The sequence below is a fragment of the Phyllostomus hastatus genome, unplaced genomic scaffold (assembly GCF_019186645.2).
Source record: "Phyllostomus hastatus isolate PE091 unplaced genomic scaffold, TTU_PhHast_1.1 phas_contig_80, whole genome shotgun sequence".
Classification (NCBI taxonomy): domain Eukaryota; kingdom Metazoa; phylum Chordata; class Mammalia; order Chiroptera; family Phyllostomidae; genus Phyllostomus; species Phyllostomus hastatus.
This window is the reverse complement of record NW_025333960.1, coordinates 22,985,605-23,057,693: the sequence shown is the minus strand read 5'-3', so window position 1 is coordinate 23,057,693 and position 72,089 is coordinate 22,985,605. Positions and strand designations below refer to the sequence as shown.

Sequence of the window (72,089 nt, the reverse complement as noted above, 5' to 3'; positions counted from 1 at the left end):
GTGTTCTAGGAACCCATCTGTATCAGTGTGCCAGTTGGCATTGTTGTGAGAGGCTGTGTTTGGCTTCAGTGAATATTTTTTGAAGACTCAGCAGTGTTTGCCCATTTTGTGATGGATGGGTGATTTAGGAGCACACCTGCCCACACAGCACTTAGTGTTCAGCAGTTTTTGACCAAAAAGAGCATGACCTTCTTGCCCCACCCTCCCTGTTCACCTGATCTCTCCCTGATGATCCCTGGGTAGAAAATGTCCTCAGAGGGGAACGTTTTGCCCATGTGGAAGAAGTGAGACAGAAAACGGCAGAAGCACTAAAAGGCATCAAAATCAACAAGTTCAAAAACTGCTTTGAGCCGTGGAAAAAATGTCTTGATAGGTGTATTGCACCAAATGGGGAGTACTTTGAAGGTGACTGAAGTTTAAACATATAAGAATAAATGCATGATTTTTTATAAATAAATTTGTGCTTCTGGGGTCCCCTCTCATATATATGTGGCTTGCATTATATTTCTACTGGACAGTGCAACCTTTGAGCTTGAAGAAGAATGAGACCTAAAATAATTTTATGTGCCATAGCAAGTTTTTTCTCCTTTTTAAATTTTTGTTTTCAATTACAGTTGGCATTCAACATTATTTTATATTCGTTTCAGGTGTGCAGCATAATGGTTAAACAATCATATATTTTATAAAGCAATCCCCCTGATATTATAAGTACCCACCTGGCACCATCCATAGTTATTACAGAGAGGTTTTTTCTGTTTTTTTTTTGTTTGTTTACTTTGACTGTTACTATTGTTGTACTTAAAATCCTTTCAAATCAACTAGAAGGAGCAGTATTCTTTTTCTGGAAGATTGCCTTTCATCCACAGTATGAACTCCATGCTTCCTAACCAGTATTTGCAGTGTGTGAGAGGACTGGATACCTGTGATGAGTATGTGCTTAAAAGGGACATCGTTATGTTATTGCAATGTTTTTGCTACTGTATCTCTTTAAACCTAGAAAGTTCTGTGTTTCTTTCAGAAACACTAGCAAAAAAGCTCCAGACATTGGGTACTTTTGTATGAAAGCTAACAGTACTTTTATTTTCTATTTGCCATTATGACTTGATCCCCTTTGTCTGGGCTTTGTGACAAAGGACCAAACAATTAAAATTTCCCAGAGGTCCCTTCTCTTAACTTTTAACAAAGCCTTAGCCAGTGCTTCTGTCCCTTATTCATAGCAGTTGCTTTCGCCTTTCAGTGAAAAAGTAAAACTGGGAATAGTTTCCAGAGCTTTCAGAACTTTTTCTATTGAAATGCAAACAATCCACTGGCGCCTCTGAAAATTCTGAGAAATTGTTGGGTTTTAGTGATGTTTCCAGAAAATCTGGCATTCTTCTCCTGTTCATGGCTGCTTTAAGCTCTTCTCTTTCCAAGTACATTCAAGTAAAGTCAGCAATTGACTGTCTCTTGCAGTTGGGCAAACCCCCAACTTGAACACTGACTGAAAGAGTAACTTTTTCCTTCCAGATCTGGGATTGTGACCAGTAATTCTCAGAACCTACCTTGTCACAGATCCTCTCCAAATGCAAAATCGCTGCTGACAGACGCCCTTCTCTGTGACCCCATCCATGAACCAGCACACCCTGTGGGCGGCATCCGCAGTGACCAGGCACAGCTGAGCAAAAGATCACTTGTGTGCTGTTAAGATGATGAGGGGCATTGTCTTTGGATTCGATAAAGCAGTCATCCGAACTGGTGTAAAAAGTGTCCACAATTTTTATTATGCCACACAGCCCCTGCTCTTTTTCCCAAAGTACTCATCATGGCGTGAAGCCACGGGCCTTTCCTGTCTTCCTCAGCAGGATAAGAAATCTGAGTGGGTAAATCAACAAAGCGACTGCCAAGTGTTCAACTAGCACGTCACGAGATTCTGGTCTTAGATAAAACCAACTCGCAGGTGTTCCCCTTCCGTGCTACCTACGCTATACAATCTGGCCCCTGTTATGGCATCATACTATAATAACTTGAAAGGTGATGCGATATTCATTTTTCACATGCATTTCTCTCATTTCATGAGTAGGAATCATGTCTTGTTTTTCTTTTGTGGCACATACATTAAGCTCAGTGGATACTTATTTAATGAAGGCAGTTTAAGAAAGAATTTATCTAATAGTTCCTGACATGTTGAAGGAGCAAATGGGAAAAAAACTCATGCTCAGGTAGAAAAATTAAAAGCTCTCATCTGGGATGAAGCTAAAAGTGGCTAATGTATGTGGAAACCAAGTGAGAAAAACTGTTACAGAACAAACAAGGGGGGCCTGGGGCAATATACTATTACTGAAAGAAACCCCCAGGTCCATTACGTCCACCGTCTATAGGAAAGATGTCTCTCAATGCCAGAGACTCGTGAAAAGGAAAGGAAATGTTTATTTAATGCTATACAGACTTAAAGTAGTGACCTAACATCTTCATCAAAATCCCAAAGTCCCTTAAAATACCCACAAACGGACACAGTCCTTCCTTCCCCCTTTGCCCAGTCTGGGGTACCGTATCTCAGGAAAGGAAATAGAAGTCCATGGCTCAGGCAGTCCCTGGTTCTTCCCAGCGATCCATCTTGACTGGGAGACCTCCCTGGGTTTCCAGCACCCTCAGTTGTGTCACCGGGATCTCTGCTCCAGCCGCGTGGTCCTCTCTCTCTCAAGGCCATGGGACTCCCCACTCAGCCAAAACCAAGTGCTTCTCCCTTCAATTGCTGCCGTGTCTGGGTTTAAATCCCCGCGCCAATATTCCTCTGCAGCCCCATTTCCAACTCCTCTTACACTTGGGCACACTTGCCCTCAATCTGCTGTCTTCTCCAGCTTTTCTGGTCGCCATCGTGGGTCTGGGCAGGTATGACCTCATGTCATGGAGCCAATCTTCTCCGAGCTCCCACGCAGGCTCTGTAACTCAGGGGGCCTGTCCCCCAGTTACATCTTGGGGGGTTCCTTTCCATCCCCCTGGCTCAGAGCATGGCCATAGCTATTTAGCATATCCAAGCAACTAGCCAAAGGCTACAGGTATGTTAAATGACCATGCCATGGATTAGCTGCAAAGCTGCCCTGCATGTTCTTGCTCTGTGTGCCCCTTCCCCCAACTCACACCTGTGGGGTAAGGGGTGGAGACACCTTAAAATCTCCTGGACACCTTGAGTTCTTGACCCCATTTCAAATGCTCATTTGGGATCCCCCTTCTTGGCTGCACCCTGTAACAAAACTAAGCAGGAATAAGCTCTTTGTTATTAGGTGCTGTGCACCCTTTCAATCTCCATGCTCACCAAGTATCTGACACTTAAATATCATAAAGAACCCCAAATTAAAATTTTTATGAAAAATTCTGCTATAAAATATAGTTGAAAACACAATTCTTCACATTTATTTGTGAATCTCTCTGGGACTTTGTTTCATCTTCTGCAAAGTGAGGGAATCGGTATATAAATTCCATTGATTCTGTAAATCTGAGGCATGGACCTGTACTTACTGCAGTCCTAAATAAAGCTTTGCAAGCCTGTGACCCAAAATGAAATTTAAAAATCAGTATTAACTTTTAATCTTCACACAAGGACATTTTTCATTGTTTTTTTTTGTTTTTTGTTTTTTGTTGTTTTTTTTTAGAGATAGAGGCAGGGAGAAGAGAAAGAGAGAGAGAAACATCAATGTGAGAGAGAACCATCAATCGATTGCCTCCTGCAAATGCCCAGACTGCTGGACCAACTGAGCCACACTGGCCAGGGTGTTAAAAAAAATCAATAGTAATTTTAATGACAAAATTAACATATGCAGATAATAGTGATTTTCTTGAAAATGCAAACTTTTTTTTAGAAAGCAAGTGGCAGAAAGGATTGAAATGCAAAACAACTTTTAGCCATTAATCTATCACTATAGTTCACACTCAGACACTGTGAGGGCTCAGACACAGTGCCAAGCACATAGGATATGTTCAAGAAATTTTTCTCAAGGATTGTGTGAATAAATCCCCCAGCACTCTCTGACAACCAAGGCAGAAGTTCTGGAGAACAACAGGGCAGTCAGCACATCTCCTGGATATTATGTGAACAAGGAGGAAGCGGCATCACCTCCAAGCGCCCCACCGACCCTGCCTGTGGTCAGGAGAAACCCTCCTCTAGACTCTCCTCCCAACCACCCCAGCCTCACAACTCCCCGTTCTGCTCCGTGGCTGGTCAGGAAATATTTTTGAGCATCTTTCATACACTTTTGTAGGCACAGGGATACAGTTTTATTGGAATTCAAACTTGAGGCTATAATGAAAGTTCTAATATTAACAACAAAGTTCCAAAATATCCATTGTAAATGGCAATAAATTTAAGGATCCAAAGTATTTTAAAACTATCACTGGCAAGGCAAAATTTGTTGTTCATAAACTAGCCATGCATCTCAGTGGATTTCCCTTCTATTTCACACACATGTGTATGCATATACACACACACAGAATATTTCCCTATTAAGCTAATATTCCAGATGAGAGGACTGGGGAAATGAGTAGAGGCTATCAACAATCAAAGCTCTGTTATGAAAAATGTAGTAAACTTAGTATTGATCACTAGGTGGAAAAAACATTTTTCTTACAGTTGAGATATTATGGATAGAGGTATAACATATTAGTTAGAGAATGATTTAAACAGGGAAATAAAATTTTAAGTAAGTGACATACATATGTGGAAAATGCAAATTCTTTAAAAACCGTCTGCTCAAGCTTGCGATCTGCCAAGCAACCAAACGGACAAAGGAACCATCGAGTCAGGACCATTACTGGAGAAGGAATCTCTCCAGTTATATCACAGATTCTTTCCATTTGTTCACTCTGCCACACATCACATACTTAGAAATCCAGCTCAGGGATCCACCATACAGCACAGAACAGTACAGAGAATCACAGGATCCTGGGTTGAAAAGGTACAGGGATCTATTCAGAGCACCAAACTGCTTTAAATCAGTTCTTCCATTACACAGCAAGCAGAATGATGTGTCAATTTTCAAAAAATAAAAATAAAAAAGAAAGAAAGAAAAATTGCTTTCAAAGGCCTCAGAATGGTCTCTGCTTTGAGGCATTGGAAAAAAATTGATTTCAGTAATTGAAAGCGAGTTTTGCTGTGCATGAACAATCAGCTTCACAGAAGTCTGCCTGTATAGCCCTCTAACTTCTGCAAAATCTGAATTATAATTGGACTCTACCCACAAACAAGCAAACAACCCAGGTGGGCTAAAATCTGTATCTCTTTTTCCAGGTGCCTCTTAACATAAGTGTTAGATATTACATTTTCTAATTAAGATCTTCTGGAAATGATTACAGATTTCTGCCCTAGAATGGCCACATTACCAAATCTTAACTGAATGGAAGACTAATCCAATCTGGATTGAATATATTTCACTTGATAAAAGAAACATTGCCACACGTAGCCAATTCTCAACTACAGCTTAAGGAGTCAAATTATTTTGTTTGAGAATCTGTCTTCTCAATTCTAAATAATGAGATTAAACCCCCATTTTTTTCTATTAGTAGAAATCAAAATCAAAACAAAATAAAAAATACCAGGCTTAATTTCACATCCCTCAATGTAGAAAGAGATTTTTAGTTGGTCTGCTTGTTTATAACCCTGCTTCTAAAAAGGCTACATCTAAAATATTTTAAAACAGTCCAAAAAATCCTTCTAATTTTTCAATAACCTTCAGAGAAGATGCTATACTCGACCTCAATTCATTCTGGAACTGTCAGGTCTTTAGATTCTTCATACTGAAATTCCATTTGTCACCAGTGTAAGTTGAAGCACTTGAACACAACTCTCTGGAACCTTCACCAATTCCTGGAATCACCCAGTCTTTCCATCTTCCCCAACCCGCTAAACCTCTCGAGGTCACATGACTCCTGCCCAGCCCAAGGAGGATGCATTTAAGGACTTAAGGACTGGAACTGGCATATAGTAAGAGCTCATTTTAAAAAGTTAGTGATTGTATGCATGGTGTCTTGTGGGTACTAGATTTATCTGAGTGATCACTTCATAAGTCATACAAATGTCTAATCACTACATGTACACCTAACACTAATATAATATTGTATGTAAACTATAATTTAATTTTTTTAATTTTTAAAGCTAGTGATTATGATGATGACAGTTAGCTCAGATGGCATGGCCAGCCACTACAGAGCTGCTCTCTCTCTCTCACAAGACACTGAATTTTTTCAAGTAGGTACTATGCCAAGCTGACCTAACCCCCCATTCATTTTTCCCGTTCCTTCGGACTGCAGAGCATTGCTAAAGAAAATTATAGGTTTTACTGCTCTCCCTACAAATTCATGCTAACTTCAAACATACTCCTAGCTGACCAAAACCCTATTGTTTATTTCACTTGCCTCCATTCAGTAGCATGCTCCCTAAACAAATTACTCCAACTCTATCTTAAATTTTCTCAACCTAAGGCAGCTCCTCCCGCCTGATCACCTCAGGAACTGATTTCCATGCTGTTTTGTGTACACCAGCACCTTGCATACTGTCTGAAAGACAGAGTTTGTTCAATACATGTGTATCTGACTGAAACAAACAAAAACCACTGAATGTACTTTCTATGAAAACTTTTCTTTTCCCCAAAGAATTGGGGGAAATCTTAGCCAAATGTAGGTGGAGGGCATTTCTGTGTTCATCCCACACAGGCCCCTTCGTGTTGTCCTGTTCCACTGGTTTCACTGTTCTTCTGTGTCCGGTGGGTCTGAGTCAAAGTGGCCGTAGTGGTGATTTCCACGACTCTTGTCTTTGGTCCTAATTGCACACAGAGCCCCATCTCTTGGTCTGCAGTTGTTCAGGGCTCCCATTTTAAATAGAAGCTTCTTCTCAATATTTGCACAACTGTGGCTAATTTGATTCCTGCTAGGAACTGACAAATATGTACAAATGAGGGACTTGCTGTGCCTGTCCCCTTGGAACCATCCCTCCTGGTACCCGGGAATCTACCTTTCTCTCTCTAGTTCAGTTCTCTATAAGGTAATCAAATCCACTCCCCATTTTTTCCCCATTTCAGCTCCATGCTGGTCCACAAGGAGCCTCACATGCATGAGTATGAATGCCCCAGTCCGAGCTCCATACGCACACACCTGCTAACAGCACTTTGTTGGCCAAGGCTGGGACTGAAGTTTGCCCACATCAGCAGTGTGGTCCAGGTGGGGAAGCTAATATGGAGGGGGCCAGCTGATCCCTGAAGGCAGAAAAAGAGTTCCAGTTATGGGATGTGTGGTCTAGAGGGGCTGTGGTGTGTCCAAGAAGGGCAAAGCTCCAGAGGATGGGCAGAGCCTTCTAAAGCAGGGTCCTGGGCAAGGCCCCATTGCCTGGGTCCTAGGACAGTACTGCTGCCGTTTAAATCATTCTCCGATCTGCATAATAGTTACCAATGGACATCAGAACTCAAGCCTTTCATTTGAAAAACTCAAATCCTTTATTCCAAAGTAATTTATTCTGTAATGATTTCTGTGCTGCTCTAACCAACATTCCTTGATCTGTGTAGCCTAAAGAGCTAACCATTTTTTACAACCTTCAAATGAGATACACAGAAATCCTCATTTCCCTCCCTTCTTCATTCACTCTTGACACAAGGCATTTCCTTCTGAATGCCTCTCTTCCTTACCTCCATTGCCAAAGTGCCATCCCTCACCGTGGAGGCAGATGCACAGAGACGGTGTGCACAGTGACTTCAGGTGGTGCACAGAGAGCTCTTTTCTGAAAGTTGTATACTGAATTTAATAGGCATTATAAAAATCTAAATATCTAAATATGCATGATAAAATGATAAATAAAATCAAAATTTTTTCATTGCACTTGGTGGAAGTCTGTCTGAAGTATAGCCTATAACATATGGGCCTTGGATAATAAAAGGACCTTCAAAAATAATAAAATAAAATAAAGCCCTGGCTGGTTAACTCAGTTTGTTAGGGCATCATCCTGATATGCCAAGTTGTAGGAAAGTTGCGGGTTCAGTCCCCGGTCAGGAAACATACAGGAATCAAGCAATAAATGCATAAATAATTGGAACAACAAATTGATTTCCTCTCTTCTTCTCTCTCTCTCTAAAAATCAATCAATAAAATTTTTTAAATCATAAAATCACAGCATGCTTCTATCCTTCTGCCTTTTTTAGTTTTTTACAATAATCCCTCCCACAACACAATTAATAAATTATACATTAAAAATAAAAATCTAACCAGCATATCAAACTTGTGATATTGTTGCATAGATTGATGCTATAAAAAGTATGAATTGGTTTTAAATATATGATTTATAAAATAATAGGAGCAGTTGACTAAGATATAATGAAAATGGCAATGGTGGAACAGACATGATAGAAATTTGGTGAATGCTGTGTGTGGGAGAGCTCTCTAAAAAAAGATACACATTCCTTGTCCTGGGTCTTCCACTTCTCAACTGTGCAAACCTAACTCCTGTAAAACTGGTTCCATCATCTGCCTATGGATAGAGGCACTGAGAAGATGAAATGGAGAAATACACGGAAAATGTATGATGAGGTTCTCTCCAAGGCTGGCCTTTTCTCTGTAATCCCAGTCCTCACACTTTCTAGATTCTGGCTCCCTCAGCTGTGCTGTTCTTTTCAGTAATTTCTGTTTTTTCCTATTTATTGCTTTTGGTTCATTCTCTCCATCTTACTTGGTTGGATTTCCAGTGTCCTAGAAATTAAGTCCCCTAGTTTATTAGTCTAGGGCTGCCATAACAAAATACCACAACTAGGTGGTTTAAACAACAGACACTTACCTAGTCACACTCCTGGAAGGCCAAGATCAAGGTGTCAGCAAGGTTAGTTTCTGTTGAGAACTCTCTTCGTAGCTTGCAGATCACCACCAGTCCTATGAGGACACCAGTCCTATCAAATTAGGGCCCCACTCTTATGACCTAAATTAACTATAATTACCTCCTTTAAGGCCCTATCTCCAAATATAATTACACTGGGGATTAGGACTTCAACATGTAAATTTGGGAGGGCACGATTCTGTTCATCACACTATTTTCTTCTTCCTGTACAAGCCAAACTAAATGAAGTGATTGATATAAGCCAATGATTTCAATCAGAAGTTGAATCAGCTGTAGTGCTTTTTTTTGTAATCACAGAATCCCAAGCCCCATTCCAGGTCTACTGAACCAGAAAACTTGTGACCAGGGAGCAGTAACTTTTACATCTATACAGCTGAATCTGATGTCACACCTGGTTGACAACCACTGATCTATATCCCCTGCCTTCATCCTCAGTGAACACTTCTTCACTAAAAACTATTACAACAATATTATAAATTACACTGTGTACATCTATAAAACTTAAGCTCTTCACCCCGTGTGACAGTAGTTGTACCAACTACTCTCAGATGTCAGTGGGAATCACAGTTCATTATGCCAGTCCATTACTGGTTCACTAAACTGTTTTTTGAAAAGACCCTCCCATTTCAGATGAAAATGTTATTTTTGAAAGAGATTATCTAGCTTGTTAGATAGAATTCTGTGTTTTTTAAAAAAGTTTATCAAATAATTCCAAAATTGGCCAATTTTCCTACAAACTATTCTGTTTTCAAAAGAAAATCAAAGCACAAACTTCCTTTTAAGTTTCTTAGATAAATGGGATTATACAGGAAAAGTTACACTTGTAACCTGAAAGAATTTATGGACTTAAAAAGCAGCAACAACCCCATTGTAGACAGAAAATGTATTCATACAGTGTATATAATGTGATACAATGAATCTGGTTTGATTAACCTCTGACCTTAAACTCTCCATTAACTCAGATTGAAACCAGAGGAGCAAAACTCTTGTTCACCTCATTAACATATTGAAAAATGTTTGAAACCACTTTTGTAAAATTCTCATTCATTTATATATTCATTCAACCAACCAAAATGTATAGATCACCTTCGATTTTCCATGATTGCATAAACAACTAACACATAATCTCTGCCCTAAGGACTTTATTTATTGAGTTAGAGATAACGATGGAAACCATTCGCTACCAAGCAGTATAATTATGACTAATGCAACTGTATTTGGAAACCACATGCACAACTAATTTCTAGTATAATTGTCAAGTGCCGGTTCTAAGGCATTTGGTTTTGTTGCCTGCTTATTGGAGAAACCCATTTCTTTTGGGGAAGAAAATGGAGGGACTTTGGCATTTATATGCCAAAATTGGGGAGGTACAAATCTGTTTTAGCAGGTGCTGTGACAGAAAAGAGAAACTGCATCTTAATAAAGTTAGAGGAACAGGGAAGGTTTTACAAAAGTGACACAAATTAAATGTTAAACAACAAAGTATGAGTTATCTAGGAGGGAACTTCTGACCTGTGAGAAAATAAACTTCTATTGTGTAAGCCACCCACTCCATGGCATTTTGTTATATCAGCCCTAGCAGAATGAAGCAGCTCCTGTGACTAGAAAGAAGAAAGGGTGTCGGGGATGGGGAGAGGTGAGGATTAAAAGAGTCCCTATGAAAGGGCTGGCGGTCTACATCATTACTGCTTGCCCACAGCAGTGTGGCCTTGGTGGCAGGAAAGTTCGCGCAGACTCTCTCCCTCTGTGGAAGCCACCCCTCTCCCTGCCGTGACAGTGGACACTCACTCCTGGGACTTCACGTTTTGAGGCAGAGATGCGAGAAGAGGAGGAATGCTCAAAACCACCCATTCAGCAGCGAGGAGTAGGTCCTGCCCCAGCTTCTGGAAGCTGCCTGGAGCGTTGCGGCTTGCAAGCTGGTTCTCCAGCCTCCCTTCAACTGTTTGAGCCTCATTATCCTCTCAGGAAAGTCTACTTTGTTTAAGAAAGCCAGAGTCATTTTCTGTTTCAGCTGAAGTCCCGGCTGCAAACAATTTTCATCTCTTTCTTGACCAGAAAATGACAAAAACAGAGGGGTCTGGACCTTTAGGATTGCTGGAGGACACTGAGGAGCAAGTGTCTTTCAGGAATGATACATTAGTAAAATTATCACTCCTCAATGGTGTTACTTTTCCCAGCAGTACTGAGTAGCCTGAGTGGAAATCTGAGAGTCATAAATGTCATTTATTATTATCTCCAAAGTGTTACCTAGCCAACGAGGAGATGACATACAAGTCTGTTTCTTATTTTTAAATAAAATTTGCCAAGACATTTTGGGTTGATCCCTAAGACAAATTTTTGTAAAATATTACTTTTGTCTTAACCTCCGAAATGTGGCCTTGGAATTCTGTATGTTCATTAAAGTGTATAAAATTTTAGTATTAACGTTAATAATTTACAGCCACCCCCCTCCTCATTTCCAAATGCATACATACATGAACAACTTATTGTTTCAAAGTTCTTACCTAAACTAGAAAAGGTATCATTTCATTCTGTAAATGGGGAAATAAAATTAAAGCTACATGACTTTTTTGAGGTTTGCCATGGATATGTTTCTTGACTTATAATCAAATTTCCTGTTTATCATAAACATCAGCACTATCATTATTTACATTTATTAATTCTGTTTGCAAAATACTCCCGCTAATATGACCTATTTAGCCTCACTCACTTGTTTATTTATCCATAACATTTTTTTGTATTTAAAATGTGTCTTGGATCTATGTTAGGTACTGAGAATATGGCAATTAATTACTAAATCCAATGAATTACTACTATTAAGACTCATTAATTCCTACGATGACTGCTCTTACTTCAATTACAGACTAGCGATAGAGTTAGACAAGTAAGCAGTGGCTTCAGCATGCTGGGAACAGTTCTATGATGAGATCTGGGGGACTACAGTGTTATAGAAGTGCATACAATGTGGTCCAAATCCAGAATGGAGTGAGGAGGGCATCTGGACTTACTATAACTTTGAAAAAGAGAGGACAGAGGTAACACTCCATTCGACTTCACAAAAAAGCAAACCAGGCTCAGGAAGGTCAATGGCCAACAGGCATTAACAGTTAAGTGATACAATCAAACTGACAGTAACCAGAGGGGAGGGGGTAGAGGGATAATGGGGGGAAATAGGGGAAGGTCCACTGAGGAACATGTATAAAGGACACATGGACAAAGCCACAGGGGGTAGGTTCGAGGGTGGGGGGCAGGGATGGGTGGGACGGGGGACTGAGGTTGGGTGAAAATGGAGACAACTGTACTTGAACAACAGTAAAAAAAAAAAAGGAAAAATAAAATAAATAAAAAGACTGCAATCTCTTACCTTTTCTCCTTCCACTGCAAAATGGTATTTTGTCAGTGAAATCATGACTGTCACTTTATCATCATCATCATCATCATTACTATAAGAAATGTAAAAGGACACATGTAGTCCACAACTTCAGTTAATATTTAAAAAGACAGTGAAAATTAGCATCACAACACCAGACAATGGTACAGGTACATTGTCTAGCTATAATGGCAGAGTATCTCCTGGGATCACAGTTGCTTCAGGATTTTTAAATAACTAGAGCCCAGCAAGTTGGCAACAGACAAGTTTCATGGAAAAGATGAATGCTAAGGAGTGTTTAAAAAGGAATCACGGGTTATGTGAAAAGGGGGAAGGATTAAAGATTAAAGGATCACCTTAGTTGGCTCGTTAGGGGCAGGAGCTGACAAGATATGGCCATGAGGACATTGTCCCCTGCAACAGACATATGGGCCCAGATGTAGCTAGAGGTGAGGACACTCGGGCAGGGTGAAACCATCCATGAGGCTTGTCGCCACTAAGAGGCCCTGTGAATTTTTCCAGATGTAGATTTCTTCTGACTGTATGAAAAAGAAAATACAAATTTAGAGAAGGGTGCATGATGACCTAGGAAAGAAGCAAGAGGAAGTTTGTCTAGGGAACTTGACTATTGGGAGTCGGTCACATTTCTGGTGGTCACAGACTATGACCATTTCTGCTCTTTTTGTAGAAAGTGCTCTCATTCTAGCATAACTCTAAAAGTATTTTCCTTTTATTAACTTATTTTTCAATTATATACCTTATGAATTGGTCACTCAGATAAGTCTAATACCCACCTGACACCATACACAATTATTACACTATTATTGACTATATTCCCTATGCTTACTTTATATCCCTGTGACTATTTTTAAACTAAAAGCCTTTTGTAACTGCCTCATGTTTTGATAATCTCTTTCTGTTATTCTGAACAGAATTTTAAATATCTTACTCTTTCCTTAAAACGAGGAATATCTTTATTAGTCTATTAAAAACATGAGAATTCTGAACCTCTCTGTATAATAATAGGTGGTAACAATCACCAAAATGTTGGTTTAGCTCTTAATGTGTTCAAATTTAATTTAAATTTTGTTCAAATTTTAATGAACCAATTGTTCATTACACTTAAGTGATTGACCATTTGAAACATTTTGGTCCAACACAATAGATCCCAAAGTTCTTTGCTTCCCAGAGAACTGAATTTTGACTATGGATGTCTAAGCCTTTAAAACACCCAACTGAAGTCTGAACTGTCATAGTAGCTGGGTAAGAGATAAGAGGTAAGAAAAGTAGCCAGTCATCCAACCACATTTCTGCTTTTTTTTTGTACAAGCTTCAGATGAAATACAGTCACTCAATAAAGTCCTTCTGTTTCTCTTTCCCTCCCTCCCTTTCTCTTTCCCCATTTGCCTGGAGAGGGGAACCCTAAACCCTGGAACCCTGCCAGCAACACCAAAAGAATCTCTTGACTATTTTCCCAGGGAATTCCTGCCTTAAATGTCAGCAGAGTACAACTCCCAGCCAAAGCAGAGTCTGCCTGGGTCTGAATCAAGGAAAATGTGCCTGCCGTATACCAAACGGGAAAACCTGGATCCACAGGGCATGGGGGCAAGCAGGGGTTTAGTGAAAGGGTTTAGGGGGCCATTGGAAAGGTTTCCTCAGATCCTCCTCACTGAAGAATGGGAAGCTAAATCAAACATTTTGGTTCCTTGCTGAGGTTTTTTATTGTTATTTTTATTTTACTCTTTTGGTGGTGAACTATACTTCTGAAAACCACTCTGAGTTATTCTAAGGCAACACTTGTTTGATAAGGAAACAGAGACACCATTAAAGCCCTTTGTTACCCTGGTGGTGGTGGTTGCCCCTGCATTTGCTGTTCTGTTTTGGGTTTGGTTGTTTTTTGTGTTTTTGCTTGTTTTTAATGAACATACTGGTATGTAAGTGCTCTGGGGGGAATTCATGATGCTGTGATTAGTGAAAAGCTAAATAAGATTTATGAGTTACAATTGAATCTGCCCCTACCAGCCTGGAGACACTTCCCGTCTGGTTCTGAAGTACTGCTGGCACTTTTAGTGCTTTTGTTTTAGTTTCCAATCTCTGAACACATGAAAAAAAATATTAAAAGTTCTGAGGGCGAGGGTGGGAGACAGTCCACAAATCCCAAAGATACACATTAGCACCAAAGGAAAGCAGTATGGCGTAAGCAGTTTAAAAATTCAGAAGTGAAGCGGGTCAATCAGCTCGTTTTTGCTGAGTACTCTTGCAATTTTCATTTACCCACTCTCATTTTCCTGATAGGTCACTGACCTACAGCTTCACAAGGCTACTCAACTAAAAGCTCCCAGGGTAGCCTAACATGAACGGCTGATCTTAAATCAGTATGCCATGCTACTGTCCTCCTCCCAAAGATCTCAGGACTACTCAGTAACAAAGTCAAGAATTAGGCCCTTCCAAATTGACCAATGGGAAAAAAATTTTAGATTCCAAATATCACCTGGTTCTTGACCCAGGAGAGCTCAAAACAGATCTCAACTTAGAACTGTTATTTACAGTGGCCAGGGCTCCCTGCCTCACCTTCCCCCACCATCCCCACAGCACAGTATAGACGCTTTCTTCTGGTGTCATATCCTGCATACAATGCCATAGACAGTCCTATTGAAAATTTGTGTCCCTAGTCCAAAGAAAAGCAAGTCAAATAGTGAGTAATATCTAATGAGAAAAACTACCTCGTAGGTGAAGGGTTAATCCCTGGTCAATGTTAAGCCACTCTGCTGAGAGTACTAATAAGTGTATGACTTGGTGCCAATGAGGGTGGCCCTTCTCTTGATGGGAACAGCCAACCCTTAGGAACTGGACTGTCAACACATTCTACCAGGGCAGCGATCAGCCAGCCAGAAGAAAGGGAAAGGGTCTGAGAAACCGTGGTAACCAAGTCTCGCTGGCACTCTATAAAAGGGTGACGGGAACTGCCACAGCCACGGAAAGAATGCTAATGAGCTTAGGGCAACTTGCAAAGAGTGGATCTGGAAAAGATCCCCCCAACCACCAGCAGCCCTAGGGAGCACTTGCTTGTGGGCACCCTGAGGCTATGACCGCAGCCTTCATTCACAAGGAAGACCCTAAACACCACAGCATTTTCCCTTGTGTTCATCGGCTCACAAACGCTTCTGCCTCCACGTTCTTAGAAGCAAAGCAATCACATCTAGCCTATCTGCCTAGAAAGTCAAAGTTTTCAAAGGCTTTTAAAAAAACATTTGGCACCTTTAAAAAAATCTCATTCTAAAACCTGAATGGTAAACAGCTCTAGGAATCAGCATGAAATGTTCTAAGTGTTCTTCGCCGATTCACGTAAATTCACCATTCCCCTCTCATCAGAATTTATTCTGACTTTCAGAGAGCATATTTTCAGGAGGCTGGAAACCCTGATGGGCCATCATCCGTGTGCAACCACGTTCTTAACGATGGAGATTTAATCTTCATTCTCTGAGAAGGCTGGCAACAGTGACGGTGTGCTCCTCTGGAATTCACGCTCAAAACTCTAATTCTTCTTTCTAACGAGAGCTTTTCACCCATTTCCAAATCTCAAGTGCCCAAATGAGACAAGAAAACAAAAAATTGTAACTGTGATGTGGAAGCATAAAGGCCTTTGTCCTTTTCTCTTCTGTGTGTCTTCCTCACCACACTTCGTTCCGAAAAACACTCTGATCTGAAATCGGATGAAGAGGTAGGACGGGGATAGGGAGGGCCCCATAGAAAGATGGGAGCTACCCAATTGTTGAGTGGAGCAATAAGTTCACAAATGTTCTTGGTATTGTTAAAGAGTAATTAATTATTCTAAAATAAGAGAGCCATAAATGTGTCAGTAATGACACACTGCTATAAAACAAGGTTTATGATTATTACAACTCTGGGCACCTGAGGTCCATTTAAAGAAAAATAGTTAAGATAACAATGCCGGCAGTTAATTCTCAGACCTGACAGCATTCACCAAACTCTTTAGTTGGGGATGTCTTCGTGGACAAGCGAGCTGTGTGATTGCACAAGGCTCCACATTTATAAGGGCCTCACGCTTTGTTTAATGTCCTGTTATTGCAGTCCTGAAATTCTTAATCATTTCTGAAGAAGGAGTCCTGCATTCACATTGCCCTGGGTTGCCACAAACGATGTCCTCAGTGCTGTCCTTTGGTTTCTAGATACTAAATTTACCTACAATTCCAAAAATATTGGCCCTAACTCAATCTCTATATATTTTTTTAAATTTGCTATGTCTTACTCAACAATTATTATTAATATAACAACCAGGTAAGCATCCTGGAGAAGTCTTATTTCCTATTTTTTCTTATTTTCAATTATCCAAATCAATGCTGCCCAGGCTACAAATGGACCTGTAGTTTTCTATTGTGCTTAAAATGCCATTTCTCTGATAAAAAAAAAACTCAAATAAAAGCCATTGAATTCTGCCACTCAAAAGGAATGCACTGCAGCCTCTCAATTCATCCCAACTGCTGGATAATGTAAATCCGTGTTCCCATAGTTGCCCAATTTCAACCACAACACACAACCAAGCCAGACAAATCCTCTGCAATTCTTTCTAGTAGGGAGAATTCAGAGAAAGATTTAAGAAATCCTCATTTTCAAAGATGCCAGCTAAAGAAACACAGTGTAAGCATTTTGTGTTCCTGAAATGCTCTGTGTCCATAGTGATCAGGTAGAGAAAAGTTATTTCAAGTTCAAATATAACCTAGTGATTGCCACATGGGGCAGAATCTTTCCACCCCTAGACTCCAAAAACCCAATCAGACAAGTGGCCGTAATCTGACTCCCGGCACACTGGGAGCCGCCAGCAGGCAATGAGAGCCGCACTCTGGCCAGGGAAGGCATGAGTGACAGACCCGCAGCAAGGCGGTGGGGGTAAGTCCTTCTTTGCCTTAAGGGAGCAATGCTCTGGGCCAAAAGATGAAACTCTCACACTTGTGTTACAGTGATTTGTGCCTTCTCCAGCAGAATCTAGGAAGAAACTGTATGGCAGGTGGGTAGTTCTCTAGATAAGAGTACTGAGTATATTCCTAAGAGAAGCATAGAGAAGGTGCAAGAAAAGGAATGCTTTGTTGCAAAATCCTCCATATATGTTCAAGATGGGGGCGGGGCAGGAAATTGGCCCTATGGAGGTAAATCTATCTGCAGTATTTTTCATCAGAGAAATGACTCACTGAGGGGCTCAGCCGTCTAGGAGTGAATCAGCCTGGGTGTTCAACTAGAAAGAAATGTGTCCCTTTCAGTACAATCTGGGCAGATCAACAAGCCCCCTTTGTTCAGGGGCAAAAGAAGTTAAACAGCTGGTGCTGGTGCGTTTCCAGTGAGTGTGAACATTGACGATAACAGCAGGGGGCTATGAGGGCTCCTGGGGTGAGCACCACAGGTAGTGCTCACAGTGCTTTAAGGCCACAGGTAGGCATATGGTGCTGGGAAACTTGGGGGTCGCAGCCCACTGAGATAGTCAATCTGCTCTGGAAGGTGATCAGATTTTGTGGGTTTTCAAAAAAAGCTAAATGCATTCTTAAGGAGTATAATCTGTTTCAGTTTTATAGAGCGAGGGGGCGACCTGTTTTGTTTGGGGGGGGGGTGGTTGGCTGATGAACATTTGAAGCTGTAAAAGCAACTGAGTTTCTTAAATTAGGTCCCTGGAGAGCTGGAGAGGTAGACAGGTAGATGAGAATGAGAGAAAGAGCGGAGAGCAAGAGCGCGGGGAACTGGGGAAAGTGAGGGAAGAAGGGGTGTAGCTGGGAGGCGGCCTTTTCCCACGGCCCGCCCCTCCCGGTGATCTCCTGTGCTGCTGAAAAGGGACCTGCACTCCCTGCCTACCCCGTGTCCGTAGCTTTCTGCTCGGTCCGCTTCCCTTTTCCCACTCAATCTGGCCACAGACGACCAGCACCTGTGATAGCACCCAGCCCCTTGCCGTCCCAGCTACAGCCGTGGGCTGCTGGTGAGTTCGGAAGCCACCCTCAGAACTCCTTCTTTTTCAGTTTGCGAATTATGTGAGTTTCTCTCCCTTTGGAATATTTTAAGGTCTCTCTCAGGGCACCTTACCGGTCCCATTCCAAGTGCTGTTTTTGTCTCTTTCTCGTCTCTTCCTCTGGGGGATGTGATGTCACTGCTCTCCCAGCTGGGGTTTTTTTGTAATTACGTGCTTCATTTAGGGACTCTTGGGACAGGCCTGGCTCTTCCCTCTCCTTCTGGATCCACCTAGGCTTGAGCAAGAAATGGATTTCTCTTTCCAACTCTGAAGGAAAGTCCCATATCAAACCAGAGGCTGAGTGGAGCCCCTAAAGGTCAAGAGAGAGTTCCCCTCGCCCTTTTTGGCACAGCACGCCACACTGCCCATGCAGAACCAAGGCTGCTAGGGACACTGATCGATGGGTGGTGGGGGGTGGATCTCCCTCTCAGTAATATATCAAGGGGTAGGCTGCAATAACTCTAATCTGTTAAAATGCTTGTCTTTCTTGCCTAACTCTTTTTATAGTCCCCTGTGATTAGAGTCTCAGCTAATGCTCCTTCACTCTTGCTGCTATCACAGGCAAAGTCTTGAATAATAGAGAAATTGAGTAATTGCTCTCCACCCCCCAAGGGGAATCCTGGTCATTTCTTTCCAGTATGAGCAGCTGCCATTCACATCCCCAAAGCCCATCCCCTCCCATCCCCAAAGATCTGCAGACAGAAAGAGGCAAATAGGGGGTTAGAAAGTATCTTCATTCGCAAAGGCTGCCTTTCCGCTCCCATCCTCCCTCACCCCCTTCCCCCTCCCCAACACACAAGCTTCCCCAGCTAAAGGCCCTGGAAAGCCGTCTTCCAAGGCCAAGCGGAAGTAAGAAAAGGCCACTAAGAAGACACTAGAGAAACCCCGCTTTCCGCGGAGGCTGCTGCTGCAAGGACCTGTGTGTCCCTTGCCCCGCCCCCTTTACACGCCCCCCTTCCCAAGCTCTGCCTCAATCGCCGTCAGCCGCGTTAGGCTGCCCCTGAAAAGTGGGCAGAGCGCCTGGGGCGCTGCTTGTATACGCCGGCCTCCATGAACCCTTTCGGAGTTTATCTGGGGAGTAACGTCAGGAGTTGAGAGAGGGTCCAGCACCAGGAGGCACTGCCCCCTAACACTGCAAAAGCACCGCGGAAGCCAGGATGCAATTTTCGCAGCAGAGCTGGGACACGGAGGACTCCAGCGGAGGGGGGTCTGAGCTGATGGGCTGCTCTGTTTGTCCACGGGCCAGGGCCCGGGCGGCTGGCAACCGCCTGGGAGTGGACGTTCTCCCCCACCCCACCCCCCGCCCTTTGAGAGGTGCCTAGAGTCTGGACAGGAGTAGTTAGTGCACAACGTCCCTCGGACTCCTCCCTCTGGTTGGGGAGAGGAAGGGGTATCCCCGTCTCTGCTAAGACCCTGTGTGATCCCATGAAGGGTCCCAGGGGTACCGCCCCTGCCTGTCACCATGAAGTCCCCACCCCGCAAGAAATTTACCCTCTGCAATGACAGACTTCCAGCATTCCAGGCTTCCTAGCAGAGCTTCCCTTAATCCAGTATCTCTCCTTGGGAAGAGTGGAGGGCGAATCAGTGCTCCATAAATCCATTTGCAGAATGCCGTTTTGAGCAATAAACAAAACTGAAGAAGACTTCCTTGTTTTATTGCTTTATGTTCAAAATATAAATAGCATATAAAAGCACATTGAAACTTAAAACTTGTTCCGGGGACTGCAAAGTAAATATCTTTTATTCTTAATTCTTCAAGGAACTTGATTTAGACATTCTCCTTTCTAGCATCAATTCAGATAACTTTCCAGTGAAACTGGAGTATCTTTTAATATTAATTCAAAGGAGCCTAGAATAAAAATATATGGACTAGTGGTTAAAGAGACTATTACTTCATTAATTATAGAGATTTTCCAGAAGCATTCTTTGCTGGTATGCAAATAAACTTTTGGGGGGCCACCCCCACAATAGAACAGGAGCACATGCCTGGTGTCTACCTCACCCGAATTCACAGACCCTGGCTTGGTAACTTCTGATGCTGATTTTGTTTTCTTTTTAGTAAGTGTGGACCTTTGTGTAGACGCGAGGACATCATGGTGGCCTTCAAAGGGGTCTGGACTCAAGCATTCTGGAAAGCAGTCACAGCAGAATTTCTGGCTATGCTCATTTTTGTTCTCCTCAGCCTGGGATCCACCATCAACTGGGGTGGGGCGGAAAAGCCCTTACCCGTGGACATGGTCCTCATCTCCCTTTGCTTTGGTCTCAGCATTGCGACTATGGTGCAGTGCTTCGGCCACATCAGCGGCGGCCACATCAACCCTGCTGTGACGGTGGCCATGGTGTGCACCAGGAAGATCAGCATCGCCAAGTCTGTATTCTACATCGCAGCCCAGTGCCTGGGCGCCATCATCGGAGCCGGGATTCTGTACCTCGTCACACCTCCCAGTGTGGTGGGGGGCTTGGGTGTCACCATGGTAGCATCTTTAACTCTTATTTTCAAACTAGGACTTCAAACTTCTTGCAGACTCTTCAATGACACCCTGGTGGCCGGAGAGGCCTTGCAAATTTATTCCTGGAAATTTCTGATGATTCTTTATAAGGGTGAAAACTGATTCTGACAACTGTGCATGTGTCCTTATGAAATCGTTGTTGGCTACTGAGTGACTTGATTATTACTAAGGCACAGTAGCACAACATTGTGTTGGTTTTTCCCTCTCTCTCTTCCCCCCACCCCAATAACTATACCAACTATATATTTAGCATAAGACATTTTTATTACAATCATTTGTTGGTTCACTAGCAGAAGAAACCATTTATTTCTTGTGATGTTTGTGAAATTTTAAATGATCAGTGTAAGGGATCACACTTTAAGAAGTAAATTGTCATTTGATCCTGGCTTGGTGCTTAGCTGATTAGGGCTATCATTTGTGAGCTCAGCACCAGAGTTGATTTAAACCACACACACACACACACACACACACACACAAAGTTTCAATTTTAATTGAAATATGTATTGATTAATTTAAATCTAATTGATGGTAATCATTGCTTATAAAATTGCAAGACTCTCAAGAAACTCTTTTATAAGTTAAGTACAATAGTGGCATATTTCCCTTCCTTTGTAGAAAAAAACATTTGACACAAGCTCCTGCTTGGTCACTGTCAAAATAATTAATTGTCTATTTTGGCCCCAAATATGTAGAAATATATTCTTCTTTTTTTGGGGGGGTGGGGTTAGGGTCTCAATTAGAAGTAGAAGACTCAACCATCATTTTTTATTACAATTTACATTCAGTGGTATTTTGTATTAGTTTCACATGTACAGGATGGTGGTTAGACACACATGTACTTTACAGAGTGGTCCTCCTGGTATTTCAAGTACTCACCTGGCACCACACATAGTCATTACCATATTATTGACTATATTCCCTATGCTGTACTTTACCTCTCTGTGACTATTCTATAACTACCAATTCATACTTCTTAATCCCATCACCTTTTTCGCCACAGCCCCCCTGACCTTTGTCAACTGCCAGTCTGTTCTCTGTATCTATGAGTCTGTTTCTATTTTTTTTGTTTGTTTGTTTGTTTGTTTTGTTCTTTAGATTCCAAATGTAAGTGAAATCATATGGCAAAGATCAGTTTTTACACTGATAAAATGTGCCTTTCACAATGATATGTTATTATAGAAATGTGTTCTTGCTTCAAGAACTCAAATGCAGTATTTTTTTTCTAGGTTCACGGAAATCTCACTGCTGGTCATGGTCTCCTGGTGGAGTTGATAATTACATTTCAGTTGGTGTTTACTATTTTTGCCAGCTGCGATTCTAAACGGACTGATGTCACTGGTTCAATAGCTTTAGCAATCGGATTTTCTGTTGCAATTGGACATTTATTTGCAGTAAGTTTCCAAGTCCATTTAAATAATTGATCCTTTTCATTTATCCTTACCCTGAAAATGGCCTGAAAATGTGGTGTTTTACAGCTGTAGTTCTTTAGAATACAACCATGTCTGTCCATTGTAAATGATTGTTTTACTAACTTTTCAATGATCATGTTGATGGGTAGCTAATATCTTGACAGTTCTGAATTCCTTGGTTACCATTGCACATGGTAGCAAATTTCAATGAATGATACCTGTCAGTAGACCTGTCTCAGCAAAGTCTGAAGTCTTTTTCTTTTTTCCTGTAGATCAATTACACTGGTGCCAGCATGAACCCTGCCAGATCCTTCGGACCTGCAGTAATCATGGGAAACTGGGAAAACCATTGGGTAACTATCATACTGAGGACAGTTACCCATGAAGCGCTCTTCCTTTTTCTCATTATTTTGCTCACTAGTTTCTCATACTTCTTCCCAACCCTGACCCCATACTTTATTACATCTTTCATGCACACTAGGGAGAGACTAGCACAGATCCATTTCAAAACATCTCCTCTAATATCTGTTCTGAGCACTCAGTAATAGCCATTTTTAAGCGCTGCTCTGCGCACTGTATCTGCCAGACTACAGCCGAATACATTGTACAGGGAGGTTGCCTGTGTGGAACAAGTTAAAATCAGTGAAGTGAATACAGTGAATAGTGCAGTGAATACAGTTTTTAAATAATTGAAAATAAAGCCTTCCTGACAATAACAGAAAATATACTTGGGAAAAAAAGGTGAAGAAGAAAAAAAGAATGAAATTCTTAAAAGCACTGCCATAGCAAAAATATTTACCTTTTTTGTTTACAAAGCATGAACCCAATGAATAGTATGCAAGTTGGAAACATTTGAACTGCAGATGGTGAGGAATAAATGGTGCAAATGTTTATCCTATTATCACCATAATCATAGCTGGAGAAATAAATGACTTTCAGAAAAGGCATACTTTCAGTCTCACGTCCAACCTACTTATTGCTGTGGTGGCGATGCTTCTGGAGAGAAGGGGTAGACATTTTTAAATATCACAACCAGTTCCATTTTAATTGTTTCCTACAAAACTGAACTTAAATTTCTTGAATGAGTAATGTAGCAGCTTTGAAGGCCACTCTCTTACAATAATCAATAAAAATATGAAACATGTAAGCAAGCCTCAGATGGGGCTAAACCTTATTGTCATTTATATGTTGTGAATGCTATTTTATAATTTTTAATTTATGAATATAAGAGAATATTACTTGTGTTTTACTCTCAGGCATCCAGTGGTTATTGACCCAGTCACACCCACTCAACCATGGTATACATTGCAAATAAGAAGAAATTGCATCACTGTGACGTGCATTCAGTTCTAAGGAAAGTGTACCGAGTTGTTACAAGTAATCCACACCATTAAATAACACCCCTTGAGTCAGTGTTCAGAAGCATGATTTAGGGCCCAGACAGGCAAAGACTCAGTCAGATGAGACATACTGCTCATCAGAGTGGTCATTTTGCCACTGATCTTTCCAAATTTATGTCTCAAAATGTTAGCCACGTTAACAGGAATGGAAATTTTTTATGGATGATAAATATACAACTTTTAATTTAACTTACTAAATTCAAACTACTTTTATAATTAAAATTTAGAAAAATGATAACTTTATTTAATTTATGAGGACTTTAAAATGTGGATAAAATATGTTTTTATTAATTACTTGTCAGTTATGGTAAACTAGTGATAATTTAAAGAGCAGAAAAATTCTTAGTTTGTGAATCAAAGTTTCTCCCTGTTAGTTTACAATAAACCTAATCCTACTGAAAGTGAATGTACATTTTGTAGCAATGGTGAGTGAAATTTAGAACTAAGTTAAAGTATATCTGCAGGTAGATAGATAGACTAGAAATAACACCAAAATATTAATGACATTATTTTAGTTTTCTTTTTATACCTGCCTGTATTTTCTATATTTGTAAGAATAAAAATTCTTTACCTTTACAGATTTTGAAAGTTACTTTAAAGTACATTGTGACTTTGTTTTGAAATAGCAACTTGAAATTCAGATTTGTCTATTTCTGACAACACGCAGCTGGAAGTTTCATTTGAAGGTGTTTCGGAGAAGTGTTGTGACTGTTTAGCCGTCCCTCGTCTCCCTTGTGGGACTTGTAGCTTGTGGAATAGAACATATCTAAGGAGATCTTACCAAAGGAACAAAGAGGAAAAACATTTGGAGGAGGGCTGCTTTGAAAGAGCGTGGAGAAGATAAACTCCCACATGGTTTCTTTCATGTTCAAGATAAGAAACTTGGTTCTTGTAACCACTCTACCAACAGTTTCCCTGTTAAGTATATGTGTTCGGCTTTAGCTTGAAGTTTGAAATTTCTTTAGATTTTGCAATGAGGCTTCTGATATTAACTTCCAGAAAGTGTTTTAAGCCAGAATCACTCATCACATTTTTTTTTCAAATGAGAGAAGTCTAGTGTAGTGGAAGGCGGTATAGTAGCTCAAAAGAGTGGTTTGAACACAGACAAACCTGAAATCCCAGCTCAACCAGTTGGTAAGCATAAAATCTTAAGCAAGTCTCTTACCTTCTTAGAATGCCAGATTTCTTACCTGTAATATGGAAATAATAACAATATCTAGCTCAAAGGCTATTGTTAGAATTAAATGTTATGAGAAAAGTACTAAGTACTGCTGGCTCAGAGCCAGTGCTCAGTAAACAGGGTTGCTGTTGCCTGTGTGAATCTGCTGAATGTATGTCTAATATTCTACAGCACACATGTGCTCTAAAGCAGATGTTGAAGTTTATCCAAAACTCAAAACTTAATTCATTCCAGACACATAAGTAATATGATAAAAAGCTTCCATTTATTGAGTTAAAAATCCTATGGAATTGCTTGGTCATCCTCAGCTAACCATCATTCATAAACTCAGTCCAGGGTTTTTCACGAAGTCACCATCATAAGAAACAAAAGGATGAAATCACTCAGCAAGAACAGCGATGAACAAACCACGAGGTTTTCAATGAAATCAATTCACCAGACTTTAGAGAGGAAAAGCATGTAACACAAATGATGATGACTTAAAGCCAGCCTGGTCACATGCATTTTTAAATTGTCCAGGAAACATGGAATGAGACCGGGTACTGTGCAAATGGGACTATTAAGTATTTACTTTATAAGTACTTATTAAATTTCAATTCAGTTTCAGCTTAATCCTGACACCAGAGGAGGTATGTATTATTATAATCCCCACTATGCAGATGAGGAAATTAAGGTTTAGGAAGTTAAGTAACTGATGCAAACACCAAAGCTAAGTGGTGGAGCTGGGACTCCAGCATTTATCATGCTGTATTGAATAACTAAAGCGTCAAATGATAAAATCTTCACTATGATCTTGATTATGCAGAAAACTAATGTAAAATGGCAATATTAAGAAAGTAAGATAAGTATCCTCCAGAAATTCTATTTTTTTTCTATTTTAGTTGAAGAATTCTCATGTCTGCTTAATATGTGGTACCACCAAAGAGGACCTATCCTTACTTTAAGGATTATCAAAAAATGGAAAGAAAGTAATTAGTGAAAGGAAGAGAAAACACTCTTTCTTGCTTTCTGTTCAAAATGCCATTTAACAGTATATGGATTTCTGAGATGGATTTCATGTATTTTCTTTTTTTAATAGTTTATTTGTATTGTATTTTTACCATTACCACTTATCCCCTTTATACCCTCTTCTACCTCCACTTACCCCCCTTCCCCCCACAATCACCACACTGCTGTGCTTGTCCATGAGTCCTTTTTCCTTCTTGCTCGATCCCTCTACCCCCAACCCCTCCCCAGAGTGTCAGCCTGCCCTCTATGAGTCTGTCTCTTCTTTTCAATTCTTCCCTTTTTTATGTATGACTCATGATTCACGACCCTCTCTTAATTTAAGCCAGATAAGTTCTATATTCATGAGTTGTGCAAAAGAATACTTTTTCTCTACTTAAACTCTATAACTCTTCCATTTTTCTCCCAGATATATTGGGTTGGACCAATAATAGGAGCTGTTCTTGCTGGTGGCCTTTATGAGTATGTCTTCTGTCCAGATGTTGAACTCAAACGTCGTTTTAAAGAAGCTTTCAGCAAAGCTGCTCAGCAAACAAAAGGGAGCTACATGGAGGTGGAGGACAACAGGAGTCAGGTAGAGACTGAGGACTTGATTCTAAAACCTGGAGTGGTGCATGTGATTGACATTGACCGAGGTGAGGAGAAGAAGGGGAAAGACCCTTCGGGAGAAGTGTTGTCATCGGTATGACTAGAAGAAAGCACTGAAAGCAGACAAGAACCCTTAGAACTGTCCTCAGATTTCCTTCCACCCATTAAGGAAACAGATTTGTTGTGAATTAGACACATGCAGGTTTGTTGTTTCATGCCATTTTACTCAGTCTAGATAATAAGTATTTCCTTATTTACGAAGGAGGAATGGAAGAAACCTATTGTGAATCCCAAATCTAAAAATGAAATCTTTTAAAAGTATCTCCAAAGCACATATGTACCTAGTGTTTTAGTTGCCACTCATTAATAATGAATTTAAAATGTGTATTAGGATTTGTTTAAGACTTGCCTAACAGAAAATAGAGACAAACATATCAGCTTATTCCTCCTCTACCAGGAAATTGGTATTGTCAACCCTCACTTGAGTATTTATTCCATTAAATCAAGTTTATCAATGGCAAAGTACAGTATGTCACAGAGTGGTGCACATTCAAGAAAGGAAATACAACAAGGTTTTTTATGGGCAGTCCCTTATTTATAAACTACCTCGGCATAAGAATATATTAACAAGGGTTATTGCTAATAAATGACTTCCACTTATATTTCAAATACCAAACTTTAAACCCAAACTCCAATTCATAATATTCCTTCCTCCTCTTCAACACCCAAGACAATGTGAAACTAAAGTCCAGAAATTGGAAGAATGTTAAGAAACCCTGTATATTCATTAGTTCCACCTAAGAAAGAATCCAAATCATAAGAGACACCCATTGAGATTCAAGACAAACAGATTCATAAGATCTTACGGGGTGGGAAGAAAACTCCCACCATACAAAAGTCATAAGGACAGAGGAAATCTGACGTCTGCTCTCAAGTCGTTGCTCTGTTTTCAGTGCCCGTCCTCAGATCCACCACAGGAGGTAAATGATCTGAACTTTTAACCACTTAACCACTTTGCTTATTTTTTAAAATTTATTGACAAAACTGGGGTTTTTGTTTGTTTGTAACTTTGGTTATCTCTATTAAAACATTAGTTGAGATATATTTTTGATAACAAGAACATAACTAGGTGAGTCTGGACTTTTTGTTGATCGTTAAGTTCTGTCCACTCTAGAAAGCATGAACTGGTCCTGCCCAGCCCCAATCTGAGGCTCTCTCACGTCTCATGAAATTAGTGGATTATCTTCACTGTGCATGTAATGATATTTTAATGAAGTAAAATGCACGAGAGACAAGGAGCAGCATGGTTGTAAAATAAAAGGACGAAGACATGAAAACATGCTGTATTCAAAGCTGACTAGGTGACCAGCCTTCCATTTGTAGGAATATTGTACATAACCCAACACATTTTATAAGTATTTGCGTTAATGACTCATTTACTTGTCCAAATAGTATGTTTTTCCTATACTGCTTTGCCCTATGTCAGTAGAATGGTCTCTGGAAGCCCCAGTTTCTGTCATTTTAACTGTGTAGTCTAGTCTTTACCTTAGATAAAGAGCTGCAAATGTCACTTTCATTGAACAAAAGCTAGTAGTAAAGCAAAACCCTCTCACTGCAAACAATGGCTTGTAAATAGCTGATCATCAAGGCCTTTCTTCTCTCATGCTCTCCTCTCTCACTCTCTGCTCTTTCTTCTTGCCACTTCTTAGTGTTAATGGCAGTTGTGTGTCTAGAGCAGTAAGATAAGGGACCACTATTAAACCTGATTCTCTTCAGTGCTAGAAAAGTGATGTGTGAGATGCCCAGAGAGTGATCACACCAGTGTAGTGCCTGGGAATGCCACTGGCATTCTTTTACAGCAGGGGCCAAAAGAAATCCCAGGCCCCTTTCTCAGGGGGGTGGCCAACCACTCCCCCCGCCAGTGATGCACACCACTTCCTGTTTGGGAACGGGAAGCATCTATAGGAACTAGATGCAATTCTAAAGATGGTTTATGCCAGCTTTTTTAAATGTTTGCATGTACCACTAAAGACTTAAAATCAATGGTGATTCTGCTCAAAGGATCATTTGTGAACATATTAGTTCAAAAATCAGTTAATGAGGAAAAGTTGAACAGATCTTCCCAATACACTTACAATTTATTGGCTCATAATCATTCTTATTCAGCCATATGTTTTACTTCTTATAAATCACTTTTCCACTCACTTCCAGTTACAGCATTCAATAAGTTAGTGCTAAAAAAAAACATAAATGATGTGTTTGTACTTTGTCTTTCAGCAGCTAACAGAATGCCTAGCACATAGTAGGTATTCAAAGCAAGTGTTAGTTAATAAAAATATACACATTTTATTTGGGATTTAAGAATATGAATAATTTTCTCTTAATCTTTATTTTGCTCAATATTTTATAAAAGCATGATTTCAAGGACTACTAAGGGAAGGCAATATAAATGTAAAACTGTAAAATGTATTTTTCCATCCTACAATTTTAGAAGCATGAAAGCTTTATCCCTTTTTTTTCCTGCATGTGAGACAACATATTTTGTATTTCACTCAAGGCTCTGCCAGTAAAAAGTAATGAAATTGTACCTTTCTAATGACATCCATGCAGCAGGGGTCTATTGCCTTGTGGATGGCACCAAATTATCCAAGTGTATTAGGAGACTAGGGCTTTTCCTTTAATCCCTTCTTATTAATGAAGTGCCTCGTGCTGCTCCCAGGAGAGTGCCACTGACAGATATACAGAAAGGAGATCAGAGAGAAAAAAACTGGAAGGACATAAATGAATTATACCCAGCCAGGAAACGATGCCAAGTGCCTCTTCCCTAAGGAAAAGTACAAGCGCCCCCAAATTGCAAGGTGGTCCCTACCCTGAAAATGCTTATAGTTTATCAAAGAGTTCCAAGGATAAGAGTCATTTTTTAAGTTTTCAAGGACTTCTTAATAATTGGAGCCCAGAATTTGAACGAATGTTTTCATTGTTAAGACAGCATTTTCTTCAAAAAGTCCTAAATTTTTACCCTGGAAGGAAGTATTTTCTTGTTCCTAAGGAGTGGCCTAAATTTAAGATTTCTACACTTGGCTTCTGCCATATGATGCTTTTCATGAATTCCTGTACTTTCTATAGTCAAACCATTTTCCTACTGCAGTGATAGATGCTAGCTAGAGCTGCCTCTCAGTCTTGAAGACTTTACAAGATTGGAAATATTTGAATAACGGTGATGGAATTAAGCTGTCAGGTTAATTATTAGAGGACTGATTCCAAATAGCACAAAATAGTCTTCTTAGACCGTGAAAGCAGGTAACTCACTGGTTTAAACTCCCAAATAAACAGGAAAATACTGAAAGAGTAGCAAATTCAAATGCTGAAGTTAAATCTGGTGAGGCCCTTTGTTGCAACATGTTGGCATCATCCCCACTTGTGAACATGTGACAAAGAAGTTGCCTTTGTGACAACCGAAGATGACACTGGGAGCTCAACAGACCACCTTCTGAAACACTATAAAGCCAATATAATTCTCATCATAAATGCTATAGAATTTGCAAATTCAGAATATTTTATACCTGAAAGTAATAGCAATTCTGTCCTTCATGATATGTTCATGGCATCGAAATTATTAGGAAGGTGTGGTTACTACCTGAAAAGCAGGACAAAACTCACATTCTTTGCCACAAGTGTTCTCTCTCTGCCTTGGCATTGCAGTACCACACAGATCGCCCCAGAACAGCAGGAACTCTTGAAGCCTGTAATTTTTCTGAAATATGCATACATGGAAGATATTTAATTCAGGGCTCAAACCTGTGGCTGCTCACTTTTGCAAATAACGATAGTTTATAAAACATTATCAAATAAATGTTATACAACATATGTGATGAACATTAAATTCAAGAGCACTTATAGTGTTACTCATGCATGTTAAAATCCAAGAGCTAAAAAGTATATTTAATTTATAGAACCCATTGGAATACATTTCTAGATTCTCTTCAGGATTAATTAAATAAAGAGGCAATTTATGAAAATACATAAACAACTATTTATCACTTTTATGACCCAAATCACAATGAAATTGTAATTCATGATAAACTGGTGAGAATAAGCTGAACATATGGTTATATTCACAATAATTTATTAACTGAAATGTTATTCCAGTGTTAGAGCTAATGTTAAGGAGATTTAAACTGTAATGTCTAATATTTGGAACAATCTATTAAAGTATTAGCATTGTGGTTGGTTTCCATAAATTATGTTGTATCTCATAATACTAAGCTTGTGCAAATAAACTTTCTAATGTTTTAAAAGGTAAGCATTGTGCTTGATGATATTTGAAAATTTATTCATAGTTTTTGCAAGTGAAATCTTTTTTTAAGATTTATTTATTTTTAGAGAGAGGGGAAGGGAAGGAAACAGAGAGGAAGAGAGATATCCATTAGTTGCAACCAACTGGAACCCAGCCCACAACCCAGGCATGTGTCCCAACTGAGAGTCAAACCAGCAACCTTTTGGTTTATAGCCAGCACTCTATTCACTGAACCACACCAGCCAAAGTAAAAGTTAGGTCTTAAACGTATCCTTTAGAGTGACCAAGAAGGTATATTTGAGTATAATCAACACCAAATGAAATGTTGGGTGAGATCCATATAATAAAATGTATTTTTGAGAACCTGCAAAGGGCATATACACTGTGTTGAGCTCTGATGTAGACAGTGAAAATTAGGTTTTCATGGGCTTAATTCTAAAAGTCCACATCTAGGCAAAATAGGCCATTGAATATCAGTTATCATTATAGTGATTCTAAAAGTGAAGACAAACAACTATGACTCAAATGTGTGTGGTATTTTCAAATAGATGATCTGTCCTTAGGGCTTTTGGCAGATTCTGCCTATGCAGATGGATGATATAGGTACAATGAATGCTGGTTCACTCCCTTGGGTTCTTGGTTTGAGGCGCTCCTCAATTTTGATGGGAAAGGATTGAGGACAATCACTTATGTAGTATGACCCATCAGATGAGTAAAATTGATGCCTTTGGGGCCAGGTGGATATGAACTTCTCTTATAGCATCTGTCACATTATAGTAAAATTATTTGTGTAGGTTTGTCTTCCCTACTACATTCTAAACTCGTTAAGGGCTAAGATTTTGTATTATTTATTCTGTATTCCCCAACCTCAGTGTAGAGCACTGGGCTTGACATTTCACTGAGTAAACACCTGTTTCATGAATCAATAAAGAACTTAAGGACCATCTCACAACTTGTAGAAAATGGCACAAAGTATTATAACTCAATCTAGTTGCTTTTGCTATTATGTAGATATGTGCTGTATATTTGAAGTCTTATAATTCCAGTTAGGAACCTGAAATTAGCTCAGACACTAAAGGAAAATAAAAGGAAAATGCACAGAAAGAATGAAACACTAATTGGATTTCTAAAATTTATACCTAATGTGCAGGCAACAAGACATGTTTTCATTGCTATATTTATACAATGGCCAGATGTTAGATGAAATTTAGCTCAATGAGTATTTCAGCAAGAAAAGCATTTTAACAAGCATGGGAAGCCAGAGATATAAATGTCAGCCTGATTTTACATAATTATCCTGCCTGGAAAATATCCAAAACAATATGCCATCTGAATTAATTCTTACTATTTTTTAGTTTTTCCATTTCTTCATTCTTCAGGCTTAAGGATACATTGAGGACTCTAAAAATCTGAGTTGAATTGTGCCACCTCAACATGTACAGAAGTCGCTGGCATTAATGCTTGCAACCTTCATGCACAATACAGCAATGGTACATGGCCAGTGCTCAACAAATGTAAAGTGGATGGATGGATGGATAGATGGATGGATGGATGGATGGATGGATGGATGGATGGATGAATGTAAGAAGCACTCCAATCTGGAGGCATTAAGATAATCTCTGAACAAATGAAAATCAAAGCCTGCATTCCTTCTTCCCTTAAAGCAGTGGCCAAGGATCTAAATGGTAGAGGAGGAATGAATGGACTTGAATAATTATCAGTTATATAAAATGCATGTTAGATCTTGAAGGCTTATTGTGAGGTAAGTATTACTACCATTCTTATTTCCAAACATGAGAAAACCAAGTGTCGAGGTGATTAAGTAAATTACCCAAAATTATGACTAGTGGTAAAGCAAAAACTGGAACACACATTCTAATTAATCCCAGTCACAATGTTACTCCTCGAAATCACACAAGGTTATCCCCTTTATCTATCAGCAACATTTTCCATCAAACATATTTCCTTAAGTGGCAAGAAACATATTCTAGCCATACTAGGGAAAATCCTGAGTAAAACACCAACAAGGAGCAATCAACTGCATGCTACAGACCTCCTTAGGAAAGGTCACAAATAGGAGAACAGGGTGGACTGCTGCAATAACTTTACTTGAGGATACTTTGGGTAATTTAGAAAAGTTTTCATTGGTTTAGGAAAATATAAAGATCACTATTTAAGATATGTTTCATTTTGTCCAGAAAAGAGAGTTGAGAATTAATTACAAAGTTACTAATAAGTTCTTCCACATTTCAATAATGATGATGGTGATGATAATAATAATTCCTAACTATTGAACACTTACTCTATACCAGATGTATACTTTACACTGTGTACTTATTTGTCATAGAAACTTTATGAGGTAGTTATTGCTGCTACCCCCATTTATAAGTGAGGAAACTGAGGTTTAAGAAGGGTACGTAACTTGTTCAAACTAAAGGAGCTACTAAGTGGTGATGTGGGAATTGATCCCACACGGTCTGTCCAGAGACTCTACTCTTAGCCACTGCCGTCTATAATTTCTTACCTGTGTTGTTCTAAGCTTCCAATGGTCCCAGCTTTCATATCTGTTTTTTCCAAGCCTTTGACTTTTCATATCCAATAGAGATTGCAGTGTCTTTGAACCTCTCAGTTTTCCCGACTTAACCTCCTGTTATCATTTTGACCACCTCTGAAGGAAGATTTAAATATTCAAGTACAAATGCCACAAAGACAAATCAGCTAAACTTACAAAGCATTTTTGAAAGGGACTTTGAATAGCCAAGAAAACTCTTTTTTTGGTGAGCCTGGGTATGACAGAAACCTCTTACACAATATACCTTCCACTTTTTAACTCATATTTTCTGATTATTCTTTATCAAATTTGCCAATTTCTCTTTGCCTTTCATTGAGGCAAATAATATGTATGTTAATTCTTCTTTATCCATTAATCACCTAATCAATATACATACACTATTTTGTTCAAGATTATACAAAAATTTTAATGTTACATTTATTTAATATGGGAATCAATAAAATAGTGTTTGGCAAATAGATGAGCCTATAAAGTATACAGAATGTATTTTTTGAAAATCAAATAAAGGTATTTTTAAGTGGGCCAAGTTATAATATTCTTAAAATGTCAAGAGTTATGGGAAATAATTGAATAGAACAACCATTACCAGTACTTTTCCTTTCCTTTAATGATAAGAGAGAAATTTCATTTTTAAAATAGAGCTGAACACATCTCCCCATTTCCAAACTATAGAATTCTAGACTAAGTTTCCAAATATTTTGACTCAGACCCTCAGAAGATTAGAAAAACAAATCTTTAAAAATATAGAGATGCACAGCCAATGACCATGAAAAACATTTGTTTACATTTTGGGCCCCCAAAGGAGAAAGAAAGGGAAAGCGGGTGGGAGGGAGGCAAGTGGGTAGGAACCCCTTAGTAACGGCAAAGTGAGTGGAAATAGGCTCCCCATGCTCCTGCTCCCGCCCGGGGAGTTGCTAAGACAGCACTTACCCTGATTCAGAAAAGGTCCCTGTGCTAAGTCTGAGTGTTCTTGTCAGCTGTAATCAGTGCCCCCAATAAAACTGGGCTATGCATTGTATTCAACAAACATTTGTCCTCATCTCAATTTTAATTGTCAAAATGTCAGGCTAAGGGAAATAGACTCATTCCATGGAATAAAAGGACACTAAATCTTGATTTTCAGTAGCAAATACAGGATGCAAACAAGACCTTCCCATATCTTTCAAGAAGTCTAGCTTCTAAAATTTATTTCCTTAAGAAAGAAAAATTATGAGCCTAAATTTTCAGCACATGGCTCCTAGAAATGATTTGCCATATTAAACTACTCCAGGATTTCAATGTCAAAACTTATCACAAAAGACATAAGTTTTATCTTGTTGTTTCAAAAGCCGATCTTATGGAAACAGTCACAGAACTAAAGAATGAGAGAGGCTGAGATTTCTCTAGTGACCTGCAGTAAGGAAGGGTTGAGAAAAACTCAGCCTTTCTCAGCTGAAAAAATTCAGCCCTGTGGTGTTGGTACATTGTGGTTAAATCATTCATACTCTTTGAACTCTAATAAAAAATTCTCATCAAACAATGATGACACTTTCATTTCATCAAAGTTTAATCACAAGAGTATTGTAATTCTGATTTTATTCACCTCAGTTCAAATTGAAAGTAATTGTCAGACATCATTTTAACTCTAACCATTACATCCCTTCTTACATGTTCCCTCTCACATTATTATGCCCATTTTGTTCTCTAAGAGGCATATCTTTTTTTCTATTATTCAAGCAGTTTTAAAAGAACAAGGTCTCCTACTTACAAATAGTACACTTAAGGCCCATTTTAAAAAGCATTTGAGATCACTAATTAACATGAATGGAAGATGTTTCTTTGAAACACAAAGAGACACCAGGGATAGTAAATTCTGACTATAGAATTGTTTGATGTCGTAAAAACACTTAATTGCCTGAATTCTTGGTGGTTTCCAAAAATTTTTTCTTAGCAACCCCCAGATTGATGAACTTAAAATGCTTGAAAGCAGAGAGGTAAATATAAGTTTGTTTTATTTTCCTCCATTGACATTTTGGAAAAATAACTCTGCCTTAGTCATGAAGCATTCTGAGATTTGGGCTGAGTTGTGGGAGCAAGTTTACCCCGATTAAGACAGAGAGAGGTGAATCCTTCCTGCAGACAGCAGGTGAGTCCTAACCACCACTTTCGTGGACACATGAAGAACTATTAACAAAATTTAAGAGGACTGTGGGATTGGGAATAGTGTGTGTGTTGTATTTTCTGTGTCTTCCACAATGGGCGTGTCAGAATCAGAAGGAAGAAAATGAATGATATATTTAAAGAGACCTAAGAGGTCTGACAGATATATGGGTCAGAGGGGGACATGTTTCTCAGATTCTCTATTTACCTCTCTGTTTCTTTGTGTGTTAATAAACAATTGATTATAGTCTGAAAATAGGAAATTTTGTTGCCAGGTAGTGAGTAGCCTTTTTGGACCAGGAACTCAGATCCTTCGGTTCTGGCATATGTACTGGAATTGTTCCTTACATCCTACTTTCTTTCCATTTTGTCTGGTCTCTCTCCTAGAGCTCCTTTTGTTCAGATACTGCACTTGTACTATATCAGGTTCTTTATTTAAGTGTTGGGTTATCCTTGACTGTCTCCTCACATTTAAGTGTGGGAAACAAGTTTTCCAAACACAAGTGTGGGACTTCTCAACTGTGACCTTCATTGTAGCGTGGTTGGACTGGGCAATTTAGGTGAGGAAGCCTTGATATCACACTCTCCAGGCCTTTGTTCTTAGACTGGTCAGATTCCCCAGAGAGAGCTCTTCAGCCCCTGCATGGAAGGGGAAGGGCTGGCTGTTCAGGGTGGGGAAGCTGAATGTGAGAAGAAGGCTGGGGAAATTATCTCAACATCCAGTATTGTATACATTCCCTGAATGCCCTGTTTTCAGTGCAGAAAATGAATATTCTCCATCCTCAACTGAGAGCAATTTCTCTCTAGAAAAAATAAATATCCCTTCTCTTCCTTGCCTGGGTTGTTGGTAGCTGAGTTGACAATCTAGGTATCTGACTACTTGAAAAACTAACTTTCAATCAATTCTCCTCATTTTACTCTAACTTCTACAAGTTCCAGGTGGTACCCATTTCTGAGTTGTGGATTCTGAGTAAATTGGGTTGGGTTTCCCCTTTCTTTACTTTAGCTTAACCTTCAATTCTTTACCACTTATCCATCTGCTTTCCAGATTTCGAAATGCTGTAGTTATTGCCTCCTTTTTTAGTCTCACTATCCTTTGAGGCTTAAGACTTTAAAAAATCATTTTAGAATTGTTTTGTCAGGACCTTGAGAAGGAGTTAAAGTGTTTAAGCTGCTATCTTTGCACAGAAATTCTCTGATTTCTTCTGTCCCCTGTTCAATCTTCCTCCCTTGAGCCCCCTGGAGCTGACATTAGGTGCCTCTGCCACATCTCCTCTCTCACACTCTGCTCCTCCCATCAGATCTGTGGATGTGGGTGTAGATGGGACCCAAACACAAGTCTATCTTTGTCTCTTTCTGTCCCTTTAAACTTTTATTCAGTGGCAATAATCCTCCCTGTCCCTGGAAGGAAAGGTGGCAGATCTCTATGGTTTTCTGCTTACATAAAAACACAGTTCTATTATCATTTTAATTCACAAAGCCAGATTCACTAACTGGGATGTTTCTTGACCAAAATATGAAGCAATTCCTCAGCCTTCAAAGTGAAGAATGCCCTCTCTTCTCTCCCCCTCGCTGAGGCCTGCGGGGCGGGGGTGGGGGGGGGGGGGTGCTGCCAGGCTTGCAGGAAGGAGGTGTGACCAGCTCCTGCTCCATCCCTCCCTCCTCCACCTTTCGGACAGCAGCTGTGGTCAGAGGGGAAATAAAACAGTTACCAGATTAACAAACAGAAGTACTGGTTGGGTAGCTTTGATCTTACTGGTCTAGCCAACGATATTGCTGGCTCCTTCCCCAATAGGTTGTATTTGTTCTGTTTTGTTTTTTAATTCTTTGGGATTCCCATCCCTAGGGAACCCTCACCTGTGAGACTCAGGATGAGCTGAAGGAGTTGTCCCACCCCTCCCCAGCCTGCTGTTGCCTCTGCCCCTGGCTCACAGGTGGGATTAAGATGATTCCAGCCTGGCCCCTTCTCATGTGTTCCAACAGACTCAGAATATGGAGGCTGCTCTCCATGCAGCAACAAAGCAACTCGTCACCCTTGATGTCGCCCTGTAGATTTCCCAAGTGAGAATTAGACCACAGTCCAGGGTGACCCCCTCCCCATTCCTAAAACACACAGCAACTCTCCAAGTGATCATAGTAAAGGTTTGAGGTGAAGAGTGTGCTATTCCTTTCCCCTCTTATCCCTCAAGGTGAAAAATTGGGGGTTCATGACCCCATTTCCTCCCAGGACATCCTTCTTATATCCTTCTTTCTGCTCTACAGACTCATATGGCCTTCATCTGGAAGAGGTTTTCAAAAGTTAAGGAACTAGTTCTACTATATTATTTTATAAGTATGTGTCAGGCAGAACCTGTTCCACACTGGCTTTGATATCTCCTGTCCACTGTAGCACTTCTTAGTAGAAGCAGAGGCAGGAAGTGTTCACTTTCAAAACTCTTTTTCACTTGGTTGTCTCCACCCACTGCCTAGTTCATCAAATGCATTGAGGAAGGGGGGTCATTGGAGCGTCTTCAGAACCCGGCATACACGTTGCACACGGGCTGCCAACTGTAATCATTTATTGGCTGATGACTACATGACTGAATGAATAAATAGTCAATACTGGTTTTCTACAACAGGCTGTTACATGACAAATGGCCTTCAGTTACTTCTTCTCTCTCTACCAGGAGAGGTACAAGTTTTAGTTTGAATATGTAGGTGTAAATTAAGCAGAAAGGAGTGAAAAGTCATAAAAGAAATTACCAGAAATCTTTAACATTTCTTTTTCAAACGATTTTAAAGTGGCATCAATATCCTTCTATTTCAAGTGGTTCAGTGGTTCTCTTTCATAAGGAGTCAAATGAAATAACCAATTGGAGAGATGCTGTAACCATAATTCTTTGAAAATACAAGATTTTTTATCATTTCTATGAAGAAATTGAAACTAGATTAACAAAAAATTAAGTTGGTCAGGCCTCTTTTTATTGTTCAAGCCAAGTAAAACATGAAGAGTAGACAAATTATATCCTATTCTCAAATTGTATGATTCTATCATATGAATAGTGGAAAATAATTTGGACTTTCCAAATACTTCCAGCAATAATTTTGCAATTTCTAGTTTTAAGCGTTTGGAACATATTATATTAGAATTTTTATACTGCATCATTCCCACATTAATACTGCATTTTATTTTAGTTATTCAAAAAACAAAGTGGAGAAGTTTATACAGGATTATAGAGAAAATTTCAGATCATATGAAATTTATATGATACATCACCTAAAGTGTTGTCTTTAGAAAAGTATTTTCTTTCTAACCTATTATTATGGAATTCATGAATTTTTAATATGTAACCCTATGTGCTTCCCATAGGTATTTGAGGTAGATTTCAATTTTTAATTGAGGTGCTTACATTGTTTAATAACATTTTATAAATTTCAAGTGTAAAACATTACAAATATTCAATAATGGATAAAGGGGGTCAAATATACGATAATGGATGGAAACTACACTTCTGGTGAAGAGCATGTAATATATTTCAATTTAAAAAAAAAAAAACACATTCAGGCCCTGGCTGTTGTGGCTCAGTGGATGGAGTGCTGGCCTGCAAACTGAAGGCTGCCGGTTTGGTATGCGGTCTGGGCACTGCCTGGGCACTGCCTGGGCACTGCCTGGGTTTCAGTTCCCCAGCTGGGGGCGTGAGAGAGGCAACCAGATCCATGTTTCCCTTGCACATTAATGTTTCTCTCCCTCTCTTTTTCCCTTCCTTCCCCCTCTCTCTAAAAAATAAATTTAAAAAATATTTTTAAAAACATATTCAGCTACACAGGATAAATATAAGAAATAACAAAGGGTTTTGACAGAATAATACTTATGTATGTCAAGTTAGAGGTATTTGCTGCCCTTAAGCACTAAAATTAGCTCTAAAATTTCTGATATCAAGTCAAAAGAGGAAATATTCTGCCCTATGTTAAATCTGTCATGACTTAAAAGGAAAATTACCGACTCTCCAAAAATTACTGCTTTAGTCTTTGTACTGAATTCTAGGAACAATTTATTATATGAGTCCTTATAAAATAATAGTTAATATATATTGAATGTCTATTATGAGCTAAGCACTGTTTTCAACTCTTTATATGCATCAATAATTTAATCACTGTAACAGTGCTGCAAGACAGTTTATTATCCCTGCTTCACAGGTGAGAAAATAAAGGCACAGAGTGAGAAGTCGCCCATGGTTACAGCTAGAAAGAAGCAGCCATAATCGGAACGCCCAGAGTTCCTGCCCCTGACTGCCGGACTGCATAAAACCTTCATCCATGGCTCCACAGATGACCTCAGAGGTCTCCACTTCTTAAATCAACACTCAGTCAAGGCCAGGGGCATAACATTGACCTTAGTAAAAGCATTTGCACTATAAAAACTTAGCTAATAGAACTATTGAAACTTAACTAAAGACACACACGTTATTCATTACTTAGTATATTATGGAAGTGGAGAGCAGCAAACCTACCAAAAGAATTATTATAATTTATATTAATAATCACTAATTATACACCAGCCACTGTGCCAAATAGATTAGGTGCGTTATATAACATAGTCCACAATCAGTCTGACAAGGGAGGTGTTTATTTACCTATTCACTCAAAAACGTTGATCCTGTAGTGCAGATACCAAGCTAAACAATGGGCCACAGTGGTGCACAAAAGAGTATAGTGCTGGCAGCTTATATGAATTAAATCATCGGAAACAGTGGATTGAGCGCGGGCTGTGAACCAAAGTGTCATAGGTTCGATTCCCAGTCAGGGCACATGCCTGGGTTGCAGGCCACGGCCCTGCACATTGCAACCACACATTGATGTTTCTCTCTCTCTCTTTCTCCCTCCCTTCCCTCTCTAAAAATAAATAAATAAAATCTTTTAAAAAATCATCGGAAATAAACACATAACTACAAACAGAAATGTGGTGAAAAGATGCCTTGTGTTATGTAACACAACTTGTACAAGGAGATTGTACATAATCTGGGAGGGCTTCCTTGTGGAAGTAGCATATGAAATGAAATCTGAAAGTTGTGCCAGTTAATTAGGGGATGAGGAAAAGGCTGTGGAACATGAAGAAGCATGGAAAACCCAGTGAGAGCAAGAGAACAAGAAACAGAGGCAGAGATTAAATTGCCCAACGTCAAGAACTACTGAGGGAGAGAGCCTGGGTTCAAGTCCAGGTGTGTGTCACATCTGTGTTCATTCTGTTAACCCCTACATTATAATGCTTCCAACACCCAAGGGTATCTCTCTTAGATATTTTTAAGAGCTAAAATAGCAGTCAGCTCAAAACTGGGTTCTTCAAGAGCACCTAAAGTGCAAAATGTAGGGGTTCTGTAGATATTTGAAAAAGATCTCTCTATTGAAGTTGCATTATTTCATTTAATTTTCACAAATTTAACTATATGCATTGGCACTGAAATAAGAAAGCAATATAATTATATATACATAATACATGTATGCAGTTGTTTAATATGTACTTATATTAAACAGTTGCAACCAGCATTCCCCACTATGAATACTGGCCCCACAGTGAGGTGAAGTCCTCTCATCCTCTCGGCTTTCCTCCGTGAGCTTCTCCAGTGAGAACTTCTCTGGGTGGGAGCCTGGGCTCTGGAATCTCCAGACACCTATTTGGCAATGTTTCCCCTAATTATAAGCCTTTTTTCCCAAACATGCATGGTCCTTCCCACCTCTATGCCCAAATGCAGGCCTTTGTGCCCTCTTCCTTGGCTGCCCCTCCCCCACCCTTTGGCCAAGCAGATCCCTTGAGGTTCCTTCTACTTTGCAAGCTGCTTCTCCTCAGCACACCCACCCTGCACCCTCATCAGGCTGCAGAAAGTCGCTGGCTGCACCTTTGTCTCCTCACTTGACCTTGAGCTCCACCGGGCACTAACAATGCTTTAGTTACAAGTGTGTGTCTTCCTAATGTCCAGCAGACGGTAGGTCTTTCACACATTTATGTGAATTGGTGAATGAAAGTGTTTGTAACAATAGACTGTGTATCCAGGGGTTCCTCGTCTTCATATGGGCCTGGGCCAGGGAGAGAATCTTTGCCTGCATCAGGCACATTACAGTGAGCTTCCTTTTTCCATCCAGAAAAGATTCCAGTGTGTAGGAGAATTGTCTGTCTGTTAACAAGCCTCCAGTCAGAAGACTCACCAGCCAAACCCCAGATTCTGATGGGAGTCTGACAGACCACACCCACGAATGGGCTCCCAACTCCATGTTGGGTCTGCACACACCAAAGACCCTGCCCCCCACCCTCCTCATCCCAGTGTATGAGGGGCAGGCACCAGAAATGGCAAAGAACTGCCTGGGAGCCAGGCACAGAAATTTTGGAGCTTGTTATAAGAATGTTCATGTTGTGATAAATTTTACACTTGAGGAGATCCCTGTCCTGATCCTCCAGTAATAAAGATTTTTTTTAAAAAAAGACCAAGGGTTGAGCCATCTAGTTGCCAACACAGAAAAAAAGGGGAAGGAGAATAACCGTAATAAGCACCTTAATTCTTTCCCCTCCCTGTTGGCCAAGCCCTGGAAGGAAGGATCCCATCTTTCTTAGCAATTGGAAGACAGAGATGGTGAGGGCTGGATCCTGAAGAAGGTGCAGAAAGTGTTGCAGAAAATCTAGCTAGGAGTGATATTTGCTTTCAATGTACCAGCAAACCCAGATGCCACTGAGTTAGAATCAAAGAACTAAAAGACAAGTCCTTGGACCCCAAGGTGCTTTGAAATTTATCCTCATGCAGAGGATCCCCACCTAGCTAGGCTCCAAGGGGGACAGCCTCACAGAGGGGAGGGGAAAGATTGAGCTGGCACACGGGGTTCCCTGTCCAACACCTGGGATAGAAGAAACAACCAGAGGTCTACAGCCTAAGACTGTCCCTCCTACGTGGTGTGTTGACCAACAGAATACTGTCTTGCACAGTTTATTTTTTACTAGCTGTCAACCTTGAAATTTGGGGAAATTTCATAAATTTCTCCTTAAAAATTGGAAGATGAGACAACAGCACCCCCATCCTCACAAGCAACCACAGATTGGAGCTAAGTAGCTTATTCTACCTTTGTATGAATTGTGTGTCTCTGGACAGGCAGGCTCTCCCCACTTCATAATGTTTCTGCCACCAGATCCCCCTGACTCCTATAGGGCACCTCCCAGATTCCTGGAGGCATGAGAGATTGCCTTCCCCAGGACCAGGAAGCAGTGAGGCAAGACTGTGGGCATTGAGTTAGAGCAAGCCCTCGTGCCACCAAAAAACTAAATACATGTTGTGTTTTGTCTTTACCCCTGATGTGGGAAAGAGCTTCTGTAATTAACTGATTTTCAGGTGATGCAAATATATCTCAGGGCAAAATAAAACCAAGTGGAGAAAACTGAATTCCTTTCAAGAGGACTGCCCTAAGTGACACAAGGAGGAGAAATTCCTAAACGCTCCAGGAGGAGAGATAACAGGCAGAGAAGGGGGGGTGGACCTGGCGGCTGCATGGTGGAAAGTTGTTCCTCTGGGATAATGATTCCTAGTGACCAACCAAATCCTCCAGTTTCCCTGCAAAAGAGAAAGGAAGTGGGGAATGAAGGAGGGAAACAGACAGAAGGAAGAGTGAAGGGTGGGGGAAGGCAGGGAAAAAAGGATGGAAAGAGGACAGGAGGGCAAGAAGGGAAGCTAGCTTGAAGTGAGTTTCTTCTAGAAACTGGTGAAGAAGCAGAATTCTACATCCAGAGATTCACCAGCAGGAGCAGCCAGCATCCACACAGGGATCCAGAGGCAGAAAGGCACAAAAAAGGCAGCTATGGGGACATACAGAAATTAAATGAGTGTTCTGAATTCTCATGATGCAGAAGGTAGGGGGTTCAAGCAAAGTTTAAACAGATCTCAGGGACACAGGGCATCCCAGCCAATGCTGGAGTCACACTGACTTACACGTCCCCCTCAGGGAAGCCTATTCTGCCGTCCAGCCTCAAGGAGGGTCACAGGATTGGCTGCAGATATGATAAAATCAGTAGGTAATTTTCTATTAAAATCTACTCCTAAACAACTAGTTTCGGACATTTCATGAAAATGTCCTTTAGTAACATTAAAAAGCTTTAAGCGTATAGACCCTCCCTCCTTCACCAGTGTGTGCACGTGCACACATCTACAGAGACACACACATTCTCTCTCTAAAAACAAATCAATAGCAGCAAAAACTGCATCCATCTTTGTGTTGTGACAAACTTATTCACATATATTCTGGAAGGATTACAATGGCTTGGTGGGGAAATGAAAGGAAAAAATAAACCTGATGTAGGATAATTGCACTACTGGTAATCTCTTGGGATTTACATTCTAATATTTTTCACTTTTCAACTGTTTGAGAAGACATTCTCCAGAGGCCAGGTGTTAAGGATCAGGATGTGACTACTGACAGTCAAAATGATGTTGATGACAAAAAGCCACAATAGTAATCAGAAGAAATAACTGTAATGATAGTAATAATCCTGGAGGTGCCATCAGAACAAAATGTTGCCATGGAAACTACAAAATTGAGGGGGGGTGTCATAGAAAATCTTTTACAATGGAATGCCGTGTTCCTGCAGCTTCTGAGAATGAGCTTAAGTATTGTATCCTAAAGAAGATTCAGATAAGTAGCAGTCTTTTGTGATTATATACAACAGAGTTAAGAACAAAATGGCTCACCAAGATCGGGAAGGATGTGCTTGGGTAATGGGTTGGGATGTTTGCCTTCAGGTGCTGCCTCAGAGAAACAGCTGCAGAGCATCTTTACAGAGAGAATTCAGACCAGCTGCACAATGAGGACTGTAGATACACAATAAAATGAAAATGTTCCAAGCATGGTATTTCTTTTCCATCTTCACAGCTGTCCAGACAGTTCAAGTGTAATAGTGGTACACATTGCTCTATAAGGCACAAGAGAGAAACTTTCTAAGTCCCAGCATTGAAATGTAAATGGATATAAAAATCTACCCAGCTAATTCTAAGAACATAAAGGAAATGTTTGTGCTGAAATAGGTCAGAAAAACCATCTGGATCACTTTTGAGCTTGGCAGTTCTATCTACAAGGTATTTTTTTGTTTGAAAACTTTCATCACAATATCATATAATTGTATATGAACTCATTCCCCTTGTTAGGCCACACCCTGGCAAATGCTTGCAAAGAAAATTGTCCTTATCGTTTGGGATAGCCAGCCTGTGCAAATGTGAGCTGTGAGACTGAGAGAAGTTTGGCCACAGGACTGTCAGCCCCTGCCAGCCTCCAAGCCCACTTGTAGGAGGACCAAAGCGAACCTCGCTGGGGGTGGTGGCTTCACCATGCATGGCTCGATGGAAGCACCCAGGGAGGTACAGCTGCAATGACCAGTGAGCTGGCAGTCATTTCACAAGTAAGATCTGTCTTCCCTTCTCATGAGTCTATACTTTATATTATTACAGAATATTCTCCATTCTCTTTCCTACCTTTGAAACAATGGCTGCTAATTTCTCTTCCTTTTTCTTATGTTGACTAAACATGCTATGAGAATAGAGGTAGGATATCTATTCATCAGTAGGGAACATATTGATCAAGTAAGAATACAATAATTTAAAATATTTTAAAGATTAGGCAAAAAGTAAAAACAAAAACAACAAAAATAATCCCTCTCATAGACAGACAACAGTATGGTAATTACCAGAGGGAAAGATGGGTGAGGGGAGGGAAAAGGAGGTAAGGAGGGATAAATAGTGATGAAAGGAGACTTGACTTGGGGTGGTGAACACACAATACAATATACAGATGACGTATTATATAATGGTACTCCTGAAACCTATATAATTTTATTAACCACAATTTATGTCACCCCAATAGATTCAATAAAAAATAAATAAATAAAATATTCACCTTTTCACGTTGCTCTCTTTTCCAGAAATTGAAGAGGTTAGGTGAGTATTATGTGCTTACATTTCTCTAAAATCTTCTCAATGATACCCCGAGGTAGCCATAAATGTCTCCTAGTTAATCCATCATTTTTGAAGCCAGACAGAGCTGTATTTAAGTCCCACCTTCACCACTTACCAGCTGTGGGACTTTTACCTTTCTAAACTTCATTTTGTCCTTCATGGAATACGGATGATAAAACCACTAAGATATTGGGACAATTAATGGAAACGTAATGTGTCATGACTAGTCCATAGTGAGTGCTCAGTGTTCTCGCTGGAGGTGACCAGAGGACATCTGGTAAGTTTTGCTACTGTAAGTCATTGGAAGACATCTGTTCACTCTACTGAAAAGAGTGGTAAGTCAGCATCATTTTCAGTGTGTGCTGAAGATTCTTTTACTAACCAAGAGGAGGCATATCCATTACAGCTGGACCAGCTCCAGGGCCCGCAGGCGGGGAAAGCAGGTTGCATTCCTGGTGCCAGCCCACAGGGGAGGAGAAGGGTCTACTACCCTTCCTACAGTAACCCCCAGAAATTCCCCCAAAGTCACCAGCACCTCAAAAGATGCCCCAAAAGTAAATAAGGAAGAAAACCTCTAAGGATGAGAAGCTACTCTTGTGGCTACTGCCCTGAGGCATCTGGCAACAAAGAATATCCATCACTCCAATCTGAAAATATTCTTGACTCACACACCTGGCACCAGGTGGCTTCTGGAGTCTCACAAAATGACCTCCTCTGAGGGCCTTCCCAGTGCTAATTTAGAATTCTGCAAACAACCTGGAAAACAGGCCTCAGCCCTCCTCAGCCCACCAAGGTGCAAGAGGAACCCCTGAAGTAGTGTAAAACACATATTCGGCTATCAAAGTTTTTATATCTCAAGTCACTTTGATTTCATTAAATGAAATCATTCAAAGGATATCTTGTAAGCTGGTATCTCAAACAAACAGACTACCATGAAGCAGGAGTCATTTGAATTCTATGAGGTTTCCCTTGAAATAAGCTTTGTAGTAAAGGTTGTGATGCTGAGAAAAGATAAAAGGGAGCAGAGCTGCAGATGGATCTCAGAATGACTTAAAAATCAAATATAATCATCAGATGTTAGGAGTTTAGCCAGATGAGCACACAGCAACATCTCAGCCCTCCCTTCTCTCATTAAGATTTCTGTTTCGTATACTCTGAAGGCTGATGTCAAGGGGTGAACAAGCACCAGGGGGCCCCCGGGGAAGGTTCAGAGGGCTCCCAGTCAAGGTTAGCGCTATCATTAGGCAGAACAGGCAGTAGCCTAGAGCTGTGAAATATTAGGAGCAATGAAAATACGTAGTGACTGTGTATTCTGTGACTGACTGCCAGCTCCCAGGCACCAACCTTTTCCAGTCCACCTGGGGCAATAAAAGTCTTCATCTCCACCACTCAATTCAATCAGAGACATACAGTATTGATTTCCAACATTAAATTACACAGAGGGTTTTTTACTTTTGTTGTTGAATACAGATATTTCTCATTGTTTATAATGCATACGTCTTTTAGGGAAAAAAGAAAAAACCTAGAAGAAATTTGATATACCTTGTTTGAGAAACCTTGAGCCCAGGAGTATTTTTAATACATAGATTTTATTAATTTAGCCTGAATAAAGACTTGCTGATTCCCTGAGACAAGATCAGATTTTAAAGGACTCTCTGTTGCAATTATTTAAAGACAAGAGGCATTGTCTAAGGACTACCATTCTGTGTGCTGATGCAATAAACTAGGGAAGAGTTGCTCACTGATATACAAGGACCTACATAATAGATGACAATAATTCAAAACCCTTTCTAAACCAGCCTATACCCAACCAGGACATAAATGTACTATTTGGTGCCCAGGGAATGCCAATTCTTACAACTAGTAGACCACACATTAGTGCACCCATACAATTCCGTCCAGGCCCCTGAGCTGGATTATTAGCAAAAGCCAGAGGTTCCTATTTCTAATCTAGTGATGCTAGTTGTTACTTTAATTATTAAAATTAATTAATACGAATACAAAGAAAAAATATCTTTTTCTACAAAAACCACATTAAGTGTGTTGAAGAGAGACAATAAAAACATGCTTTCATATTAAGTGCGAGCAGGACAGCTGTAAAGGATTGAGCGGGATATCATAAGAATTTAGAAAAACACTGATCTCAGGTTGCCTTGTAAGTTTCTATAATTCTCCCCTCAACTAAGAAAAGGAAGATAAAAAAACATGTATGGTAAAATGACAGCAACTTCACAATTATTAACAACCACACCTAAAACAAAAACAAAAACAAACTAAGCAAACAACTAGAACAGGAACAGAACCACAGAAATGGAGATCACATGGAGGGTTAGCAACAGGGGACTGGGACGGGGAGAGAGGGGAAAAGGTACAGGGGGAGCATAGATGGTAGGTACAAAATAGACAGGGGGATGGCAAGAATAGTGTGGAAAATGTAGAAGCTAAAGAACTTACAACACATGGACATGAACTAAAGGGGGGGAATGTGGGTGGGACAGGGTGTGCAGGGTGGAGGGAAATGAAGGGGGAAAATGGGACAACTGTAATAGCATAATCAATAAAAAAAATTTAAAAAGAAAAGGAAAGAAAGAAAGAAACAAAAAGAAAGAAGCTGAACAGTGTAAAGATGCTGTATGGATGTCACTTGTGCCCAAAACCCGTGAACAACATTAATCAATGGGTCCAAACTCAAGGACAATGTCTTTTTCTTTTTTTTCTTTTAATCCTCCCCTGAGGATATATTTATTGGTTTTTAGAGAGAGAGGAAGTGAGGAGAGACAGAGAGAAACATCAGTGTAAGAGAAACATCGATCAGCTGCCTCCTATACACATCCGCACCAGGGATGGAACCCAAAATCTAGGTACATGCCCTGATCAGAAATGAAACCTGAAACCCTTTGATGTATAAGACAACTGAGCCACCTGGTCAGGGCAATGATGAAATCTTGACTACTTCACAAGGCCGGTGAATTAGTGCATAATTAAGAGTTTCAAGTTTAAATAAAGCCTATCAGATGTGTATAAACTATTTTTATGATACCTTTTTAACTGACTTTTTGATTGAGCAATCGACTAAGGGTTCAACTTTGGTCAAAGAAGAGGAATATTATTATACTACATATGAAGATGGTACTTTGGGGGTATATTGAGGTAAGTTACCCTTTCCTTTAATGTCCAGGGCAGCCTCACTTTGAAAGACACAGGGTGCTGTGCATATACTTACTAGTGATCTTGCCACTAAGATGACATTAGCATCTGTTTCCAGCTCAGGCAGCATACAATTCCCTTCTCTGCTAAGAGTTACTGTTTTTGTGCCTCTCCCAAAAGACACTATAAAAGTAAGATGGAGTATTGTCTTTTAATCTTGGAGTCATAAAAGAAATATTGAGGGACGGGGGCTTGAACCACTCCCAGATGAGACATCACAAGTTGAGAAGTAATAGAGCATATGATTTTTCACTGTGAGGCTTCATCTTGCACAACAACAAAGGGAAATCTCAGACAGGATCAGGAATACTGATTGTTGCTTTGATTTAATCTATTATATCTTAGATGCTGGGAGATAAAACATGGCAACAAGCTCCACTCTTTATCTTCATCCAGACAAGCTATGACTATTTCTCTGTAGACAATCAGAGGCTGTTAGCATATGGTTCTGAGGAGGTCTGGCTGTCACAATGAAAAATGTCCCAGCTGCAAGTTGATTTCCAAATAGCCAGTCCTAATGGGCCACCTTTAATGATCAAACAGCTGAACCAAATCTTGTTATGCTGTAGTCCAGGTAACTGGAACATGTCAGTCATATGTGACATGATCTGTTTAATCACCAAAGAAAAAGTTGATTGTTTAGCTTAACATTTAGCCTGTCTTATATATATTAGTAACACATCAGGAAAAAAATGTTAAATAACATCATTTTATACCTATTCCTGATAAATAGAATAAAATTCAATTATGGTGCAGTTTGATGTATTCAAATTTGAAAATAACCAGAAAATATCCGTCTTCCTACAAACACCTGCTACACTGTGAATTCTAAAACAAAGTCTTATTTTTCATGAAACTCTACCATCAACTTACACCATACACAAATAAACTCATGATGGATAAAAGACTTAAATATAAGTCATGACACCATAAAAGTCCTAGAGGAGAACATGGGCAGGAAAATCTCAGATATTCCATGCAGCAATATTTTCACTGATATGTCTGCTAGAGCAAGGGACATAAAGGAAAGAATAAACAAATGGGACTTCATCAAAATAAAAAGCTTCTGCATGGTTTAGGAAAACATTAGCAAAATGAAAAGGGAACCAACCATATGGAAAGATATATTTGCCAATGATACCTCAGACAAGGGTTTGATCTCCAAAATACATAAAGAACCCACATGACTCCACTCCAGGAGGACAAAAAGCACAATTAAAAAATGAGCAACAAGTGCTGGTGAGGCTGTGGAGAAAAGGGAACCCTAGTGCACTGTTGGTGGGAATGCAGACTGGTGCAGCCACTGTGAAAAACAGTATGGAATTTCCTCAGAAAACTGAAAATGGAAATGCCTTTTGACCTGGCAATTCCACTGCTGGGATTATACCCTAAGAATCCTGAAACATCAATTCAGAAGAACCTATGCACCCCAATGTTCACAGCAGCACAATTTACAATAGTCAAGTGTTGGAAGCAACCTAAGTTCCCATCAGTAAATGAGTGGATCAAAAAACTATGGTACATTTACATAACGCAGCAGAAAGAAAGAAGGAGCTCCTACCCTTCACGACAGCATGGATGGATCTGGAGAGCATTATTCTAAGTGAAATAAGCCAGGTGGTGATAGACAAACACCATATGATCTCACCTATAAGTGGAACCTAATCAACAAAGCAAACAAGCAGGCAAAATATAACCAGAGACATTGAAATTAAGAACAAACCGACAGTAATCAGAGGGGAAGAGGGAGGAGATAATGGGGGAAAAGGGGGAAGGGTCATCAAGGAATATGTATAAAGGACACAGGGACAAAACCAAAGGGGGATAGGATCAAGGGTGGGAGGTGGGGGTGGGTGGGATGGGGGGAGTGGTGGAAAGAAAATAAAAACAACTATACTTGAACAACAATAAAAAAATTAAATAAATAAAAATAAAAGAGTCTTATTTTTCTTTGCCTCTTCTCAAGATGCATCCTCTCTTTTATCCCTATCATTCCCCTTATTCTATTTAATCAGCAATAAATACTGCAACCATTTTTCCTAACTTTACAGTCTTGGCCAAACTATACTCTCCCTATAAATTCTAAGAAAGATCCACCCTGAAAGGTGAGCCATGTTGGAACCACACATGGTCTTTTGCAGGATCCTACCACCAGACACAGTCATCTTTGTGTTTGCAGAATTCTAAGAAGAAATCTTAAAAAACATGTTTGTACTACAACTCACTGCTGAGAGCTAGTAACCCCCTGGCCTCATCAATCCTTACTTACCAAAAAGGAGGTGGTAAAGAAATAGCATATTGGGCACCTGCTCATTTTTATGTTAAACTCAGAATTTTCCAGGAAAAAAAAATGTAATTCCAATGGGAGCATTCCAAAGGGAAATCTGAAAGATAAAGTTGTGCTTTCAAAGTGGAGGAAAGAGAAAGGAGGAAGGACAGGGAGGAGGATGAAAGAAAGGGAGGAAGAAAGGGAGAGAGGGAAAGAGGGGCCTGTATTCTATAAAGAAATTAAACACTATAAAAAATATGAAGAAAAAAGGAGGGGCCACTAAGCAACTATAGCTTTCTTGAGGTGATGACTTATAACACTCTCAGAGAAAACTCTTAAGAGTGCAGGAGAATGTAAAATAGTGGGAGTTACAGACTATCTCCCCCACACCACCCCACTTCATTGACAGGAGGTTTTTAAATATGTATTCAATTAAAGCCAAGACCAGGGGCACCTCCAAAGTGCTGAAAGTGCTAGTCATCCTCTGATCCCTGCACGAATCCCCAGAAGGTGATCTACAACGCAATATTGATAAAGGGTTAAATGTTAGGTACCATGGCATGCAATGTTCCTCATATGCAGCATCACCAATTTAAAAAAGTTCACACATGCAAATATATCTGCATTTGAATGCTAAATGAAGAAGTACTTATGATAGCAAAAAAAGGAAATACTACAAAAATTATTATAAATAAAAAAACAGTGAAAGAAATGGTGACACAGCTGTGTTATGGAATACTACACAGCCAGTTTTGGTTTAAAAAAAGAAAGAAAAGAAAATTGTGGTGTGTGTTCCAAATGCAGGAAAATAAGACAACAGCATTTATAGAACTACAGGTAATGTAATAATACAAGAAAGAAATGAAGAGGTACACACACACCATATTTAACAATAAATACTCCTGACAGTGAATGAAATCAAAAGGGACAAGGGATACTTTTTTAATTCTCATTTATATAATTCAAAATGTGTACAATTGTAAAAGTTGTTTTTTGTGATACACAAGTATTTTTTTCTCAAATATAAATATGTAGATAGTTTGTGACAATAGTCCTGGGCACAGTCTGTGTAGCAACTACAACTTTCAGCATCTTGAAGGTTTTTAGAATGGCACTTGAAGAACCCTAGACACAATAGGGGTTCCCTTCATAGAGTTAGTAAGCCCGAGCAGAGGGCAACACAAGAATTTGTGACCACACCTAATCTCCCAGGGTCTCCAAGAAGAGAAGCTGCCTAAGATGATTCCTGGAGTCTGTGGCCATGTCAGGCTATGCTAGCCTGTGAATATCGGAACCGAGAGCTAAAATATCAAAGACTGCATTTCCTATCTAAGAATATACTACATGGAGGAGTTTTTAGAGGCTAGCCTGACAATATCTTGGAAAGATGCATTGCTTATTTAAATTAAAATTTGTGGATTTTGTAGGTAATAGAATATTCTCCAAAATAGTAAGAGAAACTGTACATATTATGTTTAATAACTTTTTACCTTGCCTGTTCCCAAAATCATTTAAGATGATTGAAAGTAGTATGATATATGTAGCAACACATAATGGAGAACAAAACCTTCAGTCTTGAATTAAAAAGTCATCTGGAAAGGTGAGTTTGAGAACATATTCTTAGTATAAACGGCTGTTGTTGCTATTGTTCCAATCTTCTGTTAACAAGGTAACTTCCGTAATTACCCCTGAAATATAGTATGATTATGTGTCATATTTATCAATGGTCATGTATATTGTTTCACAAAAACATCTACCTCTTTTCATAAATCGATTCTGAGGTAATTTCTATGTTATCAAACCTCTACTACATTAGTTAATTTCTTCTTCATACAGTACTACATTTATTCATTCGACAATTTTTTTGAGGACTTAACCACTGTCTTCCAGGAGCCGGGACATGTGAAAATTCTTTGTTAATGTGGGAACTGCTGTTAAACTATCAATGGCTGTTTTCAGTCTGAGCAGCCACTTCCCTGTCTGCTGCCTCCTTCGAGCAGCTACTGGCTACTCTTCAGGCAGAAAAAAGGAAAACCTGATAAATTTCACCGAGATGATAGAGAAATCTCAGCCACTTCACCGTTTTTCAGATTATCATGTAAGATTGTACCCACAGTAAAGGCCAAGGACTCACTAGGTGGCCTAACAGAGTGAGGAATGTTGGTGAGGCAGCACCACCTAATGGCTGCAGGACAGAACCTGTGTCCTCTACCTTGGGAACGTGGCCAGCTCTCTATCCTTTTACTGGGTGGGTTTTAGATATAGGCAGCATAGGCAGTGACCCTGTTACTTGGTCAAGGTCAAAGAGGCCTATTACCTGAACCACTCCCTGAAATGCTGATAGAAATGTGGGCGGACACTGTCAGGCTCATTTAGAATCAGTGCTAACCACTCAGCTTGCCCCCAGTAAGCCCATGAATTCAAGGCACCACAACTAATACAGCTGCGTGTGTTCTGTTTAAAGGCACCCCTTTTTTCTTTATTTTTGTTGTTGACACTATTACATATGTCCCCCTTCTGTTCCCCGGACTCTGACTGCCTTCCCCCAGCTCCCACCCCCTTTTACCTCTGGCCATCACCACACTGTGGTTTGTATTTGTGAGTTATGCATACATGTTCTTCGGCTAACGTCTTCACTTTCTTTCATCCGGCAAAGGAGAGAGGAAATAGAAACTTCTTAGACTAACCTCTGCTATAATTTAGCATTTGTCTGAAAGAAGAACTTCAAGGAAAGTTCAGGCTGAGATTCTATTTCCAAACATTCACTTCAAAGAACCATAACGGCTGACTTGAGGGATAATGTTACCTCCATCAACACTACACATTGATCCAGAAGAAATGCCTTCTTCAACTCTTTCTACTGTACCATGAGCTATTATCGACAGTAATGTATATTCATGTACCAAAAATACAAAGGAGTGTTTTTATTGGGTAAACCCATGAAAACTTCCAATTTTGTTACTTCCACATTTGTTTTCTGGAAGAAAATAAAGAATGACTAAATCTGATGAACACACCAAACTCCACCTCTCCCATCCTCTTCACTGCTACCAAATCTGGTCTTTGTCTTCCAGACTTCCAAATTCTTGATCTTTACCTCCTTGCTCAAGCCCCCACTACTCTTGCTTCATTTTGTCAGACATGCTTTCAAGATGCCAGTTTTCTGGGACCCATTCATCCACCTCCACCCTTCCCTTCCAATTTCTAGTCTCACATTATTCCAGTCAGCCATTTTGTTTTCATCCCCATTCTCAACACTACGTGTGGTTGTGGGCAGAGGGGAGCCACACAACTGAGTAGATTGGATAGCAACGTGTGCGTGTTATCTAATTCCACCTCACCTTGCAGCACTGAGCAATTCTGTCAAATGTCTCCCCTGGCCCATATCAAACTTCCCCACCCTTCTCAAACACGCACAAACCCACAACCAGTTACCTAGTTACCTGCTTCACTGAGATGATACATGACCTCCACCTGAACTTCCTCAGTTCTTCTCCCTGAAGCCTCAAATTTCCCTACTTGCTGTTTTTCCTGTCATGCAACCAGAAGTGTCCTCTAAGGCTAATTTTTCCTGTAAGGCTTTATTCCATTTCTTCCCTCCTCAGGTATTTAATCCATGGATCTTGTCTGTCTTCACATCTTCCATCTATCCCTCGGGCATTGTCTGTCCTTGATTTAAAAATACAACTTTTCCCTTGAATCTTTTTGCCCTCCAGATAAATTCCCACCCTGCTCCTCTTCTTTGCCAAACTTCTAGAAACAGTAGTTGTAACTCGTCACCACATCCTTCCATCTCTTTAGCTCTCTACTCAATGACTATCAGGTTTTTCTGCCACTATCCAATGGCATTCAAGCTCTCTAAGGTACTAATAACCTAACTACCAAATCCAATGACTTTCCTTTGGATCTCACCTTTTTCTTCTATCATTTCTTAGAATTTAGCCTTGTTTACCATTCCCTGTGTGAAACTCTTCCTACCTTGACTTCCAGAATGATAAGCCCACCTTATTCTTCCTCCTCCCCAATCATTCATACCCACTGTTTCTGTTTTATTTTTCTTAGGGTTATCTCCAAAGTAACCATGTGCCCAGCACATGGGATACACCAGGGAACAGTACAAATAAAAACCTCAGACTCCATGAAGCTAATATTTTAGGGTTGTACTTAAAATAACATAGTAATTAGGCCAATTATTTTATGTTCTAGAAGACAGAGCAGGTATGATTATTATCCCTATCATAAATAAGAGGAAATAGAAGTCCAAAGAGAGTAGATAATTTGCACAAGAACATATAATCTGCATTGGGATTACTTCCATACTGAGCTCTGACTCCCAAACTCACACTCGTATCACTGTGCTTTACAAAATCTCTGGTGCCTAATGAAAGGCCTTTGGAAAAGAAACCCCCAGATAGAAAAGGATTCTGTACCAGAGACCCTGAGCTTTCCCCCAAGTTTTGTCTTTCCACACCAGACCCTGTGTCTGGTACAGAATGGGCATTTAATCAACATTGGTTGAATGAATGAATGAATGAGTGAATGAATGCATAAATGAGCAAATCAATAAATAAATGATTTGCTGTGTGCTGAAGCTACACAGATAAATAAGATATATCCCAGTCCTCAGCATACAAGTTTAGCCCACTTGCTGAATATAAACACAGACAAAATTCAACATATTAAAGAATAAGTTCTTCATCTTATTTTTTAAATTTTTGTCTGCCTTCTTATCTCCTTTAGGTTCCCCCAGAGTCACTTGCACCTCCCTCTCCCCCACACGTCCTGAGTCCAAGGCCTCCTTTCTCTTCCCACTATCACATTCTGAGACCATGACCTCACCAACTCTCCTCTGAATGATTGCAGTAGCGTCCAGACTGGATGTTACAGCTCTAGTGTCTCCTGCCCCACCCCCAATTCCTACACAAGTTACTTATTCTCCATCTGCCCCAAAAATTATCTTTCTAAAATCTACATAACCACATCAACTTCTTTTCAAAAACATTGATTGCTTCCCACCTTCCTCTAATCTGGCAGTCAAAGCCATCCACTCTCAAGGCTCAGCTTCCATCTCTGATCTTCCCTAAACCACACCCTCTAGCCTTAACCTGACCCCCATACACACTTGGCTCAATCTCTTAGGTCTATTCTCTGTTCTGGAGAAGGCACTGCTCTCTCCAGCCCCTGTGCCTATGTCTAGGCTGTTCTCTCTTCCTGAAATGCCCTTTCCCCAGTCTGTGTCTATACTATATCTCCTCCAAGGCCTGACTCAAATCTCTTTTTTCTCCAGATGTCTCCCAAGTTGGAAACATCACCCTTCTCCTTTCTTTCTCTTAATTAAATTCATTCATAGCATTTATTAAAGCTCATTGGGTAGTCTTTCTCATGTTGGAATAACTTATCTATCGCCCTTGTGGGATTTTGAGATTGTAGACTCTGTCTAACTCATCTTTATAAACCCCATAGTACTCAGCCTCGTGGTGGCTGAAAAGCTTGGGAGTAAAATATTTTGTCTATAAATAAAATGAGCATAGCATGGTGCTAATGAGGAATGACTGAAGTAAAACCAGATTTCAAAAAGAAGAAATGAAACAGCTTTGCATGAAGAAACGCTAGACCTCTAATTATCACTGTGTCTCCATCTCATCAGTCTTCCAGCAATTACATTTTCTTCCAGGAAACCCCTGTAATTTCTCCACAAATGAAAAGCCATGTTCACAGGGAAGGCTGGTGAAAGGAATTTACCACTCAAGCTTAATTCATCATCACTACTATAAATACAACTCAACGTACATGCCCTGCAGAGAGTAGGTCAATAACATCAACACTCACATGAAGGATGATGCTAACAAAGGACAGACTAAGCTGGAAAAACTACAAACACAAACATTCAACTTGTCCAAAGCCAGTTTTTGAGCCATCCCAGAATATGGCGCTTGATGACTAGAAGACACTGGGACAGGGAGTAGAAAAAGGGGAATTACAACTTCAAGGGGATTGAGAGAAAGGTGAGCACCCACTACCATCAGCTGGTCACCAGCCAGGGATTTTTCATATTCTTCAACCTGATATGTGCAACCTAGGTGCTGATGGGACATCTTCATGCCTTCCTGACTTAACCTGTAATTTCTTCATCCCATCCCTGGCCATGCTCTGATGATCAGTCTGCTCCTTTCCTGATCAATTTGTGTGTTAGTTTTCTAGGGCTGACATAACAAAGATTGGGTGGCCTAAATGACAGAAATTTATTTTCTGTTAGTATGGGGGTAGAAGTCCAACATCGATGTGTGTCTTCTGAGGCCCCTCTCTTTGGCTTATAGATAGCTTTCTTATTTCTTTGTGTTCATGTCATCTTTCCTGTCTTATCTGTGTGTTAATCTCTTCTTCTCAGAAGGATACAAGTCATATTGGAAAAGGATTCAACCTAATGACCTCATTTTCACATAATTACAACTTTAAAAACACTGTGCCCAAATACAGTCAAATGCTCAGGTCCTGGGAGTTAGAACTTTAACGTATGAATTTGTGGGGGGACACAAGTCAGCCCATAACAGTGTATGAAATGGTGTGTCCCCCTCTGATCTCTGACTTTGTCTATTATTCATCTCTCTGATAGGAACAAAGGAATTAATAGCCTTGATCCCAATTCCTGAGACCTCTATAGTTTATCAGCCTAGCAGTGAAAAGAAACTAGGAAAGATGATCCTAGAGAACAGACTTCCAAGACAGTATGTATGTGCCTGATGTGTTCTCTCTATGTCAGCCTCTCTATGTGACCAACTGGGGTTGGCTGTAGCCACAGGATATTGGAAAATGTGGAAATGCTGGGCCATCACTCTACAAAGGGCACATAAAGAGAATGAACCACAGCTCCTGCTTGCTGGATGCCCTGGCACTGGTGTCAGCACATTCTGTGAACTCACAGTCACCAACCAGTCATCATGGATCATTTCTGAGGCTTTATACAATCAAACCTAGCCCCCAGAAGAACCCCATCATAGAGCTCCTAATGCCAAAGTCAGGTCCCTTCTATCCCATATTTTGCCTAATGTCCAGCTCCAACCTTACCCCAAACTAATAATTTTACTGCACAATTACTGATGCCAGGTTAAAATGGTTTATCAAAAAGGTTAACAAAACCTTCCTGAACAAGAATCCAGCTAATCAAAATTGGGATCAAATTTTTGTACAAATTAGTTTTTACAGAAAAATTCAAAGGACAATAAAAACTAGGCGATATTGAAGTTTTTAAAAAATAAACTTCTAGAGAATGTCCCAAGATCAATCCACATTTAGCCCAATTTCCTTCAGCTTCTCCATGTAAAATACTGTACAGTGAGAATTTATACTCTGATAACCCTGAGGCACTGTAAAATTCTTAATCACCAAAAATGCAATTATGCTCAGTATACTGTAATTACTAAGAAAAGAAAGTGTACTCATACATTTTATAAAAATTTTTCTAAAGCAAGGAAATGGTAGGGTATGTGTGTTGGAGAGGAGAGTTTCTAATTAACATTCAATTAATCAGAAATTCAAGTAACCAGAAAACTCCATTTCTTAAACATTCCATGAGCACTTGCTATGTGCCAAGCATTGAATTACTTTCCTTTAGAAAACTGCAAGAAAGGCCATTTCCTAATTGATAGAAGGAGCACTTTTCTGGAAATACAATTTAACAAATGACTTCACTCTGCGTTTGCATATCAAGGGAGGTCATGTGTAAATATACAAAGCTTTGAAAAATTTTAGATATTTTAAGCATCTAAATATGAATGAAACAGCAATAATAATTTTCAAATCTGATCTTATGAAACTATTAAGTGTTTTTTCCTGCCATAGGAATGTTTTAACTAGAATGTAGAAACTCTGTAGGAACAGATATTTTGTGGTGCAATTGACCAAAAATTCAACTCAGATTGATTTAATAAAGGAACATCGTTGAGTTGTAGCTGAAAAACCCAGATGAAGCTATGGTGAAATTGAATCCAGTGGCTGGAAAGAGATTGTCAAGAGCCAAGTTTTCTCTGTCTCTTCCTGGTACTGACTTCCTCCTAAAGTTGCCAAATTCTATATCTCACATCTTCATGTCTTAATGTCCAGAGAAAGAAAGTTCTCCTCCTACAGCATTTGAGAAGTGTTGCACTTTTCTTTCCCAGAAACTCTAGCAAATGTTTCCTCAGGTCTCTTGGGTCTTGACTGGTTTAAAGGTACTTCACTGAACCAATCACAGTGGCCAGACGAGATGGGAGAAATCTGAGAGCATAGGCCAATCAGGGGCTACCCTGGAGAAAGGGGTAAATTTAATCCTACCCATAAAAATGAGGGAAAATGGTTTCCAGAGAAAATCCTGGGTACTCTTAGAAGGGGAAGGGAGAGTGGTGACTAAAACACAAACACATAAATGTCTAATCAGACCCATGAATACAAAGCAAACAGGGTTTTGCTTTTATTTCCCAGTCTTAGACCAGGTCAACAGCAATTTTCCTACTGGTAGTTTTTTGACACGTTTATTTAAAGGAACTTTCATGAGTGCACACTGGGAGGATAGAGAGAGCAACTTGAAGCTGCCCACGTTCCACTGAAACTTTGGCATACTGTGTCAAAACATCAGACATCCTGAGCATAATCCTCAGCTGGCTCTTTGGAAAAATAGGAACTAGCGGACAGTCTCTGAATATAAAGATTAAGCCTTTCTAGTAAAAATAGAATAACAGTAGCTGACATTGGGTGTGTGCTTATTATACTCCAAGGATTATTCAAAGCTCACCACATGCACTGAATCATTTAATCCTCACTACAACTCTAGGAAGTTGATCCTGTGATTAACCTCATATTACATATGAGGCAGAGAGAGGCTAAGTAACTTACCCAATATCACACTATTAACAGGTGGAAAGGGCATTATTTGAACTTGGAGGAAGAAGAGATCATGACTCAAGGGGCTAGGGCTTTATTCTAGAGTATGGTTTCCCTGCTGGTGGCAGAAACACTGTGGGGTTTGATAATCTGTGCTGTCACTTAAATCTACTCCAATCCAGCTTCAAGGAATGTACTCCAGGTTCCCAGAGTGAGGGCACTATAGAAATCCTGAAAGTCCAGGTCAGCCTCCTGGAGCCGAGCACAAGCACCATCAGCGACAGGAGTGACAGGTCACAAAGCCGGGATGGGAGCGGCAGGGTCAATGTGGGCAGCTGAGAAGTCTCTTCCTAGAGAAAAAAAAAAAATGGAGTAAGAAATGCCAGCTGAAAGGAGACCACAGTGGCCTCCAAGGAGAAGGGCCGTGCAGCCAGAAAATGGCAGGGACAGGGCAGTCCTCCGGGGACTTGGGCCCTGCCTGATACGCTGATGGTAGAAAACCAGGAACTCTCATTATTGTTAATTGCACTTTGGAATTTGTCCCTCTAGCCAGATGACCTGGGAAAGTAAAGGTTACAAATTATAGGACATGATTAAAGGGAAAGTGTTACATTAGCAGATGCTGAGAGTCCTAGTCATCAGCACGATTTCATTTTTTAACAATTCTACTTTTGCCCAATGTTGGAAAGCAGGGATGAGATCTAGAATAGCAATTGTTACAAAGCACAGCATCCCATTCGATCGCTGCTGTTGACTCACTGCAAATATAGCAAATACCCAAAAATAGAGACTTCAGTCCAAATGAAGTGCGGGCTTTGACATGCACAGCGTAGCAGCTCAGCTAAAGCCACAGGGGAGTGACAGCCAGACACCACAGTGGGGGGCAGTGGGAGTGGGGGCAGAAGGGAATGGGGTGGGGGGAGGGAAGAGGGGTAAAGAGAATCCGAAGGAGAGATTGCTGCAGCTAAAGACCAAATGTTAAAACCGAGAGTGTCAGGCGCTGGTAAAAACTCCTCCTGCTCTATTCCACACACACCATCTTCTGCAATCTTAAATGGTTAAAGAAAGGTCAAGAACAGGGAATTTCTGCCTTACTGGATCAGCTTACCTCCGTCCACCCTGAATGATTGGTGGCTGCAGTGTGCCACCTAATGGTGACACCAGTTGCTTCTCATTTAAGTGCATGGTTGCACTTTTTTAAAAAGTCTCTCTTCTCTATAATTTAAGTGGAAGGATAAGCGTACGAATAGCTTTGTCACAGTTACAAACAGTAGCTTTGTTTTCATTTTCTATAGCTCTGAGTGTGCTTCTAAATGTTAGAGTTCAAATGACATACCAATGACATGTAATGACAGCTTAAAAATATGTAATCATTACTATGCTGAATTAATATGAAAAACAAAACAGGCTAGCTGGGCTCAGTTCACTGCTTTCCTTCAAGTCCAGGAGTTTCAGGCTAAATTTCCTGGCACCTTCATTTTCTCCACCAATCTTATATTTTAACTAGTAAATGGTGGCCTGCAGAGTTTTAAAACCAAACTTGTTAAGCGAACAGTTTTTCCCTAAGAAATGCATCCTCGTCATTCTCTCTGGCCACTTATCTCTTCTTGACATTTTACCCCCACATCTGATCAAGACACAGTCTTTGAGGGCTGTGTCTTTGAGCGCCGGTCCTCACTCAGATCTGATGTCACAGGGGTGAGTTGTGAAGAAATATCTACCACATTTACAATCAGAGTACAATTACCAGAAGAGAAAGGGGCTAAAAACCCCAATACTAAATAAGGAAAAGTAATAGAAGGTAGGTCTGTCTAAATCTCAGATAAATGTAGCATTGGTGGGATAAAAAAAAATGCTGTGTTACCAGTAGTCTGTGGTTCTGCAGCTCCACCCCTTGGCAGGTGTTGAAAGCAGATGATTTTTTTAACATTACATTTGTGTGTGAGAGAGAGAGACAGAGAGAGAGAGAGGGAGAGAATGAGCAAATCTAACTGATGGGAGCCGGAGGATGAATAAAAGGGTAGTGAAGCTGTTCGGGGGCTTGGAAGGTTTTTTTAGCAAAGGGATCAGCATAACAAAATTGCGAAAGAGACATAACGATTTTTTTCATATGATTTTCTGACTACTACAATGACATTAAATTTAGTGCCTCAAAATGATAAAATGATGTGGTCAAAAGATGCTAAAATCAAGATTTCACTTGACTATAAATTGGCTTTTCGTCCTCACACTTCAGCTCTCTCTTGCCACACTGGTAAAGGCTAAATGCTCAGAAGACTACCAGTCACGTTTTAGATTCCAAATGTCTTGTAAACTAAGCAAATCATCCACCATATGCAAGATCCACAATGACATCACACAACTGTCTTATTAACACATTTATACGCAATATCCCTAAAGGTCAGAGAGATGATATTTAAGAAAAGTAATGCCTTGGTTGAAGATAATGACGGATGTTTCCAATAAATAAGGTAACTAAAGCCAGTAGGGGCAGGGGAGTGCCGGGTGCTGTGTGATGACTTCTGCCTGCAGCTGAGTGCAGCCCCCATTGAATTTGTTACCCACCCTCCAGAGACAGCACTCTGGCTGCTACACCTGCACTGAAACCCAGAAGCTCTGTCCACAAGGAGGCGCTGTGAGGGTGGTCCCACCACTGGGTGTTTCCCCAGGTTGTAGTTTACACTCCTGTCATTCCAGATATTCAGAGTAAGCTGATGGAGACAAAGATGTTTTTCCACAAGCTCAGGAAACCTTGTCCATTGTGCTGGGCTTAAAGCTCATTAGGCTACAATCTGGACTTCCTTGGAATACTATTTCACAAATTTTTGAGGATGTTAAGAATTATCCATTGCTTCAAAGGTTGCTCAGGGGGTCTAGATTGGAAATATTTACCTTTTCAACCCTTAATTGTTTTAAGCTTAGATTTTTAGGCCTTTTTTCTACTTGATAAACTCATTATAATTTGAGTCATAAAATGCTTTTGTGATGGAGAGTAGTAATGGCAACTCCAGGGGAAGAGTCCATTGAAATTTCAAAGCCTCCATGAGGAGTTAGCAGTTTGGGGGCCTATGTTACCTCCCCGGTCTCCTGCATATCTTCAGTAGAGGTGGGGCTCACACCTTTCACTTGACATAGAAAATTGCCCATTGCTTACAGATCTTAGATCTTTAAATTTTTTAAATATTTAAGTTTTAAAATATTTAAAATCCATAGTCCTTGAAATAACACAGGAAAGGCCTTCCGGAGCTGCTGTCACCCATTCACCTCCCATTCGTTCACATGTTGAATTCTCCAATCCACTCACCTCCTCCCTGTAGGAAGAGGCTCACAGCATGTAAATAAATGGGCCTCAACTCTAGCTGCACATTTAAATCACCTGGAGCTTTCACAAACTACTGATGCTTGCTTTTATCCCAGAGGAATGTTTGTGAGATGACGTAAGTAAAAAGTCAATGTGCTAAAACAAAAACATCTCAATTTTGTTTAATATACATATGATTTAAAAAGAGTTATAGGTATAGGTATATATGCTAAAAATGCCTCTTAACTACTCTGGATGGTAGGATTATTTTTAATTCTCTTTCTTACATTTTTTGCACTTCTAATTTTTCTATGCAAAACAGGCACCATCATTATAATCCCCAAACAAACAATAATGTAATGTTTCTAAAAAACATAAAGAGATGTGAGATATATAACAATGGAATATTAGTCATAAAAAGGAAAGAAATTTTGCTGTTTGTGACAACATAGATCAGGAGGGCACTGTGCTGAGTGAAACAGACGGAGAAAGGCAAACATCGTATGATTTCACTAATATGTGGAATCTGAAAAACAAAACAAACAAACAAGAAAAAACAGAAATAGACTCACAGATACAGAGAACAAATTGGTGGTTGCCAGAGGGACAGGGGGTGAAAGGATGAGCATAAAAGGCAAAGAGGATCAAGAGGTAGAAACTTTCAGTTATAAAATAAATAAGTCACGGGGAAGCAACAAACCACATAGAGAAAACAGCTGATTATACTCAACAACATTGCACAGTGACAAAAGGTGACTAGACTTCCTGTGGTGATTGCTTCATAATGTACGCATATATCATGTCACTATGTCATACACCTGAAATTAATATAATGTTGTAAGTCAACTATACTTCAGAAAAACATAATAAGCGTTTAATAATGAAATAAATTGTTGTTCTCTTGTTAAACATCATGGTAAGCACCACAGTTCTCATTAAACATCTTATTAAACATAATGCTCTCATTTGCAGTTTTCCCACATTATACTGTTACCAGATTATATTCACTCAGGAAAGTTTAAAGAGATTCTTTTGTGTTTAAATGTCTTTATAAAATTATCATTTCTTTGTGTATATTTAAGCTCTTAGAACTATCTTTTAAGTTGGAGTACAGTCACTCCAGCTGAGGTCCCTGGTTGTTATGACAATGTACTTCTTATCTCTGTTACCCTGTGATCTCATCACTTCAGCATTTGGCAGCATCTTACTTGAATTGTTTGAGTAGTGATGCAGAGAAGCTTTGAACATTCTTGCCTTTATATAATATTCCTTAGTAAAGAGCTACCGCTTTGCAATATGCCATTTGAAGAAAGTTCAGAGGAGGGAAGATAAATAATTCATAAAAATAACAAGAGAACCAAGTTGCCTAGGTAGATCTGAGCATAAACACATATTCTACAGCTGAGTGGTAAATAAGATTTGAGTAACATAGTTGGTGTGTATTGTAGCTTAGAAGCAAGCCTAGGTTGATCCTTTGAAATACAGAGAAAAATATTGTTACCAACCCATCATTCATGTATTTATTCATTCGTGAAACATTCAAAGAACCCCTCTTCTGCACAAGTAGAGGATACCAAAAAATGTACAATAGTCACTTCCCTAAAAGAGGTAACATTTGGGAGAGGGGTAGAGGGTTCAGGGGGTTGTCACCAGGAAGTGGCTGCCTAGCCAAAGACAACATTGTTCAGCCACCCCTTGAATCCAGAGGTGGCCACGTGAGAGTTGCCACTGAAATGAGAATGAGTATGGTATGTGTCCCTTTCGGATAAGTGTTTTTAAGTCAGTATGTCTTCTACGTGCTGTCCTCTTTCACCTGCTGGAAGCTAAATTGCCCAGGCCCTAGATGAGGGTTGAGCCCCATAAAACAAAAGGAACGTGGGTTGCATGCCATGGTGGTTTTAAAATAAATCCACAGATTCTTTGATACTCTCCCTTTGAAAGCTATAGCTTAATCCCTACCCCCATGAGTGTAGTTAGAATTGATGATTCGCTTTTAATACATAAAATGCAGAAATAAAGACAAAGTGTGACTTCTGAGGGTAGGTCAGAAAAGACAGTCTCTATTTTGCTCTCACTTGGGTCTCACACTCGGAGGAAGCCAACTACTCTCCCATGAGGATACTCAATGGATGGGTCCATGTGGCAAGGTGTTGTAAGTTGTATTGGAAGTGGATCTACCAGCCCCAGTAGAGACTTCAGGTGATTATAGCCCGATCCAACAGCTGGACTGCAACCTCCTGAGAAACCTTAAAGACAGAACCACCCAGATAAACCTCTCCGGAACACTTGACCCATAGGAATTGTGACAAAACAAGTGTTTTTTTAAGCAAGTTTGGGGCTAATTCGTTATGCAGCAGTAGATAAAGAATAGATAAAATAGATAGATAAAGCAAAAGTAGATTGATAAAACTAATAATGCCCTTGAATCAGCATGTAGAGAATAGCCTCTAACCAACCAGGAATACCACACTGGGCTGTCATGTTAAGTCACTAAAACTCAGAGGTTGGTTTGCTGGACAAACTAGCATATCCTTAGCTAATACAAGAAGGTTACATATGTTTGCACTCAATCTCCCATGTACCACCATGTTTAGTACTTTTAGGTATTCGATTAATATTTATTAAAGTAATAAATGATTATATGAAAAAATGCATGCCCCTAAGAGGTTCAAATCACAAGAGACACTGCGGATAGAGAGTTTTTTGTATTTATTTGTGAGAACCGGGAAATTTTTCTTGAAACTGATAATATGCGAACAGTGCCTTGAAATGAAAGAATGTTGAGAGACAGAATTGGGGGAAAGGGTCCCAGCCTGGAGTAACATCGGAAACACAGACGCAGAGAAGAGAAAAGCTGGAGACAAGTCGAGGGCTAATGGATTATACAATTCACTGCAACATTGAGCAATAAGGAGGTTTGGGAGTTAAAATTAGAAAAGAAGCCTCGAATGAAACTCAGATAACTTTCAATGCAAAGGAACCGGATTTTAATTTCTAGGGCCATTGGTGAAAGTGGCACGAGCAGAGCTGCACCTGACCCTGGTGTGTAAGATGACAAGGGCGAGAAGAAAGTAAAAACACTGAGGATATGAGAAGACCACTGAAGTAAGCTGTGATGGGTCATGAGAGCCATTCCTCCCAGAGTGGAAAGAAGGAGCCAGTGTAAGAAACGCAGGACTGGCTCAGGCCCTGTCCTCGGCTTCCCAGGCTGATGACAGCTTTGTCTTGGGCAGTCCATACCATTTCTCTATGTGACTAAATTCTGTGAGCATGGAAGAGATTTTCTTCTATGTAAAGTTAAACCATAAGATATAAAAGCATTTACTTTGGTCTCATTAGCATCACGTTCTAACAAACTGAACTAAGTAGTATTTGAGAGACACCAAACCTACATCTTACACCAGCCAAACAAAAGGAAACCAAATCTGGATTAGCCAGCACTGCTCATTGCCAAGCCCCGAAGCATCAGCTGTTGTCTGAAGCAAACCAATGGACCTCAGGGAGTAGGAACTTGATAGAATACACCATATTGTTCTGAGAAATTCCACCTTATGTTTGGCCACACTCATAGAGGTGATCTGTTCTCCTCAAATAAGCCAGCTGTTCAGTCCTGTAGGAAAATGGGCCAGCAACAGGCGAGACAAGAAAAGTCATCTCAGGGTTCAAGGAATCCTCATGCACTTTCAAACAAAGACCCTCTCTTAGATATTCTGATGTCTGCCTCTGGCTTCCCTTTCCAGATCTTTCTCTCTTCTGTGCTGCCTTTGCTTACTCTTTTGTGACCATTCCCTGTGCTGAACCTCTTCCTAAAACTTTGGTCTCCTAGAAGCTGGACTGATTTCATCCAGCGAGGCATCCTTCCCTCTGTTTCTGTCATACAGAATTGCTCACCATGCCCCTTTCATCTCTCTCTTAAGGGCAGAAGCCACCCGGGGCCCGCACTCTGGGCTCCTCTGCAGAAGGAGATGAGTAAGTTGCTAGTATATTTCAGCTTGCTTTGTTATAAACAACTCTAGGCACTACAAAGTGTGTGTTATTAATATGCATATGTGATATCTTTGAGGCAGAGCTGCCTTTAAGGTGTATTTTCAGCAGGACAACATTTTCCCACGTGAGGCGGGAAACAACAGTGAATCATATGTGTGGGAGGGAAAAGCCTGTGGGGTATGTACAGTGCTCACTCCCTTTGTGCCTCGCTTCCCTCTCCCCCTCGCCCCCTCCCACCCACTTTATTAATGGTTTCTGCAATTACTAGTAACATCGCCTTGCCAGCGAAGAAAAATCAGTGACTGTCTGACAGATTGTCAGAAGGGGAGGCAGGAGAAAGGGTGTGTGTGAAGAGAACTGAGGGGATGCCACAGTGAAATGGAGTTTCTGAAGCCAGGGGACTCTAGGATACATGGAGGTCAGAGATCCTGCTGGGTGCAGGATGCTGTGTGTTATAGTGCCTGACATCTTATAAATGAAAAGGGAGCTCTCAGAACAGGAGAGGTCACCCTGAGAGCACAGCCACTGGTACCTAGGACAATGCTTCTCAAAAGATTCCAAGTGGGAGGCCCTGAGAAACTTGCAGCATGTTTTCATACACCCAATACAGGCTAAAAGGGACATGTTTTAAAGTGTGATGCAGTTGGTTAAAATACCCAAGAAATAGACTTGATTTTTTTCTTTTTTATGGATTACTTGGTGTACAAAAGAAAGATTATATATTACAGCCAGAAATGGAAAGAGTGGCCTCTGAAAGAAATGTCACATTAAATAAGTAAACAAATAGTTATATAGTCCCTAAGAGGAGCATCAAGAAATGCTGTTACAGCTGGGCCTGGGTTAGCAGATTTGACCATGAAAATGTCAGCTAAATACAACTGGGCTCTTATTCATGTGGCACCGCAGCATCCAAAGCTGCACACAAGTTAAAACAGGCTGGCGTGATTTTGCCCATCAGAATGACATATTGCACCTGAAACCAAAAACTAATATCGTGATTCAGTAGAAGTAAAATATTTCTATTTATTTTTCTTTTATTAGTTTATAGACAACAAGTGTTCAGTGGATATTATATTTTTATATTCAAAAAATACTTTGAAAGAGAATTGTGGGGCTAACAAGGTATATGCACTTGAAAAGGTGGATCTCCATCATATTTTGTGCATGCAGCATTGATATCTTATCTATTATTATATCTAAGTAAAATAACTGGTAATGACAACTTTAATAACATTTGACATTTTCCCAACTACTATGCTTAGAGTTAGGATTTTAGGCTATGTGTGAACAGTTCTAGGGTACATGTGAACATAACATACTAAAATTTCATGGACTCCATTTAGTTCCATCACAAAGTTTTGCCAAGTTAAGGAAAACATGTCTAGGTTTCCAACAGGACTTCAGTGATGACTCAGATCTTTTATTTTATGTCTTAGTGAACTTAAAACAATGCATAGGTCATGACAACAATACTAGAATCTTCTTTCCTTCTCAATTCTCTAGTTTCTGAAATCTGTGATTACTAATAAACCCAAGAAAATTTTCTCATCCATACTTTTCCCTTGCACATACCTCTTATACACACACACACACGCAAACACACACACGCATTCTATTGCATAATGCTCTCCAGCTGGTGATGATTCCCACAGCACACAATCCCTTTAGCAGAGCGATTACCTTCACCACCTCTCTTGGGAGAGCAGGTTTGTCAGCTGCACAGCTTTCATTCTTCCCCTCCCTTCCCTTCCCTTCCCTTCCCTTCCCTTCCCTTCCCTTCCCTTCCCTTCCCTTTCCTTCCCTTCCCTTCCCTTCCCTTTCCTTCCTTTCCTTTTTCTTCCCTGTACCTCTTCTGCATGTGATAATATTAATATGTTGGCATATTTGTTCTCTATAACACACAAACATATACACATAATTGTGATATATAGATAAAATACATGCATGTTATGCACATCTATACATACATACAGAGAGTAAGGGAGGGAGGGAAGGTGGGCAGAGTGTAAGCCTCTTACTCTCTGGTCCTGGGCTCTCTCAGGTGATCCAGTCTCTAAAATGCCATCTAGCTGTAAGAGTCTGTTGCTCTACGTCAGCAGTGTCCAACCTTTTGGCATCTCTGGGCCACACTGGAAGAAGAGTTGTCTTGGGCCACACATTAAATACACAAACACTAACCAAAACTGATGAGCAAAAAAAGGGTCCATGCATAATATTCATGATACCTGCCACCACAGGTAAGCAAAAATGTCCTCACATAATACCCTAATTATGTAGTGGCCCTTTCGATAATCTTTTAAAACCACTGAGCAGATCCCAAGTTTGTGGTCACTAATATAGAAAATATACATGTCTAAGTAATAAAATGCCATTGATGACTTTTAAACATTTTTATTATAAAAGTAAAAGAAAAGAGGGCAACATAAAATTAGTGGGATGGTTGACAATGTCTTTGAGAAACTAGTGTATCAATATCTGGTTTGACAGAAGTAGTTGCAATTCTCAGTGAGTCCTCAAGGTGCTCATCAAATATTTTGGTTCTAATTTTACTCATAATGAGTTTCATTCTTGAAAATAGTTGCTCTCAAATGTGGGTGCTGCCAAATAGTGATGACATGAATAAGGCGTGATTGTGAAGCAAGGGATATTTGTCTCCGGGAAGACAGGACCTATAAAAGTCCAATGAAGACACACGATCACATTTTTCTTTAAGTTGAATGTCTTTAGGTATGCCATTTGAAAATTGGCAGACAACATATTTCTGTAGACTGAAAATGGAGACACAAATATAGCAAAATATTGATTATTTTCCCAGAAATCTTAAAATCCGTTTTCAAATTCTTGTATCAAATCAAAAAGCAAGGCTGCATGTTTTTCACTGTTCATAGGACTATGTTTAGCCAACGTGTCAAAATGCATAAAATTGTTTGCCTTCATTTGAGCTTGCCATGATTTCAGTTTCATTTGGAACACTCATACGGTTTGAAACATGGTATTGATAAGTTGGTTTTCATCTTGAAAATGCATGTTTAACTCATTTAAATGAGCAGTTAAATCAACTAAAAATACTAAATCTGTAAGCCAGTTTTCATCATCAAGTTCCAGCATAAATTTGTTTTTTGATACTGTAAGTGACTTGAAAACATGTCTCAAATCATAAAATCTTTTCAACATTTGACCTCAACTTAGCCATCTTACTCCCAAAAAGTAAAGGATGTCGCCACAGTCAGCATCAATACTTTTAAGGAATTCCTGCAATTGGCAATGATTCAATCCCTTGGCTCTTATGAAGTTCACAGTCTTGATAATGATTTGCATGAAGTTATGCATTTTTAAAGCTTTTGTGCATAAATTTTCTTGATGTACTATGCAATGGTACTTCATCAAATGTGAGTTTGGGGTGGCAATTGCATCGTCTTCTTATTACTTTTACAAGGTCCCTCTCTTTTACCTGCCATCACCGGGGCACCATCAGCAACTCTACCAGATATGTTGACAATGGGCAAAGAAAATCACTTTAACTTATTTTTTACTGCTTCGTATAAATCTCTTGATTTAGTTGTGTCTTTTAATGACAATAAGAAGCCATTTCTTCAGTGACGTTATAGTCATCATCGATATCTCTAATAAAAATGACAAGTTGAGCCGTATCCGTAGCATCAGTGCTATCATCCATCACCAAAGCATGAAATTTAAAATTAGCAGCTTTACTCTCCAACTTCTTTCAATAGATTTTCTAATTTCTTCAATTCTTCTGGCAATAGTCTGGTTAGACAAACTGATTTTAGAAATATCCCTCTTTTTTTAGTGTAAAGTATATCTGCCACGCTTTCTATACATTGCTTAATAAACTCATCATCAATAAACAGTTTTGATTTTCCTATTAAATATACTACCACATAATTAGCTTTTACAATGGAATCTACTCGAGTTGTAACTTTTTGAAAAAATTCGTGTTGAGCCCTGGCTGGTGTGGCTCAGCGGATTGAGTGCCAGCCTGCAAACCAGGGGGTCGCCAGTTCAATTCCCAGTTAGGGCACATGCCAGGGTTGCAGGCCAGGTCCCCAGTGTGGGGCACAGGAGGTGACAACTCATTGATGTTTCTCTCCCTCTCTCCCTCCCTTCCCCTCTGTCTACAAATAAATAAATACATATTTTTTTTTAATTTGTTGGGAAGGCAAACTTTTTTCAGTTCCATTATTTTGTCCTTATGACACAATCCTTCATTCACATTTAATTTGGAAGGATGTTCTTGCATATAATGCATTTTCAAATTATAGTCTTTGAAAACTTGCACAAATTCCTCACAAATTAAGCAGAGTGCCTTACTATTTGCCTCAACAAAAAAGTAGTCATCTGTCCATTTTTCATTGGACAATCTTCCTTTATCTGTAATTTTTCTCTTTGAGGTTTCTTTTTTCTTTTGAGACATTGTAAAAGCCATGCTTGGATTAAAAAAATAGTAATAGATAAAGGACTTTTTTTACTCTTCGTATGAAAATTAACTGACAGGAAAGTAGCAAGCAAGGTTTGGGCCCTTCCATAGCCTCCTTGGCTGCCGAGGCAGGGCAAGGTGGGGGGTGATGTGTGAGGCACCACTGAGGTGTGGTAGTACCTTTAATAATCAAATAACAATGCTTACCTGACTTCTAAATAACATTAAACGCCTAACATTGCAATGGTAGGTTGAAACATTATTGATAATCGCTGCCTCACTAAGTCACCACGAGCACACATAGCATCTGATGGGGCCAGTTCTACTGTCTGCGCTTGGAAGATGACACACTAGAAGCTGCAAACAGCCATAAAACTGAAGCCACACATACGTACAAATAGTGAGAGCGTATGTGCATCTATTTTACATGGCATTGCAACACGTAATCACAAAAAAACTCATGATGTTTTAGTAAATTTACACTTTTTCTTGGGCCACATTCATAGCCGTACTGGTACACGAGACCCACGGACCACAGGTCAGACACCCCTGCTCTAAGTTCTAAGTTCTGGTAGACTCAGCTCCATAAGGACACATTACAAAACCTAGCCCCAGCCTTATCCCCACTATAAAGCAGAGAGTTGGAAAGTCATATATCATCTTATACCCACTGGATTGTTGAAGAAGAAAAAAAAAAACCTAAGTCTTACAAGACTGAGGGCTGTAGAGAAAACAGATTAATGTGGAATCTCATAG

The 72,089-nt window shown here is 39.9% G+C and overlaps 1 protein-coding gene across 4 annotated transcripts; it reads left to right on the top strand.

Moving 5' to 3' along the window:
* Positions 1-16,992: 16,992 nt before the first annotated feature.
* Positions 16,993-30,607, top strand: AQP4 (aquaporin 4). 4 transcript variants are annotated; one of them, XM_045850348.1, is made up of 5 exons: positions 16,993-17,120; positions 20,282-20,696; positions 21,959-22,123; positions 22,414-22,494; positions 26,136-30,607. In XM_045850348.1, exons 1-5 carry the CDS (start codon positions 17,089-17,091, stop codon positions 26,412-26,414), a joined length of 972 nt encoding a protein of 323 aa, XP_045706304.1. In that variant the 5' UTR covers positions 16,993-17,088; the 3' UTR covers positions 26,415-30,607. The 4 variants fall into 4 exon arrangements, with proteins under 4 accessions (XP_045706304.1, XP_045706307.1, XP_045706305.1 ...); XM_045850351.1 differs by lacking the exon at positions 16,993-17,120 and adding an exon at positions 17,175-17,238; XM_045850349.1 differs by lacking the exon at positions 16,993-17,120 and adding an exon at positions 18,070-18,192.
* Positions 30,608-72,089: the final 41,482 nt, after the last annotated feature.

What these genes read in the sequence shown, in the direction of transcription:
- AQP4 (XM_045850348.1), top strand. Translation starts at nt 17,089, where the DNA reads ATGAGTGACAGACCCGCAGCAAGGCGGTGGGG. An exon ending in GGGGCTTGGGTGTCACCATG is followed by an intron (nt 20,697 to 21,958) that starts GTAGCATCTTTA and finishes TTTTTTTTCTAG; the next exon opens with GTTCACGGAAATCTCACTGC. An exon ending in CAATTGGACATTTATTTGCA is followed by an intron (nt 22,124 to 22,413) that starts GTAAGTTTCCAA and finishes TTTTTCCTGTAG; the next exon opens with ATCAATTACACTGGTGCCAG.